The sequence below is a fragment of the Xenopus laevis genome, chromosome 3L, assembly GCF_017654675.1.
Source record: "Xenopus laevis strain J_2021 chromosome 3L, Xenopus_laevis_v10.1, whole genome shotgun sequence".
NCBI classification, from domain to species: domain Eukaryota; kingdom Metazoa; phylum Chordata; class Amphibia; order Anura; family Pipidae; genus Xenopus; species Xenopus laevis.
In genome coordinates this window covers 152,369,791-152,430,738 of record NC_054375.1, presented here as the reverse complement: position 1 = coordinate 152,430,738, position 60,948 = coordinate 152,369,791, and the positions used below count along the sequence as shown (strand labels likewise).

At 40.4% G+C, this 60,948-nt stretch overlaps 3 protein-coding genes across 8 annotated transcripts; all 3 read left to right on the top strand.

Moving 5' to 3' along the window:
• Positions 1 to 2,765: 2,765 nt before the first annotated feature.
• Positions 2,766 to 8,909, top strand: LOC108710379 (histidine N-acetyltransferase). The gene is made up of 4 exons (XM_018251517.2): positions 2,766 to 2,868; positions 7,330 to 7,540; positions 7,640 to 7,864; positions 8,014 to 8,909. Exons 2-4 carry the CDS (start codon positions 7,361 to 7,363, stop codon positions 8,740 to 8,742), a joined length of 1,134 nt encoding a protein of 377 aa, XP_018107006.1. The 5' UTR covers positions 2,766 to 2,868; positions 7,330 to 7,360; the 3' UTR covers positions 8,743 to 8,909.
• A 3,158-nt stretch (positions 8,910 to 12,067) lies between these two features.
• On the top strand, positions 12,068 to 16,748 carry LOC108711741 (histidine N-acetyltransferase). 2 transcript variants are annotated; one of them, XM_041587329.1, is made up of 5 exons: positions 12,068 to 12,202; positions 12,311 to 12,425; positions 13,237 to 13,458; positions 14,829 to 15,053; positions 15,790 to 16,748. In XM_041587329.1, exons 3-5 carry the CDS (start codon positions 13,279 to 13,281, stop codon positions 16,522 to 16,524), a joined length of 1,140 nt encoding a protein of 379 aa, XP_041443263.1. In that variant the 5' UTR covers positions 12,068 to 12,202; positions 12,311 to 12,425; positions 13,237 to 13,278; the 3' UTR covers positions 16,525 to 16,748. The 2 variants fall into 2 exon arrangements, with proteins under 2 accessions (XP_041443263.1, XP_018109235.1); XM_018253746.2 differs by having other exon boundaries at positions 12,068 to 12,425.
• Positions 16,749 to 26,428: 9,680 nt separating this feature from the next.
• On the top strand, positions 26,429 to 30,625 carry LOC108711740 (probable N-acetyltransferase 16). 5 transcript variants are annotated; one of them, XM_041587326.1, is made up of 4 exons: positions 26,429 to 27,074; positions 28,171 to 28,372; positions 28,470 to 28,691; positions 28,966 to 30,625. In XM_041587326.1, the coding sequence occupies exons 2-4, from the start codon at positions 28,193 to 28,195 to the stop codon at positions 29,641 to 29,643; spliced, it is 1,080 nt and encodes a 359-aa protein (XP_041443260.1). In that variant the 5' UTR covers positions 26,429 to 27,074; positions 28,171 to 28,192; the 3' UTR covers positions 29,644 to 30,625. The 5 variants fall into 5 exon arrangements, with proteins under 5 accessions (XP_041443260.1, XP_041443259.1, XP_041443261.1 ...); XM_041587325.1 differs by having other exon boundaries at positions 28,153 to 28,372; XM_041587327.1 differs by lacking the exon at positions 26,429 to 27,074 and adding an exon at positions 27,739 to 28,072.
• The last annotated feature ends 30,323 nt before the right edge of the window (positions 30,626 to 60,948 follow it).

Here is a 60,948-nt window from a genome sequence, read left to right as displayed (position 1 = left end):
GGCCCCCCAAAATAATTTTTTTTAAAAAAATTGGTGGCCAAGGCCCCCCTACAAGTTATAAAAAAACATTTATGGTCAGGTCCCCCCATAAGTTAAAAAAACCTGTGGTGCCAGGGCCCCCTATAAAAGTTTTTTTAAAAACCATTGGTGGCCAGGGCCCCTCATAAGTGTAAAAAAAAAAAGTTGGTACCAAGGTCCCCCACAAAGGTTATTTGGAAAATAACATTGGTGCCAGGGCCCCCCTTACAAGTTAAAAAAAAAAACCTTGGTAGCAGGGGCCTATAAAGTTTTAAAATAATACATTGCTGGCTAGGGGTTAAAATAAATAAAAAAACACACATTGGTGTTCAGTAGAACTGAACTTGCGGCTTCGGGATTTTCATGGCTTCGGGTCTTTTTGCAGCTTCAGCACTTCAGCTTCAGCTCGTTTTGTGGCTTTGGGTCTTTTTGTGGCTTCGGGACTTCAACTTTGGCTCTATTTATGACTTTGGGTCTTTTTGCCGCTACAGGACTTCAACTTCGGCTCATTTTGTGGCTTCGGGTCTTTTCGCGGCTTCGGGACTTCGGCTGGTTTCGGGACTTTGAGACTTTTCGTGGCTTCGGGACTTCAATTATGGCTCCTTTTGTGGCTTCAGGTCTTTTTGCGGCTTCAGGACTTCAACTACGGCTTGTTTTGTGACTTTGGGCCTTTTCGCGGCTTCGGGATTTTGGCTCTTTTCATGACTTGGAGTCTTTTTGCGACTTCGGACACCCAGGACTTCGGCGGTTCAGGAAGAGCTTTAGGCCCGGGCCTGGTACAGGAGTACCCCCTGTGCTCCCCTGATCGCAGCCCTGGTTCTGTCTGTCTTATAGTGACTACCCTGTCCTGAACAGAAAGTCGTGTGGCTCCATAATAAAGACTCCAATGCAATGGGTCAGTTCCTGAGCTTGGGCACCGGCCCCCTCTATATCCCATGACTCAACATAACTATATTGTTTTGATCTTGATTTGTTTGGCGCCCACCCCTCGTCTGCAAAAATCCAAATTGTACAGCGGCTAAAAATGAGGGAGTTTTGATTTGCAACTTGATGGCTGAAGAATGCTTTAAGGATGAGCTCCATACATTCCACAAGGTGTTAAAGCCTTTTCATTCGGAAACAAAACTATATGTACATAAGCAAGAACAATAAGTGCCTCATTAAATGAACTTTTAGTATGATGTAGAGAGCGACAGAAACAATAGCCATTGGCTTTAGTTTTTTTAGTTTTTTTGATGGCAGTTCCATAACAAATATCAACTGCTTCATTCTAAGGTTTCTTCTGTCTTATTCCTGTCATTCAGGGTGTTGAATAGTGTGCATCTTAGGGTGGCCATACACAGGTAGATTAAAGCTGCCAATATAGGCCCTTTAGACCAATTCAGCATCTTATCTGCCCATGTATGGGGCGTTTTGACAGGTCTCCCCGATAAATATCTGGCCAAAAATTTTGATTGAGATATTGATTGTGTAGGTTTCATTGTTTTGGGGATCTAGGGCAGCCCGTCTGCGCCCATTTCCTTCATTGTAATTCAATTGTTTGGCCCTAGGTCCGAACGATCTGATTAACCTGATATCCTCCTGCCTTTGGTGGGAATATTGGTTAAGATTGGCTCGTTTGGTGACATTGCCAATTGAGCGGATCTTATTGTGAATGGCCACCTTGACTCATCCATATACATCAGACGCATTACAACCCACAACCCCCTAAAAGTGGCCATACATGGGCTGACTCCAAATCAGGGGCTATACTTGTCTATGGCCACCTCTCTATGGTTCCAGTTTTGAATTTTTGTGCAGACATTGGAGCAGATAAATGTTTTCTATGTATCCATGTCAGCACTTTCTCTGTATAGCCCTATTCCACTGCGCCCAATGGAAGGACCCTGACCAACTCCAGTCCAACTGGACTTGCAAAAATATTAGGCTTGTTATGGAGTTTAATCCCCCAAGCTCTCATTGCTTCATTAGTGCTTTATCTTCTGGATCAAGTACGGTACTGTGGTGTTATAACTCATATCAATTATTTGTCCTTGTGGTACTCCAGCCTGTTTACAACATGCCCGGAGGCAAGTCCTTGCCCCTCCATCATTGTGCCTAACTTTAAAGGCCTCATGATTTTTTTTGGACAGGAGATGAAGGTATTCAGCTATTGGTTTTAGAGGTTTCAGCTGGTCCAAGTCATTGGGGTGTTTAGGATCCAGTCATGGTTTATGAAAAACATGGGGTGGATTATTGTTACCATGGTAGAATGGGGTTATAAGGCATCTCTATAGTGAGGGATATTTAGTTAGGGCCTGAGACTTCCTTCTTTTCTCCCCAATACAAGGACATACATTGTCTACTTTAAATGGAGGAGTTAAGGGTTCAGAGTCAGCTGCCTCCCTACAAGTCTTTCCCAAGTTTGAAGTAATTTAAAGGGATACTTTCATGGGAAACATGACCAGGGGCAGCTGGGAAATTGACAAAATGTCTAGCCCCATGTCAGATTTCCAAATTGAATATAAAAAAATCTGTTTGTTCTTTTGAGAAATGGATTGCAGTGCAGAATTCTGCTGGAGTAGCACTAAAAAATTCAAAAATGAAGCTCCTTTGCTTCTTATCTGCTTTCTCAGAGGTAATGCTCAAGCTTTGGGTGCAACCCCGGGTTCCAGAGCCTCTCGCAACTTTAAATAATTGAGAGGGTTGTCTGTCTGAGCGGTGCAATTGGAATGAGTGTTTGTGCAAACACCAGTCATAGGTAAAAATTGATTCTTTTGGCTTTCAGCCTTGAGCTGTAGATAATATGAAGGTTATCTTCCCACTCCCTTCCTTAGCAGCGCAGAAGAAAGGAGTATCTAGGAGTATCAGGTAGGTTCTCTTTGTTACATGTATCCCCAGTTGAGGGTGTAGTATGAGTATAATTTGGTGTTTATTTCAGTTATTTAGCTTTTAGTTTAGCTGCTTAGCAGCTCTTTACTTTGGTATTTCAGCAACCATATGGTTGCTAGGATCTTATTACCTGAGCATCCGGGCAGTGGTCTGAATAAGAGACTGGAATATGAACAGGTGGGTAGACAGATAAGTAAAAAAAAAAAAAAAACAGTAGCAATAACAATAAAATTGAAGCTTCACAGAGCAATTTTTATTTTTGGTTGTGGGGGTCAGTGACCCCCATTTGGAAGCTGGAAAGAGACAGAAGAGGAAGGCAAATAATGACAAAATTGTAAAAAAAGAAATATATGATGTTTTCTAATCAACTCAAAGCTAACTTAAAGGGATACTGTCATGGGAAAAACAAATCAGTTAATAGTGCTGCTCCAGAATTCTGCACTGAAATCCATTTCTCAAAAGAGCAAACAGATTTTTTTATATTCCATTTTGAAATCTGACACGGGGCTAGACATATTGTCAATTTCCCAGCTGCCCCTGGTCATTTGACTTGTGCCTGCACTTTAGGAGAGAAATGCTTTCTGGCAGGCTGCTGTTTTTCCATCTCAATGTAACTGAATGTGTCTCAGTGGGACATGGATTTTACTATTGAGTGTTGTTCTTAGATCTACCAGGCAGCTGTTATCTTGTGTTAGGGAGCTGTTATCTGGTTACCTTCCCATTGTTCTGTTGTTAGGCTGCTGGGGGGGAAAGTGAGGGGGTGATATCACTCCGACTTGCAGTACAGCAGTAAAGACTGACTGAAGTTTATCAGAGCACAAGTCACATGACTTGGGGCAGCTGGGAAATTGACAAAATGTCTAGCCCCATGTCAAATTTCAAAATTGAATATAAAAAAATCTGTTTGCTCTTTTGAGAAATGGATTTCAGTGCAGAATTCTACTGGAGCAGCACTATTAACTGATTCATTTTGGAAAAAAAAATTTTCCGCATGACAGTATCCCTTTAATGGCAAAGTCATGGATTCATCATGGGATATGCTGCGCAATTGTACTATATAAATACAGTGTGTGTGTTTAGAGGCAGCAGCCAGCAGGATGTATTACCCACTGAGTTACTGCTAAGAGTCTATGTGCAACTTATAGCAAACATGGGAAACTGTGAAACTAAAGCAAGATTTAAATAATAAAAACAAGTGATGTTACGATACAGGTATGGGATCTAAGATCGGAAAAGCTCCAAAATTATGGGACTGCTATCTTTCATAGACTCTATTGCATCAAGGAATTCTAATTTCTAACTGAGAAATCCAAATTACAGAAACACCCCTTATCCAGAAAACCCCAGGACTTTTTTGGGGGTGAATTGGCAGCTGGTGATTTTTTTTACCTCTTACAGGCTAAAGGGGGAATCTTGGGTAGTTTGCTTGTTGATGTTTTTGGGGGTGTCTAACCCCCTGTGACTGCTGTTTATTCCACAAGGTGGCACATTGGCTATTATAGGGATAGTCTAGAACAGTGATCCCCAACCAGTAGCTCGCGAGCAACATGTTAATCACCAACTCCTTGGATGTTGCTCCCAGTGGCCTCAAAGCAGGAGCTTATTTTTGATTTCCTGGCTTGGAGGCAAGTTTTGGTTACATAAAAAACACAGGTTGTGTCAAACAGAGTCTCTTGTAGGCTGCCAGTCCACATAAGAACTACCAAATAGCCAATCACAGCCCTTATTTGGCACCCCCAGGAACTTAGGAGGAGTTTAAGTCATCCCAGGATATTTTTTGGGGAGTTGGGCTAACCCAAAGCCTTCTTTATTTGTACATAGGGTACAGTATATCTGATGGAGAATCTAAACCACCTTTAGTCATTTTCATTCTACTTTCATGGAGTCCAGCATTTGTGTTGTATTTTGGGGGTATTCTTAGGCCCCCAAACCCTCCTTTTATTTTATTGTGGGGCGCAGGGTACATTTCAGATACTAGCAGGTGGACCTTAGGGATGGGTGAATTTTTTTGCCTTGTTTCGCCGCAAAAATGACGCCCATAGACTTGTATGGCGTCGTGCTCCAAAAAATTTTTTTTTTGACGCCCATAGACTTTAATGGGCGTCGGTGTCATTTCGCCAGCGACAAATTTTTGACGAAACGGGTCAAATTCGCCCATCCCTACAGGTGGTCTATGATTCCTAAGTCCTCTGCTTTTGCCAATTGTAAAGGTTATATATGTTGCTTTTTGACCACATCCCTGGTGCCAAAAGGCTTCTTCTAACTGTTGCTGAAGCAGTAACATAGCAAGTTAGGTTGAAAAAAAAGACACATTTCCATCAAGTTCAACCTGTTAAGTCTATTCTAACCTGCTTAACTGCCAGTTGATCCAGAGGAAGGCAAAAAAAACCAACTTGCCTCAGAGGGGGAAACAATTCCTTCCTGACTCCAAGATGCAATGGGACCAGTCCCTGAATCAATTTGTACTATGAGTCCATTGTGCCAACTACCAAGTCCTTTTACTATAGATAAGACTCTTCTCAAGACATTTCTCCAGTAATTAGTTTCAGTGCTAACTCCTCTGTATTCTGTAAGCATTTTATTGGCTAGGGGTAGTACTGGCATTAGTAAATATCAGTCAATTTAAGCTAGAGACTTGTCTGACCATCTTTTTCACTAACTATACAACTGATTTTGATTAGTAGGCTCTTCTCTAATTCATTGATATCTGATATGTACTAATACTAGTGAAACCAGAGACTTGGTGGGACATTCACTAAGATTCGTAGTTGCGCCAGGCGTAACTTCGCCGCACTTCGCCAGGCGTAGTTTCGCCAGCGCTCCGCAAATTCACTAAAATCCAAAGTTGCGCTCAGGGGTAGCGTAAGGTTGCAAAGTTCCACTAGCGTTGATTCGCTAAGCGAAGCGAAGTTACACTAGCGATCGTTAATTTGCATACGGCGCCAAATTCAAATTTCAATGGAGGAATACGTAGAATCAGTACACAAGCCTGGGAAACCTTCAAAACATCAAATGCGCAAATTCGCCAGGCGTAAGGGTGCGAAGTAACACTAGCGAATTTACGCCAGTGAATTTGCGAAGTAACGAAAATGCCCAACGTTAGCGAATTGACGCTAGCGTTAGACGCTTCGGCGCATAGTGAATTTGCCCCTTGATTGGTACACAAATTGCAAACTACAATTTAACAGGAGGTTTATATATTTTGCGCTAATTAAAATTCTGCAGTCATTGTGTTCAGCTACATGTTAATAATTAAAGAGCTGGTTCTGCTCACAAATGTGCACAAACAGAAGTTTTTGTGGCTGTAGTCAGTTATCTGTGTGAATAAAAAGGATCTCATAAAAGGCATTTAATTATCAGTCTGTGTATTATTTCAAAAAATGTCCTACTACTGCAGCTTACCCCTGTAGGTTCATAGCTAAAAACAATGTAAAACCTTGGGGCGCACCATCAATCAGAGTGCCTAGGGGAGCACAAACTGTAAATACACAGAGCACAGGTAACAGAACCAGAACCAGGACTTACTCAGCACTTCCAGGACTTCCCTAACAGGGGAATTAACCACATGGGTCCACATGATTTCTGTAATGTGGTATATTCTCTAATGCAGATATCCTTTGAAAACTGATACCCTCCCATATTGGGGATGTTAGCCCCAATTGCTATGTCCCAGCAACCACTGACCTGGAAACGGACATAGAAAAAAGAGATATAGATCCCAACTTACCATGATTTTCCATTTCTGGATAAGATAACTCTATGTCAAGAGTTTTCCCATCACTTTTTTGGTACATTTTGGGGACATAAAGATATATTTTAACCTAAAATGAAGAATGAACAGCGGGTCTGTTGGGATTGAGTTCATTCTATTTGTGCCAATCACAAAGGTTCCCCCGACCCCTCAGATTTGCTTCTAGATTTAGCCAAAAGAAACCTATGGTTACTAGCTGATATGGGGGTAAGGGCTAGATTAAGTACTAGTACATTGCATCAGGGCTACAATCAGTGTGGAGATCATTCAGGGGTCCCATGACAGAGGAGGGCCCCAAGGGCATCTGATTTGTAGACCAACAAGGGTGTTGGGGTTTATATACTGTAAGTGAGCATGGCTTGTGGGCATGTTCTAGGCATAATGGGGTATGATTGGGCGTCATCAGGAATTAAATATTGTTGGTCACCTTTTTGGAGACACTATTAAACCACCTATATGGTTCAGGTAGGAGGTGGACTAATAACTGGCACCCCATAGGGAAGATAACCCTGCTATCTACAGTGTGCGGACCCTTGATTTCTAATGGCAGGAGGAGATAAAGCTGTTTTACTATAGTCCATGTGCAATATGACCATGTCAATCCATGCAAAAATGTGGTGGGGTTGTGTGTGCCAGATGCTGATGTAGTTGCACCTTTACTTCCCAGTGAAGGCTTATTATTGCTTCAGTTGACACAGGTGACACGGAAATTGTATCATCATGTCTGAGAACCCCCTTCCAGGTATGCAAATCATTCCTGCCACTGCCAGCGATTATAATGAGTTAATGTCCATCTCAAAGGGAATATATAGGGGAGTGGATCCTCTGCCTTTCAAGTACCGTGAGTGGTTGGCAGATCCTCAGCGGAAGATGTTTGTGGCCAAGGCTGAAGGAAAAGTGGTGAGTAGAAGAGATGAAGGTAGAAGGCAACACACAAAGACAAAGCTTGAACCCAACTGAGTAATTTTACCAGCTACTTGGTTTTCCTTATAATTTTAGGTGGGCTTTTTGTTGTTCGTGCTGATAGATGGTGGTACAACGGCTTCGTCCAATTGTCTTCGTGTTGCCCCCTGGATGAGAGGCCACGGGATAGCCAGGGTAATGCAGCAATTTTGTCTAGACATCATACGGTCCAACTACCCAGAGGTCAACAGATTACTCTTTATAGAAGCAACTGAAACCACAAAGAAAGTACTGACACAATACCAACAAGTTCATTCTAAGGTATCTTCAGCTGCACTCCAGTTAGTTTTCTCTTTTGACCAATGTGATTTCTTTAGTCTTCCTTTCACAGAACAATCATCTTTGAATCATTTCTATATAAGACGCTATTAACCACTAGGCTTTGTATTCTTTTTCTCTCTTCCCTTTAGGCAATTATCTCAGTACTAATTCCCCATGACCAGATGGAGGAAAAGATAAAGTTGCTGGAGCACCGGCTGGAGAGTCTGGGTGGGAGAAGACCTGTTGTTGCCCTGAGTCCTTCTGAGGTTCTACATCTGTTTGATAATCCCAATACTACAGAGGAGCTGCTTCCCAAGGGGCTCCTCATCCAAAGTTGGATTCCTTACTCCACCTGCAGATCAAACCTAGAGTTGTTGTTGAGACAGGGAGTTGTCTGGTTTTATTCCCAACCCTCCTCCATCTCCCCCAGATCCAATGAGATCTGTATTGGTACACCTATATCTAAATTCAGCACCCGTGATTCTTGTAATACACACCAGGAACCTTCTGCATCCAATCCAGTGCCTCTTCCCCACTCATCTAGACACCCAAGCCCTCTCCCTTGTACCTCCTCTCATTTCCTTAGCTTGGGCTGCTCTCCGTTCCCTGTGCCTCTAGGGAATGGCACATACTGTTTTGAGATTGATTTATTTGGAACTGATCCTATATCTGCCCAAACCCATGTCCTACACCAGCTGATTGAGATGCAACGAGTGTTGCCATCAGGGGCCACTGTTATTTGCTACTTGTTTGCTGAGAAGAGTCTGCGTGATGAACTAACTCAGTTTTGCCAGGGGTTAGAGCCTTTCTATGAAGTAACAGAACAACATGTGTTAGAGACAGGGAGTTATACAGTAATTCCTAAAAGCCTTCTCTAAGTACAACAATTCCCTTTTTTAATTCCAAGATATTAAAGGTTACATGTACTGTTTCTGAAAAAAAGGCTGAAAACAGACTGGTCTGATGTATATCTGGTTAGGAAAGATTTCTATTTTTTTTTGCTAAGCAGAAGAACATCAGAGCAGCCTCTTTCTTTCTCCTGACAACTTCCTTGACTACTTGCTGGTCAGACTGGTGGGAAATGACCAGCAGGTGGCGCTGGTGTAACAAAATTCATTCATATTAACAGTACATGAATCTTTTAATATCTTGGAATTTTAAAAAAAATAAATAATGAATGTACATTGCAAACGTGCTTAGAATAGCCCCCTCATCAATATTACATGCACTTATTTTCAAGGTTTATTACCCTTTCAAGAGCCATGCAGCCACTATATTAAGGCCTATTAGAAATCAGTGGATTTTTTTCAAAGAAGGTTTTCAATTAAAAGGTGACATACATTTCCATTTACTTTACTTTAATCAATACAGGGACAGTACTGTAGTAATGAGATGGGCACAGTAAGAGTCCAGTCCCCAGTGTACAAAGCCTTCACAATGATGTTCTTGTTAGAATCTCTTGAACTTGATCCTGATCACTTGAGTCTTTAAATCTTTACCTGCTAACATAATCATCACCATTTTACAATCTGTGTTCCTGTCTACAGTGGTTGAACATTTTCAAAATCCCTTTAATAAAATGAAAAGTGATACCTCAGCTATATTTGTGAAATAAGTGTTTTCTCACCGACCGAAGATTGTTCTACTTATTTACTAGTGAAGAGAGTATAGTCTAAGTCTTCTTTACAAGAACTGAGTCCCTAGTAACCTACTGTAAGCCATACTTTGGGCCAAAACAAGGTTTCTAGCTACTATGAAGCTACTATAACCCATCTGTCTCAGTTGGGCTCTAGCAGTGCTGCTAGAGTACACCTCCCCTATTAATTTACAGTTGGAAGGAAAAGCTGCTTCCTTATCCTGGGTTAAAACATTTTCCTGGCAGTTCAGTAACTGGCCAGGAGGTCTTTTTGTTCTGTTATATTGAAAGACGGGTGCAGGTTGAGGTCTACCTTGAGATTGTCCCAGTAGGTTAAGCTAGTGTGAGGTTATCTCTGTAACAGCTTGTCCCAGAGTAACAGATAGGAGTAAGGTAACTAGTAAGCAGCCTGACGCTCCACTAAGGAAATTAGAATAATTAGAGTCCTGGGTGTACCACTCATAGAATAAGGATTCAAGTGTACAGACTTGGGGACTGCTGTAACTCATCTAGGTTCCACTTGGAGAGTCTGAAGCTGAGGATTGGACACTTTCTTGACTAAATCCGCTCTTCAATTATTGATCCCTGAAGGGTAAAGCACTGGCTTGATTCTTTAACATAGTAACATAGTAAGTTAGGTTGAAAAAAAGACACTCTTCCATCAAGTTCACCTTAAATCTATAAATAACCTGCCTAACTTCTAGTTGATCCAGAGGAAGGCAAAAATCCCCATTTGAAGTCTCGTCAATTTGCTTCAAAGGGGGAAAAATTCCTTCCTGACTCCAAGAAGCAATGGGATCAGTCCCTGGATCAACTTGTACTATGAGCTATCTCCCATATCCCTGTATTCCCTCACTTGCTAAAAAGCCTTCAGTGTTGGTCTGGGGTACCTGGGGCCCACCAGGAAACCTCATCTCAATGGCCCACCCCCCATAAAAAATACATAGTACCATACAACACCATTGTACTTGTGATATCAATCACATCCCTCCACCCCCCTCCCAGCAACGCTTCAGCAGAAAAATTGGAAGGTAACTCTGTTAGATATGAGAATAGCACTCAATAGTAAAAATCCTATTATGACTTTGGTCTCCATTACTGTTTGAGTGATGGAGACCAAAACTGTACGGCATGGGATGTAAAAATATCCAAGCCACTTATACCCTTAATGGGACTGCACTAGGCAAATCCATTATGGAAAAGGACCTTGGAGTCCTTGTAGATAATAAACTTGGCTGTAGCAAGCAATGCCAGTCAGCAGCATCAAGGGCAAATAAAGTCTTGAGTTGTATTAAATGGGGCATAGAGTCAAGGGAGGAGGGGGTCATTCTTCCACTGTATAGAGCACTGGTAAGGCCCCATCTACAATATGCCGTACAGTTTTGGTCTCCATCACTCAAACAGGACATTATTGTATTGGAGAGGGGACAGAGAAGGGCAACTAAGCTGGTAAAGGGATGGAAAATCTTAGCTATGAGGAAAGACTGATAACTATGTATAAATATATAAGGGGATCATATAATAATCTCTCTAATGCTTTATTTACCAGTAGGTCTTTCCAGCTGACACAAGGTCACCCATTCCAATTAGAAGAAAAGAGGTTCTGCCTAAATATTGGGAAGGGGTTTGTTACAGTGAGAGCTGTGAAGATGTGGAATTGTCTCCCTGAATCAGTGGTACAGGCTGATACATTAGATAGGTATAAGAAGGGGTTGGATGGTGTTTAGCAAGTGAGGGAATACAGGGATATGGGAGATAGCTCATAGTACAAGTTGATCCAGGGACTGGTCCCATTGCCATTTTGGAGTCAGGAAGGAATTTTTCCCCCTCTGAGGCAAATTGGAGAGGCTTCAGATGGGTTTTTTTTTGCCTTCCTCTGGATCAACTGGCAGATAGGTAGTTAATGAAAAAAAAAAAAAAAAAAAAGGTTGAACGCGATGGACATGTGTCTTTTTTCAACCTTACTTACTATGTTACTATGTTACTATGTATTCTAGATGGGGCCTCACCAGTGCTCTATAAAGTGGAAGAATAACCCCCTCCTCCCGTGACTCTATGCCCCTTTTAATACAACTCAAGACCTTATTTGCCCTTGATGCTGCTGACTGGCATTGCTTGCTACAGCCAAGTTTATCATCTACAAGGACTTCATTGTGTGAAAAAACAAACATTCATTAAAGGCACTTGTGTCAAAAGCCCCTCGTGATGGAAGTTCTGGACTGAGTGTTCCTACTGATGCAGGAGAACCTAAAGCTACTGCCACCTCTGAAGGTTCCCAGAGTTCCCATAGCAGTCGTCATCATCAAACCCAGCAAACTTGCGCCCACAGATTCAGACACCGATTTTATTTTGATGGAAGTGATGACACCAGACAAGCATTGACGTTCTACTGTGCAAACACGAGTTTCTGGGTGCTCCATTGAGTTTCATTGTGCCCTTGCACAGACACAGACTGGAGGAGCTTCGCTCACTAATATAAACAACATTAGTCATGTGACTCACAGGCCTATCTGGTTAAATGTGAAAGTGAAAGTAAATTTTACCACTAACGAAAGAGGAAAGTAAAACATAAACGTTAGGCTCTTCTGTCTGTCGGTCTGATCTGGAGAATCATATTAAGTGTTGCTGTTGTTGATGTTATAAGAGCAAATGGCATGGATTGGGGGCACCGGCTCCCAGCACCACAAAAGTCACTCCGGGAGGTAAATATGACAAGTGATGTTGCCCATAGCAACCAATCAGAGCTTTTCTAACTTGTAGGCGACTGTTTAAAACTAATTGCTGATTGGTTGCTAATGGAAACCTTACAGAGTACACTTCCTTGGGGTGAGTGAGAGTGAAGCTGATACAGGGGCCACAGAGTGACTGATCTACGGTAACGTCACCAAATTAGGACTAAAAAGATCAACCAACTGAGAGAAAGAGGTAAGAAAGTTACATTAGGGCAGAACTACTTGAATCAGATTTATAAGAAAAAAAAATAGATGTAAACATGCACATTTTGGGCGCAGATTTCATGTTTCAATGTATTTTTCAAAATGATTCTACCTGCTTACGACAGTGTGTTCCTCATTTTCCCATTGGTTGTTTTTGTGAGGTCGGAGGTTGCAAAATCCCTTATATTCAGCTGACTGGCTTCTTGGAAAAGTCGACACCGAAAATAACAAGAATGACCTAAAAATGTGATTTCCCCCCACGAGAGTGAAAGTGAAACAAATCAAATATGCCACTGCAAATATTTTTTTTTTTTAAAAAACACTGTTTCCTGCAGTAATTACGCACTAACTGTAATTGTAAAAGATGTAATTGGCCCAAACGTTTGCATACAACTGTAAAACCTTTTGATTTTTGGTCTAACCGGTCCTTTAAAGGGGATCGGTCTTTGAGAGGAACATCCACCCAAACTGGAGTGAAGGTTTCTCTAAATAGATTTTATTTTTCCTATATTTTCCGAAAAATAGTTTATAATGTGCTGCTGCAACCTAACCTTTGTTTCCAAACAGCACACAGCACAACCATGACAACAGACTCATGCTGGAATCAGCCAATTACAGGAGGGGAAACAAGTCAGTGACTGACAGCATGAGAGTGTTGGTTGGAGGGAAAATAGTAGACGAATACATTCACAAATAAACTATTTTTGAAGGGGATTTATAAAATATCCACTACAGTTTTTCATTTAAGATTATTCCAGCTATATGACTTTTCCTTTCTTTCCCTATGGAACGTTCATCAGTATCTGTTGTTTTGGCGCTGAGGACATAGAAGTTGATTTGCAATGTCCGAAAATTCCGTTCCGGACCTGCAGATGGTTCCTGCCACTGAAAGTGACTATAATGAGTTTGTGACCATGTCTGCTGGTATATATGGAGGCATGGATTCTCGAGTGTTCAGGTACCTCCAGTGGTTAAAAGACCCTCTGAGAAAGATGTTCCTGGCCAAGTCTGAAGGAAAAGTGGTGAGTAGAGGAGAATCAATAAAGACTGCGTTGGACTGGGCCGGTGGGAGACTGGGAAAAATTTTGTTAGGTCCCAGCTCTAGTGGGTCCCCCCCCCAAACCCAGAACTGCTCCCTGGCCATAACAATATAAAATAAGGGGAGGGAATTGCAGCTGGAGGGTCCAGGACAAAGGGGGGTTGCAGGGGCAGGGCCCTAAAGGGGCAGCCTCTGTGGGCCCGAGACAACCCAGTCTGATACTGAACAAAGATACTTAAAAGGGGTAATTTACAGTTGCCATTGCCTAAATTTCCCTGCAGTCAGTTGCACAAAAATTCCCATTCCCAGCAGGGCCGGAACTAGGGGTAGGCAGAAGAGGCACCTGCCTAGGGCGAAAAGATGTGGGGGCACTGAGCAGGTACCTGTTCAAAAGTCTTCTGCTTACCCCTAGTACCGGTGGTTCGCTCCCTTCCTGCTCTTGCCTCCCTCCTCTTCCCTGCCCTCTATCACTCCCCAACCTCTCTCCCTCCCCTGCCATTCCCTTCCCCTTTGTTACTCTCCCCCTCCCATCTCTTCTTATGGTGCATGCAGACTCATGCACAGGCGCACTTTCGAGTGTTTGCACATGCGGGCAGAAGGGGTAGCCGACTGGGTGCCCAGGGTCCTGGTCCTGATTCCCAGGTATTTGTATCAAAAGGTGCTTCTTAAACTTTTGCATAGTTGCACATGTGCCGCACAACCTCCTGTTCTGAATAGGGTGTTACACCTATTGACACAGGGGGACCCTGAAGCTACCAACAACTCCGAACCAAGCAGTGGGGTAGGCAGTAGTGTTCCCACAGCAGCCTGCATCAATCCAAACAGTGTAGTTGCACCTAAAGAATAGGGCAAGCGTATTTATTTCAGCACCCCCTGGTAGAGTCTTGCAGCAGCAAAAACCTCCAGGTTGCAGGTAGAAGTTCTGGGTGCGGGTATAGACGTGGATCTCCTTTTTTCTGATCATGCCTACTTCCGATGATGTCACTTCCGGTTTACAATGACAGCACTTCCTGATTCTTGATGGTCAGCGGGCCACAGGTCCGGGTTGCAAATAAGGTACTTGAGAGTGGGGTTGGGTAGCGGGTCCAATCGGGTAAGAATGTGGGTTGCGGGTCTGGGTTGCGGATTGCAGGTTGCGGGTACGGGTCGGGTACGGGTTCCAAAAAATGGACCCGCGCAGGACTCTACCCCCTGGTGACTGCTGTAATACTGAAAATCTAGGAAAACCTGCTGCATTGTGGTGAAAAAACATGGTGACTGCATCAGAAATTGCACTGTATGGTTCTAAATTACCCATATAGTCTTATACCTATATAAGTAGTAGCAGTTGTCACTAGGGCTTTTTCCTCTTAGGTGGGTTTTCTGTGCTTCATGCTGGTAGATGGTGGTACAACAGCTGTGGCCGATGGTCTCCGTGTTGCCCCCTGGATGAGAGGCTGTGGGATAGCCAAAGCACTGCAGAAGTTTTGTCTTGACAACCTGCGCTCCAACCATCCTACAGTCACCAAAATTCGTTTTTTAGGAACGAAAGACATTGCACCCGCTGTTCTGAACAAATATCATCTGCTTCATTCAAAGGTATCTTCTCCTTATTGTTTATTTTTATTGGTGTCCATTAATGTAAACTTTAAGAAAGGGTGCACACCTGCCATAAAGCCATCTATACAGGGTCGGACTGGGGGGCCTGGGGCCCACCGGGGCTGCTGTCTCAGGGGCCCCCCTCTGACCCCCACCCATACTACAAAGCCCTCTCTGGTGCACATACAACCCCACACTCCTACCCGCTCCTGTGTGCGCAATTGTAAACTTTGCAAAGTGCGATCAGGGCAGGAGGAGGCATTTTTGGGGCAGCAGGGACAAAAAGCGGGTCTGGGCTGGTGGGGCCCACGAGTGCCAGGGCCCACCAGGGTTTTTACCAGTGTCCCGCTGGCCCAGTCTGACCCTACTTCTATACTCATCATACACATAAAAACACAACCCCCTAATCAGCTATACTGTAGGCACTGTAATACTATACTAGCAATTTGCTCATAGTCTGTGCAGAGAGATCCCATAGGTAAGCATAGGTAATCCCCTGTACTAAGCACAATTCAGCAGGAAGAGCCCCTAAGTAGAAATGCCATAAAACTGGTATTTGTAAGTTTTCTTTGGCTTGTTCATGATTAGTATTGGCCCAAGTTGGCCATCCAGGTACACATATCTCACTAGACATGCTAAGGGAATATATTCTGAGCCAAGTTTCAGGATAATAGAGACAACTTATTACTCACTGGGTTCTTGTGTTTGATCACTTTCCATATTGTATCTTTGTTAGGCTCTTATCTCAGTGGTAATTCCCAATGACCAGATAGAGGAAAAGATCAAGTTGCTGGAGAACCGGCTGGAGAGTTTAGGCGGCAAAAGACCTCTTGTGGCCCTGAGTCCTTCGGAGGTTCTACGTCTGTTTGAGGATCCCTGTATTACAGAGTGGTTGCTTCCCAAGGGGCTTCTTATCCAGAGTTGGCTTCCTCTCTCCATCCAAAAATCCAACCTAGATTTATTGTTTAGACAAGGAATTGTCTGGTTCTATTCCCATCCCTTTGATTCAATGAGCGATTGTGCAATCTCCCCCAGATCCAGTGATACCAGTGAGATCTGTATTGACACCATCCAGGAAGCTTCAGCACCCAATCCAGTGCCACTCACCCATTCATCTAGCCTCTCTAACCCTTCCACTCTCTCCAATAACTCCTGTGGGTTCCTTAGCCTGGGCACCCCTCCATTCCCTGTGTCACTAGGAGATGGCATGCACCGCTTTGACATTGATCTGTTTGGAACTGATCCAATATCTGCCCAAACCCATGTCCTACACCAGCTGATTGAGATGCAACGAGTGCTGCCATCAGGGGTCAATGTTGTTTTTTGCATGTACGCTGAAGAGAGTCTGTGTCCTGAGCTAACTCAGTTTTGCCAAGCCATAACTCCTTCCCATGCACTAGGGAAACAACATTTGTTAGATATAGACATATCAACCCTAGAGTCATACCTTTCATCACAGACATGTTTCTGAAGGATATATCCTTCCATCCACTTGTGACTTCTTCACATTGTTTATTTTTCTGATGTATGTCCTGTCCACAAGGGTCCAAGTCCCTTGTCAGAACAAGGTAATACCCCAGTAACTATGTGTTTGTGAATAACTGATGCCTTGTTTGCTTGGCCCCATCCAAAGAAAGAATTGTGTGTACACTGCCAATACATAAGAAATAATAAAAAGGAGGTATTGGTACTACACTTTGGTCAAAATGTGTTATTTCATTTGCTTCTTGAAGGTTCCTAAAAATATGAGTCAATCACTGCCCATTGGTGCCATACATCCCTTACCATAAGTATTATACTACTGGTGTATCTTAGGGGCAGATTTATCAACATTTGAGATCAAGTTTTTAACAGCAAATCACGTTTTTGTGGCAAAAAACAAATGTCGACCATTTCTAGATTCGAGTTTTTCAAATATGTGAGATTTATTAGGAGCGCGAAACTCGAAAATGGGCAGCTAAAACCTGGCGAGTTTCTGTAGAAATCAGTGGGAGGCGTGCTTTCCAAATTCAAGCTTATAATAAGACTTTGAAAATAAAGAGTAGACTTTGATTTTAATGGGATCAAGTTAATTTTTTCATGATTTTAAGCATTCAAGGTTTTCCATAAATAAATGAGCAATCGAGATTTTTTTCCTCAAGTCTTTTTAAATTTAGAAAAAAAACTTGAAATACTTGAATTTGGATTTGACTAAAGGTGGCCGACACACGGGCAGATAAAGCTGCCAGTATTGGTCTTTTATTCTTAAAGTTTCCTAGAATTGCGCTAAAGTGTCAGTCTTTGTTTAAAATTAATGCTTTCTTGAATGACCTCGTATACTGATATTTCACTACTCTGATATCAGTTGATGTATTGTCTGCTTAGTAACTATGTGTTTTTGAATAACTGCTGCCTTGTGTGCTTTTATGATGTTTTTAAATAAATAAGATAGCAAAAAGTGTTTTCCCTAGACCAGGGCTGTCCAACTGGCGGCCCGCGACCCCCCCTTCTGTGGTCCCCCAGATGCTGTGTCTGTTTACCATATGTAAGATTTAAAAGGTATCAGTACAGACATTAACTGGCCCCTGCATTGTTTAAACCTCAAATTCAGACACTAATCCCCTGTATTGTTCACTCCTATGATCCCCCTGTATTATTCACACTTGTGACACCTCTATTGTTTATATCCTAAAGCCTGTACTGTTCTACCTGAGACCCAGACTGAAACTGCCACATTGTTCACCTGTTCACACTTTATACAAAATGCTAATGGGGCCCCAGCACTGTGTCACTGTATGTAGTACATATTAGACTGAGAGCTTTCCCTGTCTCCTGCTCTGTTCTGCCTTCCCTCCCTGTGTGCCATTCTCTGCTTGCCCAGCGCTGCTTGTGTGTGCCATTCTCTGCTTGCCCAGTGCTGCTTGTTTGTGCCATTCTCTGCTTGCCCAGTGCTGCTTGTGTGTGCCATTCTCTGCTTGCCCAGTGCTGCTTGTGTGTGCCATTCTCTGCTTGCCCAGTGCTGCTTGTGTGTGCCATTCTCTGCTTGCCCAGTGCTGCTTGTGTGTGCCATTCTCTGCTTGCCCAGTGCTGCTTGTGTGTGCCATTCTCTGCTTGCCCAGTGCTGCTTGTGTGTGTAAGCCTGTTAGGGGTTTGTTCTTGGGGGTTATTAGCATTTGGAAATTGTTGTTAAGGGCCCCTTAGGTGTTTAATCATGTGTTGGGGGTTGTTGTATTATCCACAGGGGAGGATGAGGAATATGGGTTTAAGGGAATATTTTTAACATGACAATTTTTCACATATGAGTGATGAGGGATTTCCCTGCAGTGAGCACCAACCATTTGTTTTTTTGGTTAATGTGGACATGATCTTAAAAGTTCTTGTGGTAACATGGGTGTGGTTTACAGTGGGTGTGGTTTAAAAGGGGGAGTGGCCAACACTGACTTCCATTATCAGCCCTCCACCACATAGGCCAGTAAAATGTTGGCCCTCGGTACCACAGAAGTTGGACAGCACTGCCCTAGATGAACTCCATGTCAGTACTCATCGGGATAACCACTCCTCCCTGCTCCCATTAAAAGGACCATCCCCAAGCCTTTAAAAGGCCAACCTCACCCAATTACCGGCGTCTTTTTTCCCTTCGCTTTTGGCTTTTATTCCCATTGGAAGCAAAGTTTTCTTTTTAACCTTGGGAAAGCATCAGGCCTGCCCAAAAGGCGTCCTAGGGACAGGGGATTTTGGTCCACGGGACCTTTTGTTCCCCAGCACACTACCTACCTATATCTGGAGTCTTCTGAGCTTCAGCTTCTGGATCAGGTAAGGCCCTGGTGTGCAATGTTTGCTACTCCTTGTCGGCCTGTGTTTCCGTTGCCTTCCTGTGTTGCTATCAGAGCATTTGGTGGCAGGTGCTTGTGCCCCCATCCGTGTGCCCCCCCACCTACCCAGACGGCCTCCGGTGGCAGTGGTGTATGTGGCCCCTACATCCCCAGTTAGGCGGCAGTTAGTTTAGGCATAATTAGTTAGGTGTCTGAACCTTACTGCCTCCTGTTACTTTTGTTTTCTTTTAAGTTTTAATGGGGGCAGGTTTATGGCCAGCTGCCTCCCTCAACAGTCTTTCCTAAGGTGGAGGTAGTCAAAATAAAAAAATCAAAACAAAAACAATAGTTGCACTATAGGCTTCAGCCAAAACAGCATGAGGCACCAACACTAATTATCCAATTTGCCTCAGTATAACCTCGGCAGTTGCTTTTGGTTACCTGCTTGTGCAGACAAATCACAAATCAGATGATTCCTCTGTCTGTGCCGACACCAGCTGAGTATAATCAGGTGATTCCTGTGCAACTGTCAGCTATAGCAAGTGGAGATGGCCCCGCCCACTCTCTAAACTCAGCAGACTAGAAAGCTGCTTCAGAAGCCTCAGGTAAGTACTGCTGTTGTCAGTAAACTTGTGAGGCCTGTTCTTCCTGTTAACAATGAACCTGCTAATGGATGTAGAGAGTGTCCTGAAATATGTGGCATTAAGGGGTCGGCTTCCAGCCTTGCATAATAAGCAGCAGGTACGGAGCGTGTCCATATGCTGTTGGTCGAATATCAAAGGGTTAATTAACCCTCCATATTCGACCATCGAAGTAAAATCGCATTTACCGCATTTAGGGTAAATCCTTCGAATCGGAAGATTCGAAGGATTTTAATCCATCGATCGAACAATGTTCCTCCGATCAGAATTGCTAGGAAAGCTTATGGTGAAGGTCCCCATAGGCTAACATTGGTGCTCGGTAGGTTTTAGTTGGCGAAGTAGGTCGTCAAAGTTTTTTTTAAGAGACAGTACTTCGACTATTGAATAGTCAAACGATTTTTAGTTCGAATCGTTCGAGACGAAGGTCGAAGTAGCCAAAAAAACCCTTTCGAGATTCGACGTTTTTTTCATTCGAATCCTTCACTCGAGCTTAGTAAATGTGCCCCGTAGTGTATACTGACATGCAGGGTGCTGAGTTCAGGCCATTTGCAGACATGACATCAGTAGCCCTATTCAATATGGATCACTGGGCTGGGTGGCTGCCAGGCTCTGATATATATATATACTTGCTCTAAGCAGCAGCTAATCTAAAATGTGTATTCCATGTTGCTGTGATTGTATCTGTGTGCTCCTATCTTGTTCTACAGTATATGCTCTGGCTATTGCTCACCTGGAACAAGTAGCCCTAATGGATGTAGAGCACAGGTCTGGCTGGAAGGCCCAGATACATGCTTGCCCAAATCAGCAGCTAATATAAACTATGGATGCATCGAATCCAGGATTCGGTTTCTGGATTCGGCCAGGATTCCGCCCTTTTCAGCAGGATTGGGATTCGGCCGAATCCTTCTGCCCGGCCGAACTGAATCCTAATATGTAAATTAGGAGTGGGAAATTGCGTGACTTTTTGTCAGAAAACAAGGAAGTAAAAAATGTTTTCCCCTTCCCACCCCTCATAGGGTTCGTTATTTGGCCGAATCTTTTGCGAAGGATTCGTGGGTTCAGCTGAATCCAAAATAGTGGATTCGGTGCATCCTTAATATAAACTATATATTCCATGTTGCTGGGATTGTATCTGTGTGCTCCTAGTTTGCTCTGCAGTATATGTTCTAGCCAGGGCCGCCATCAGAAATCACGGGGCCCCCTACAGAAAAAAATTCTGGGCCCCCTGGCCCCGCCCACACCACAGTAGAAAGTCCACACAGACACCAGCGCTAAAAGCAGTAAACCCCTCACTCACTCACCCTCAGAACCCCCATAGCTGATGAGATGAGTATAGGTATAGTATTACATCAGAATGCCAGTAATTCCGTCATGCTTAATATCTATACTCCTCTTTCTATTCAGGTCCTCCCCTATTCATATTCCAGTCTCTAATTTAAATCAAGGCATGGTTGCTAGGGTAATCTAGACCCTAGCAACCAGATTACAGAAATGGCCAACTGGAGAGCTTCTGAATAAAAAGCTGAATAAGTCAAAAACCACAAAACATTTGCAAATTGTCTCGGAACATAACTTTCTACATCACACGAACAGTTAATTTAAAGGTGAACAACCCCTGTAATTTCTTTAGTAACGCTGCTTATGGTTCTATTACAAAATTTTAATTGTAAAACTTTTTTTTTAACTGATAGAATAAGCCAGCTACATGAGCACTAGAAAGATCTGCCAAATAATAAGGTACAACAGACATACTATGATAGAATGGCAGCAGCACTAGGCCGGTGCTGAGATACTTGGACAAATACAGGCTGGAAAGAGAGGCTCCCAGTGCCAATGTTACAATACCCGACTCTTCTTCACTGTTCAGCCTGGAGTCGCAGGGTTAAAGGCTTCTGTTCATTTCCCCTCCCTCTCGACTACTCCCACATCAGCCTCTGCCTCCTTTTCAGCAGCAGCACCGGAAGAACTGGAGATAATGTGCTTGTCGCATAGAACTTAGGGAGTGAGTGAGAAGTGAGCAGCAGGTCTTTGACCTTCGGTTCTGTAAAGGGGGGCCCGGCTAATTTTAAAATGCAACACAGCTGGGCCCCCCTCAGGCCCGGATTTGTGGAAAGGCCACCTAGGCCTGGGCCTTGGGTGGCAGGATTTTAGGGGGGCGGCATGATGCCCAACCACACCCACTTTGGTTCAAAAACACTGGGGATGCGCTGGAGATACAATATTTATTTTAAATTTCCCCATTGATGATGAAAATTTGCACGAATAAAGGGGAGGGGACAGGGGTGCCGAACAGCAGTGGGCCTAGGGGCGCCCTCTATGTAAATCCGGCTCTGGCCCCCCTGATGGTGGCCCTGGTTCTAGTTATTGCTCACCTGGAATGAGTAGCCCCAATGGATTTAGATCACCGGGCTGGGTGGCTGCTAGGTTCTGATATAGGCTTGCTCTAACCTAAACTATGCATTACATGGTGTTGGGATTGTATCTGGGGTACATTGGGGTTCAATACCGATGAAAAAGAGCCGTGCTAGGCTCAAAACGTTGCAAATGATGCCCTGCTGTTTGTGAATAAAGGCATTTTTATCTTTATTCTGGAGTGCTGCCCATTTCGATTCGTGATACCTGTGTTCCAGTGGGGAAGGACACAGTGGGAGGTGCACCCAAACAAATAAGAAAATTGAACCAGTTGTGTGCCCCTCAAATCCTCTCTGAACTGTTCATTTCAATACAGATCAGTACCGACATGGATACTTACATGTGAATGTCTTATTATGCCATTGCTTTGCTCCTGGGATAATCAATCAATTAAGCAGGGAATGTACTTTATTACTGTACATGGCAATGGTTTCTCCCTGTGGTAGGTAAGTTTGAATATGGTCCTGATAAACACAACAGCCCGTCTGTCATAAGGATCGCTGGGTTAACAATAATCACAGGTATGTCGTACATTTGGGGCCATTGAATGTAAATTTTCCCAGATTCAGCAGCCTTGTATTACAGATCACTGCCTGCATGAATGGAGGGCCAGGTAATAATTGCTTATTCCAGTCAAATGTGCAGTATAATTACTATTCATTGCTGGGGCTCTGGGGTTGGGCATGGTGCTCTGCCAGAACCAGTATCTTAGGGCCCTGACTGAGGCATATGTAATAATCACACGGTTTAATACATGCTAGCACCATGGCCCACACCCAGAGCCGGGCCAACCCGGCCAGGCGCCTTAGGCAACCTAGCCGGCCATGGCGCCGGATTAGTGTGTGCTCAATCGCGCATGCGCAAAAGTATGCGCCAGCGCGCAAGCGCATTTAAACGGAAATTACCAGCGGCAGCCAGCGAGACACAGGACTGGACATGGGGTAGGCGACAGAGCAGGTACGTGCCTGGCACCCCCCAGCTTTGCACCCTAGGCACGTGCTTACTCTGCCTACCCCCTAGTTCCAGCCCTGGCCACACCCTGCAGGGGGATTCTAATGCCTTCAGAATGAAAGCTCAATTAATGGTTAATCTCCATAATACAACGGAGTCTACCAAGCAACAAATATGTGTGCCTATAGGTAGGCCATCAGCATGTGTGTATATATATATATAGTATATATGTACAGTATATTGTTTGTCCTTGAGAAAGGTTCTTGTGCGGAACCAAAACGTCTGCTTAACAAACCTATATTTTCATTCAACAGATTGTACTTTTTTTTTCTCCTTTTTATGAAAATTCTGTGAGTGCCAGTACTTTGAACTCTTTATCCATAATTTCTACTAGTGCACCCAGGTTATCTGACTAATTTTTTGGGGTGCAACCTGTACCCATTTCTATATTTATTTATGTGTGTGTGTGTGTGTGTGTGTATATATATATATATATATAGAAGTCCAGTGGTTACACGCACACCGATGTTAATATAAATATTAATTTATTAGAAAATCATTAAATATGCATTGCATCAACGTTTCGGTTCGGAGTTTAGAACCTTTCTCAAGATGCCTTGAAAGGTTCTAAACTCCGAACCGAAACGTTGATGCAATGCATATTTAATGATTTTCTAATAAATTAATATTTATATTAACATCGGTGTGCGTGTAACCACTGGACTTCTGGATTTCACGATCTATACACAGCACCCGAGTCTGGATTTTTAACGACGAGTGCGGACCTTAATGGTGGATATATATATATATATATATATATATATATATATATATATATATATATATATATATATATATATATATATATATATATATATATATACAATCCACGAAATAGCCAGCACTCACGAATAAAAGTTGAAGTTGCCTGGGTGCAGTATCAAAAATGTAATACGTAACTAGCACAGAGGATCCGCACTCTCAGGTCTTATATAAATATAAATTTATTTTTGTATGCAAGACTAACGTTTCGGCCTCCTCCGAGGCCTTTCTCAAAGTGTTTGGTGGTGGAAGAAACACACTTAAATACAGGTATTGGCGGGAAACTAGACAAATTGGAACTGACGTGGTAATAGCGTCACAGAAACGTAACTAGATTTAAATATCACTCATTACATACAAACAAACATACAAATTGCAAAGTACATGTATAACTAAAGGTTATAAATCTACTCATTTAAAACAATCTATCCTTATACAGAGAAAACATGATGTTATGTAACAATGTTGCAAATCGTTAGTAATATTGTATCTACATAGTCATGCTACATGTCATTACTTTGTTACTAAAACATCTTAAAATTGAGTAAGAATAGTGGGTCTAAACGGAGAGTCATTCTTTCTTTATGCTAAATACTTTGTCGATTATTAAAAATATTTATTAAAACTGCCACTCTGAAGACGGGGTACTGAATCTTTTATTTGTTCACCTCATTTTGTTAACTAATTGGAGCCCAGCCCCTACGAATTAGAAAAACAGTGCTGGCTAAACCCATATGAATTAGCCCTATGAAACCCATAGCACCATCTAGCTGTCATGCTTAAATATTAGGTGTAGTTATTTCAACCGGGGCTTGTGTGACCCGACAAAGTGTATATGGATCTAGACTATATGAGACTATATGAGACTAGCTATCAAGTGTACTGACGTCTCGACATATCCCCCAGAGGCCCATAATGGTCTGGAGAGGAAATCGCCACTCTGAAGCTCAAAATGTTGATTGAGGCCCAGTGTTTGAATTGGAACTCACCTGCAAGAGGTCCGTTTGGAGCGGGATGTACTTGATAGAGTGGCGCAGGATGATGACCAGAGAAGGTGCCGCTTGTTTAATATACAGTGTCATCGGGCGATCGGCAGTGAGAGTTCTGATCGTGCGATGTCAGACACTTCTCAACGGCGCTGTTGGAAAGGGACCGGCTGATCACAAGCACCGCATACATCCACTTCCCCATAGCTTGGGTGAATTAGCGGTGGAATTCTGCTACCGACACCTACAGTAAGTTGAGCAACTCAGATTGTGAGCCGCAAGCCCTGTGCGGAGCTCATTCTAACAGCCCATAACTAGGACGAACTTTCTGATGGGTTTTTACTTTTGGATGATCGACAACCCAGGGGGAATTGGTGACGTTCAGCATTCAGGGTGCGGGGTGTGTGGTTCCCGACTCCCCCGTTGATGGTGCCTTGTTTTGGAGCGGGGGCCCGTGATGGATATGTTTACCTGACAAGTTTACCAAACTCCGTATATAGACACTATTACCCGAAGTAGGTAAAGTTGGACAGTAAATTAAGCCATCCTAGATGAAGAGACTTAGCGAAAGGAACTTTACATTTGGATCTGATATAGACTGTGATATATATATTTGTTTTATTTTTCTTTTCTCACATTTTTTTCTTTCACTTTTTTTCTTTCACTTTTTTTATTTTTTATTTTTTATGTATATATTTTATGCATTTATTCTTCTCTATGTAAATGTTATGCACTCACACAGTCCTTAGTATTGTGTTCTTTTTTAGCCTTTAGTTTTCATGCGGGGGTATGCACACCTAACATGTACACATTTTAATTTTTTAATCATGGCATTTTGGCTGCTTAAATAATGTTTAGCTCTATAATTAATATTGTTTATTTGATTCACATTTACTATGACACATTACACACGGTGGACGCTGGGATGTAATGCTGACACTGAAGATTGGTAGAATGATAGTTTCCTTGATAGCTAGTCTCATATAGTCTAGATCCATATACACTTTGTCGGTGACGGTTCCGGGTATATATATATAATTGTCGGGTCACACAAGCCCCGGTTGAAATAACTACACCTAATATTTAAGCATGACAGCTAGATGGTGCTATGGGTTTCATAGGGCTAATTCATATGGGTTTAACCAGCACTGTTTTTCTAATTCGTAGGGGCTGGGCTCCAATTAGTTAACAAAATGAGGTGAACAAATAAAAGATTCAGTACCCCGTCTTCAGAGTGGCAGTTTTAATAAATATTTTTAATAATCGACAAAGTATTTAGCATAAAGAAAGAATGACTCTCCGTTTAGACCCACTATTCTTACTCAATTTTAAGATGTTTTAGTAACAAAGTAATGACATGTAGCATGACTATGTAGATACAATATTACTAACGATTTGCAACATTGTTACATAACATCATGTTTTTCTCTGTATAAGGGATAGATTGTTTTAAATGAGTAGATTTATAACCTTTAGTTATACATGTACTTTGCAATTTTTATGTTTGTTTGTATGTAATGAGTGATATTTAAATCTAGTTACGTTTCTGTGACGCTATTACCACGTCAGTTCCAATTTGTCTAGTTTCCCGCCAATACCTGTATTTAAGTGTGTTTCTTCCACCACCAGACACTTTGAGAAAGGCCTCGGAGGAGGCCGAAACGTTAGTCTTGCATACAAAAATAAATTTATATTTATATAAGACCTGAGAGTGCGGATCCTCTGTGCTAGTTATATATATATATATATATATATTCCCTAGTCGAATTTGACAGTTTTGACCATAAAAAAAATGTGAAAATTTGAATTTTTAATTCGACCCTTCAGAAATCTGCCCCTTTGTGTATTCTGTTTAAGTTTCGTTGTACCCCTGCACCAACAAACAGCTTGAAGGCGGATATAAGGAACGTATTAGTCATGTGACCCACAGATGTATATATTAAGATGTGAAAGTACATTTCCCTGCTAACAGAAATGCTTTGTCTGTCTGCCAAGGAAGCCTGCGGAGTAGAGATAAGGAAAGTAAAACATATACGCGAGGCTCTTCTGTCTGTAGGCCAGATCTGTAGAATAATATCAAGTGTTGCTGTTGTTGTAATGAGATGAAATGGCATGATACAGCTTGGACTGATGCCACCCACTGCCAGCACCGCAAATTCACTCCGAGGACCGACCAACACTGAGGATCTGGAATCCAATAGTACCAGAAGGCTCATTTATCTGGAAACGGAGCCCCAACAGCAGAATTCCGAGAATAATTCAGGACTCCATTGCCCCAGCAGAGTGCACTTCATGGACTAGAGTATGTGAAGTCGTTGTGCACAGAAAGGTAAATGTGGCGCTGTGAGGTGGGGCCACAGAAATAAGGAAAAATGGAATAACTATCTCACCCGGAGTTCAGCCAGTAGAGAGAAAGAGGTAAGAACAGTGATCCCCAACCAGTAGCTTGTTAGTAACATGTTGCTCTCCGACCCCTTGGATGTTGCTCTCAGTGTCCTCAAAACAGGTGCTTTTTTTTGAATTCCAGGCTTGGAGGCAAGTTTTAATTGTATAAAAACTAAGTATAGATCAAATACAGCCTCCTGTAGGCTATCAGTCCACATAGGGGCTACAAAATAGCCAATCATAGCCCTTATTTGGTGCCCCAAGGGACTTTTACATGCTTGTGTTGCTCCCCAACTCTTTTTACATTTGCATGTGGCTCACGGGTAAAAAAGTTCGGGGACCCCTGGGTAAGAATGTCCAGCTGGGCAAGAGCAGAGATACCTCAAATATACAAGAAAAATAAAACATATACTTTGGGGCCCCTGGGACAGAATGCTCTGTTATACAGAAAGCTACAATCTCTGCCATAAACTAAAACTGCTTACTATGGGGATCAGATAGGGATTTTTATTAAAAAATATGAAACTTAACAATAAACAAAATCAAAATTCAAAATTTCATAACAAAGAAAATCAAGTTTTAGAGACATAGACATAGAATCCATAGACTTTACCCATGCAAAATCTACCCCCCCTCCACAATCTATTGTTTTCTTTATTGTTACTTATTTCTTTCAATCTAATCAGGTATAATTCTTTCAAGATCTTCTTGGTTGTCAAATCCCCCCAAAGTTTTATCACATCTCCTCATCCATAAGAAATATCTAACGACTGAGAAAATAACAAAAATGGTCTCTTCATCCAGAGGATTCTAACAAACATTCTAACAAAAAGTGATCTAACATTTCTTCTTTTACACGGTCCCAGGGGCAAGAAACTATTTACCGTACTCGGATAACTCAAATTCCCCCTAACAAATAACTTCTTCTGTAGGGCCAACCATGATTATCGAAACATTTCCCAGAGAGCCTTTTCCCATTCAGGAACTTAATGCATTCCTTATGGGGATCAGAGAGGATCTGTGTTATACAGGTAGCTAGAATCTCATACTATCTATCTAAACTATCGTTTGTAACCTTTTGTCTACCTATTTCAATGTCCATATTCTTTAGTATCTTCTCACTTGGCAGAGGGGGCAAGGATTGTTTTGCAATGTCTAGGCACCCACGTCCAGATGTGGAGATCTTCCAAGCTGCTTCCAGCGACTACACTGAGTTAATGTCCATCTCAGAAGGAATATATAGGGGAGTGGATCCTCTGCCTTTCAAGTACCATGAGTGGTTGGCAGATCCTCAGCGGAAGATGTTCTTGGCCAAGTTTGAAGAACAAGTGGTGGGTAGTGGAGGTGGAAATAGAAGGCAATACATAAAGACAAAAATTGAAATCTAATTGTTCAGCAATAGGTTTACATTCTGTTTTGTTATCTCAGGTAGGTTTCATGTCCTTCCTGCTGGTAGATAATGGTACAACAGCTGTGGCTGAAGGTCTTCGTGTTGCCCCCTGGATAAGAGGCTGTGGGATAGCTAAAGCTTTGCAGAAGTTTTGTCTAGACAACCTGCGCTCTTACCACCCAAAGACCACCAGAATTCGCTTTACAGGATCAAATGAAACCCCACCAACAATACGCAGATGCCAACAAGTTCATTCTAAGGTATGTTCTTTATGTCATTATTCTGATATGTTGATCATGGTGGGATCTAGTCACCTTGATTTAGGTGCTGTTATTTATGCACACTTTTGTTTCTGGCAAAAGTAAAGCCCTGGTGAAGGCAGACGTTAACACAGAAGCAGTCAAATGCTATTGGAAATCATGTCTGTGACAGAAAATGTGATTATAATTACAGAAGTCTCAGGAACAGAAAGAGATCCTTTGGCTTTGTTTGGCTATTTCTCCTTAATTGTAACCCATTTCCTCTTCCCTTTAGTCTGTTATCTCAGTGCAAATTCCCTATGACCAGATGGAAGAAAAGATCAAGCTGCTGGAGCAGAGGCTGGAGAGTGTAGGGGAAAGGAGACCTGTCGTTGCCCTGGGCCCTTCTGAGGTTCTACATCTGTTTAAAGAACCCTCCCTCCCTACAGAGGGACTGCTTCCCAATGGGCTTCTCATCCAGAGTTGGGTTCCTCTCTCCACCCACAGATCCAACCTAGAGTTATTGTTAAGACGGGGTGTTGCCTGGTTCTATTCCCAACCCCTTGATTCAAGGAGCGAATGTGCCATTCAGTTCAGTACTTCCGATTCTCTTTATACACACCAGGAACCTTCTGAACCCTATCCAGTGCCTCTTCTCCACTCTTCTAGCCTCCCTAGCCCTTCCACTCTCTCCTGCGGGTTCCTTAGCCTGGGCACCCCTCCATTCCCTGTGCCTCTAGGAGATGGTATTCATCGGTTTGACATTGATTTATTTGGAACTGATCCTATATCTGCCCAAACCCATGTCCTACACCAGCTGATTGAGATGCAACGAGTGCTGCCATCAGGGGCCAACGTTGTTTGCTACTTGTTTGCTGAAAAGATTCTGAGTCCTGAACTTACTCAGTTTTTCCAGGGGTTAGAGCCGTTCTATGAAGTAACAGAACAACAGGTGTTTGAAAGAGAGGTATAATTCCCAGGAAACTTACTGTAAAATAATCTCTAATTTCATGATACATTACTTTATGGTTTTGTTGGGCAAAGTTTATACACATCAGAGGGTCTGGCTGATTTGGCTGAAAATACTACTATGTGCCATACCTAAATGTGTCCCATCACAAGGTTTATGTAATTCTTAAATGTTCAATTATTTTTTTATTTGTATTTTTAATTTGGTGCTTATTTTTATTGGCAATGAGCTGGACGCAACAATTGCCCCATTATTTGCCAATATTTTCATAAAGCTGGTACCTATTTTTATTTTACATAAAAATAGGTACCAGGATGGACTTGGCTGGCAGCATACAGGGAAAAAAACCCAGTACAATCTCTGCCTTTATGGGTCCTGCCAACCTAGACCTGCTCCCTGTGTTTGGTGTTATTGCTCCCCCACTCATTTAATGCTGCCCATCCACATCAGTTAAGGACAGCAAGATATATAAGAATGTATGTTGTTGTGCGGGTGAGGGAGACAGATGTCAGGAGGGGGCCCTGAGGTTACAAGGGGGCCCTTCCAATTGCAGACCTTGTTGGCCAAGGAGACCATATCCTGACTGTGGCTTCTTATTATAGCTCTGTGGATCTGCTTTTTATTATCTGAAATGGAATTTTGATATGAAATTACAGAGCATGCCAGTAAATATCTTCTTCTTGCACCTTCCAATCTGTAATTGTAAAATATGTAAAGTTGTTACCCATGAGTAATGTGAAGGCATTACCCATCCCTAACGAGCTCGGGGTAGTGAATGTATTTCTACCCCTGTTCCCTAGTCTATATAATGAAAATGAGCAGATGCTTCTGTCTGTCTTTCCATGTTAGAAATGTTAGATGGTGTGAGCTAGTGAGGGCAGCCTTGTGCTCCACCAAAGTTATGAAGCATGGGGTAGTTTATAGGGCAACACCCACCATATTATAAAGACTCCAGTAGAAATAAAGAATAATCATTACTAGTAAAGCTGAATAGTGCTGTGTTTTTTTTTTGGGGTTTTTTTCTGTGCGAATCCTCCAAAATGTGGGTCCAACTCCAAAACCTTATAGGGTCTATCTTTACTCTTGCCAGAGACTTTGCCATTGGTTTTCTCCATGTTGGCATTCCAAAGAAAAACAGCACAGCAAATGCCTTTCCTCGACCCTCCCTTTTTTTTAACCCTCCTTTTTCTTATTTTTTTTTTACCTAAATCTGATAAAATCTCTAGGGATTAACATTTGCGAAGTGAGTCAGAGCAATTTAGGTGTATAAATTCCTCACAGAATTAAGTAATTTCCCCTGGTACTAGGTGTTAGCAGAGACCCAGCAGGCTAGTGCCCCAAAAGATGTATCCCAAATAGTCTCAATTAATAATTAATTAATTAATATAGATCAAGAGCCTGACCATGTCTGTCTAAAGACAAACATCCATGAAAGAGAAACAATTGGTTTCTTCTATGTATGTGAAATGGCCTTTGCGACTTTATAAACGAGACTTATACATTTCCAAGGAAACCGCACAACAGGACACGGTATCTGACATGAGCAGCGAAGACTTCCAAAGCTCTAAAAATAAAACTTCAACAGCATTAAAGGATAAGTAAAGCTTATAAACAAGTAAATATAAAATAGATGAGGGGGGCTATTCTAAGCACTTTTGCACTGTACATTCATTAAAATATATTAAAAGATTCATGTACTATTAAAGGAAGTGTTTTAAAGAAATGAAATTATGATATATAATTACATAGTTACATAGTTAAATCAGGTTGAAAAACTCAAGTTCAACCCCTCCAAATGAAAACCCAGCCCCATACACACACCCCTTCCTACTTTCACATAAATTCTATATACCCATATCTATACTAACTATAGAGTCTAGTATCACAATAGCCTTTGATATTATGTCTGTCCAAGAAATCATCCAAGTCCCTCTTATAGTCATTAACTGAATCAGCATCACAACATCACCCGGCAGTGCATTCCCCAACCTCACTGTCCTGACTGTGAAGAACCCCCTACTCTGTTCCTTTAAATTAAACTTCTTTTCTTCTAGTCTGAAGGGGAGGCCTCTGGTACGTGATTCTCTTTATGGGTAAAAAGGTCCCCTGCTATTTGTCTATAATGTCCTCTAATGTACTTGTAAAGTCTAATCATGTCCCCTCACAAGCGCCTTTTTTCCAGAGAAAACAACCCCAACCTTGTCAGTCTCCCCTCATAATTTAACTCTTCCCTCCCTCTAACCAGTTTAGTTGCACTTAGTCTCTGCACTCTCTCCAGCTCATTTATATCCCTCTTAAGGACTGGAGTCCAAAACTGCCCCCATACTCCAGATGAGGCCTCACCAGGGACCTATAAAGAGGCAGAATTATGTTTTCATACCTTGAGTTAATGCCCTTTTGTATACAAGAACTTTATTTGCTTTAGTAGCCACAGAATGACACTGCCCAGAATTAGACAACTTGTTATCTACAAAGACCCCAAGATCCTTCTCATTTAAGGAAACTCCCAACACACTGCCATTTAGTGTATAACTTGCATTTATATTATTTTTGCCAAAGTGCATAATCTGCATTTATCAACATTGAACCTCATTTTCCAGTTTGCTGCCCAGTTTTCCAGTTTAGACAAATCACTGTGCAAAGTGGCAGCATCCTGCATGGAACCTATAGTTCTGCACAATTTAGTATCATCTGCAAAAATAGAAACAGTACTTTCAATGGCCACCTCCAGGTCATTAATAAACAAGTTGAAAAGCAAGGGACCTAGTACAGAGCCCTGCGGTACTCCACTTACAACACTGGTCCAATTAGAAAATGTTCCATTTACCACCACTCTTTGTAGTCTATCTTTTAGCCAGTTCTCTATCCAGGTACAAATACTATGTTCCAGGCCAACATTCCTTAATTTAACCAGTAACCTTTTGTGTGGCACTGTATCAAATGCTTTAGCAAAGTCTTGGTAAATCACATCCACTGCCATCCCAGAATCCAGGTCTCTACTTACCTTCTCATAAAAAGAAATTAAGTTAGTCTGGCAAGATCTATTATGCATAAAACCATGCTGGCACAAACTCATAGTATTATGATTTGCTATGAAGTCCAGTATCTTATCCTTTATTAACCCTTCAAAAAGCTTTCCTACCACTGATGTCAGACTAACTGGCCTATAGTTTTGCTGAGAATGGGATCCCTTTTTGAATAGCGACACCACATTAGCAATTTGCCAGTCTCTCTTCACCATGCCAGAATCCTGAAAAATTAAGTAAAGAGGTTTGACAATCACAGAGCTAAGCTCTCTAAGTACCCTGGGATGAATACCATCTGGCCCGACCTTTGTTTATATTAACATGTTCTAGTCCCTTTTGAATTTCCTTATGTGTGAACCATGCTTCATTAGTTGTTTTACTAGAATTTGGACTATTATGAAGGAAACCTTCATTAACTGGTTCCTAATTTGTGTAGACGAGAAATATGAGTTCAGAATCTCAGCTTTTTTTTTGTTTTCATCAAGCAGCTGACCCTCCTCTGATATTAAAGGTCCCAGCCCTTCCTGCTTCATTTTTTTACTATTAACATATTTAAAAAATAATTTAGAATTTACTGCTTGCTGCAATATCCTTTTCCATATCAATTTTAGCTTGCCTTATAGCTTTTTTACAAGATTTATTGGCCTCCTTGTAACTTATAAATGATTTAACTCTAACTAAAAGAATTAAAAACCTTTCTGAAATATTTCTTTCTTTCTCCTGACAACTTCCTTATCTACTTGGTGGTCAGACTGGTCAGAAATTGGCCAACAGGTGGCGCTGTTGTATATGTAACTAATATCTTGGAATTAAAAATAAATAAATAATCAATGAACATTGCAAAATTGCTTAGAATAGCCCCCTCATCAAATTTACACTTATTGTTAAGGTTTAGTAATCCTTTAAAAACACTCTCACTTCAGAGCCTGAGAGCCGTAATGAAGTCTAAAAGAAACAATGGTTGGCTCACAGAATGTAAGGAAAATGACTGCTGCACATCTCCGTAATGTAGAAATCCGAGATGGGCAGCACTTCAGAATTTCATTAAAATGCCTTTTTTTCAGTAGCAGGGCAACATTCACTGCATTGTTTCGGCTTTTTATCAAGCTAAAATGTCCTTTTATACTACTTACAGCACCACCTGGTGTTACTATAGCAATAATACACAATACTATATATATATATATATATATATATATATATACATACATATACATATACAAGTGTATTTTTTTTTTTAGTTGTAATATTGGTGTGTAGGTGCATCTCAGGTCATTTTGCCTGCTCATGTGCTTTCAGAAAGAGCCACTGCTGCACTATGGAACTGCTTTCTGGCAGGCTGTTGTTTCTCCTACTCAATGTAACTGAATGTGTCTCAGTGGGACCTGGATTTTACTATTGAGTGCTGTTCTTAGATTTACCAGAGAGACTTTTGCTGTTCCTGCAACTCTCCCTCTACCAATGTCCTTTATTCCTGGCCAGTGCCAAATGCTTGTTTCAGATATTTACTTACCCAGTGGGATCAACTTACCATAGGGACTGTGAGTTTGGGGGGACACCACATGCAAGAGCCGGTATAAAGAAGGAAACAAGATAATGATGGAACAATAAAAAGAAGAAGTCTCATTGGTCTGTGCATGAACCTATTATACTGCAGTAACCCCCCCACACACACACACACACCTGAATAAGTGAATAAGGACCGGTCAGTCATTGTAATAACCCAGTGTGGGGTGAGAAGAGTTCAGCTTTGTTAGTGTAAAATATGACACACATTTCATCTCTGTTAATGAGTTTCTATAGGAACATCATCCCCACTGCCTGTGGCATCAAGATCTGTGATTAGTAACCAGGGGCCTAATTAATATGGTAATTAATACAAAACATCAGATCCCCTGGAGATCAGGTCTCAGCTGTATCACTCCTCTCCAGTTCTTATCCACATGCCGACTCCAAACTGTCAGCACTCTCTCCGACTGCCAACTCTTTCATTCACTGCCTTGGATCCCCCTATTATTCTCAGGTACCTGCTCCTACTACCTCTTTATTGACTTTCCTCTCGTCCCTGTAACTAAATGGTTTTGTCATTGTGGAACCTACCGAACCTGAGCTGTAGCACAATCCTAGCGAGTAACGTGTGAGTTACATGTGAGAGCTGAGAAAAGATAAAGCAATGTGTGTGTGTGTATGTATATATATATATATATATATATATATATATATATATATATATATATATATATATATATATATATATATATATATATATATATATATATCCTTATATCTCCACTAGGGGGCTCTGCTCACTCACTGACTAGACCTCACAATATCCCATTCTGTCTCTTTACTTACACTGTCTTAATTACATGTAATATAGATATATAATTGTATATAATTGTAACACTTCATTTGCGCTCTGTCTTCATCCTCTACTTGTCTATACACACGTCATCTATAAACCCAGCTATTTATCTATCTATCTATCTATCTATCTATCTATCTATCTATCTTTCATATATTGATCTATCTATCTATCTATCTATCCATCTATCCATCTATCCATCTATCCATCTATCCATCTATCCATCTATCCATCTATCCATCTATCCATCTATCCATCTATCCATCTATCCATCTATCCATCTATCCATCTATCCATCTATCCATCTATCCATCTATCCATCTATCCATCTATCCATCTATCTATCTATCTATCTCTTTATCTATCTCTTTATCTATCTCTTTATCTTTATCTCTCTCTCTCTCTCTCTCTCTCTCTCTCTCTCTCTCTCTCTCTCTCTCTCTCTCTCTCTCTCTCTCTCTCTCTCTCTCTCTCTCTCTCTCTCTCTCTCTCTCTCTCTCTCTCTCTCTCTCTCTCTCTCTCTCTCTCTCTCTCTCTCTCTCTCTCTCTCTCTCTATCGATCTATCAAAGGTTCTATGCATAAACTTCCTAACAAGTAATATTTGCAACAAGTGTTAACATTTTCTTACAGGCTGCGATGGTGAGTTTATCAAGACATGGGACATTGAGACATGTCAATAAGACTGTAGGAATGAGTTCATGTCATTAGTTGATGATTTGTTCATTGATGTTATACGTTTTGTTTGAGGTTTCTTTTTCTGTAATGTTTGATCTTGTGCATTGTTTTGATTCCAATACATTTCCCAGACAGGTAAGCTGCAGTCCTCTGTTTCCTTACACTGAAACTACAATGACTACTGTTAGTATGGATTTCTTATTCACTAAACCCAAGACTGTGTTCACCAAGGGCCACTTAGGAAGCTTAGAGTAATTAAACTCATAAATATCAGTCACACTCCCTTCCCAGAGACTATTATCCACTGTTACTATAGGCACCATCTCTCCCTACTATACCTGCTATCCCACAGTCACACTCCCTTCCCAGAGACTATTATCCACTGTTACATAGGCACCATCTCTCCCTACTATACCTGTTATCCCACAGTCACACTCCCTTCCCAGAGACTGTTATCCACTGTTACTATAGGCACCATCTCTCACTACTATACCTGCTATCCCACAGTCACACTCCCTTCCCAGAGACTATTATCCCACTGTTACTATAGGCACCATCTCTCCCTACTATACCTGTTATCCCACAGTCACACTCCCTTCCCAGAGACTATTATCCCACTGTTACTATAGGCACCATCTCTCCCTACTATACCTGCTATCCCACAGTCACACTCCCTTCCCAGAGACTATTATCCACTGTTACTATAGGCACCATCTCTCACTACTATACCTGCTATCCCACAGTCACACTCCCTTCCCAGAGACTATTATCCCACTGTTACTATAGGCACCATCTCTCCCTACTATACCTGCTATCCCACAGTCACAGTCCCTTCCCAGAGACTATTATCCACTGTTACTATAGACACCATCTCTCCCTACTATACCTGCTATCCCACAGTCACACTCCCTTCCCAGAGACTATTATCCACTGTTACTATAGGCACCATCTCTCACTACTATACCTGCTATCTCACAGTCACACTCCCTTCCCAGAGACTATTATCCACTGTTACTATAGGCACCATCTCTCACTACTATACCTGCTATCTCACAGTCACACTCCCTTCCCAGAGACTATTATCCCACTGTTACTATAGGCACCATCTCTCCCTACTATACCTGCTATCCCACAGTCACAGTCCCTTCCCAGAGACTATTATCCACTGTTACTATAGACATCATCTCTCCCTACTATACCTGCTATCCCACAGTCACACTCCCTTCCCAGAGACTATTATCCACTGTTACTATAGGCACCATCTCTCCCTACTATACCTGTTATCCCACAGTCACACTCCCTTCCCAGAGACTATTATCCATTGTTACTATAGACACCATCTCTCCCTACTATACCTGCTATCCCACAGTCACACTCCCTTCCCAGAGACTATTATCCACTGTTACTATAGACACCATCTCTCCCTACTATACCTGCTATCCCACAGTCACACTCCCTTCCCAGAGACTACTATCCACTGTTACTATAGACACCATCTCTCCCTACTATACCTGTTATCCCACAGTCACACTCCCTTCCCAGAGACTATTATCCACTGTTACTATAGACACCATCTCTCCCTACTATACCTGCTATCCCACAGTCACACTCCCTTCCCAGAGACTATTATCCAATGTTACTATAGACACCATCTCTCCCTACTATACCTGCTATCCCACAGTCACACTCCCTTCCCAGAGACTATTATCCACTGTTACTATAGGCACCATCTCTCCCTACTATACCTGCTATCCCACAGTCACACTCCCTTCCCAGAGACTATTATCCACTGTTACTATAGGCACCATCTCTCCCTACTATACCTGCTATCCCACAGTCACACTCCCTTCCCAGAGACTATTATCCACTGTTACTATAGGCACCATCTCTCCCTACTATACCTGCTATCCCACAGTCACACTCCCTTCCCAGAGACTATTATCCACTGTTACTATAGGCACCATCTCTCCCTACTATACCTGCTATCCCACAGTCACACTCCCTTCCCAGAGACTATTATCCACTGTTACTATAGGCACCATCTCTCCCTACTATACCTGCTATCCCACAGTCACACTCCCTTCCCAGAGACTATTATCCACTGTTACTATAGACACCATCTCTCCCTACTATACCTGCTATCCCACAGTCACACTCCCTTCCCAGAGACTATTATCCCACTGTTACTATAGGCACCATCTCTCCCTACTATACCTGCTATCCCACAGTCACACTCCCTTCCCAGAGACTATTATCCACTGTTACTATAGGCACCATCTCTCCCTACTATACCTGCTATCCCACAGTCACACTCCCTTCCCAGAGACTATTATCCACTGTTACTATAGGCACCATCTCTCCCTACTATACCTGCTATCCCACAGTCACACTCCCTTCCAGAGACTATTATCCACTGTTACTATAGGCACCATCTCTCCCTACTATACCTGCTATCCCACAGTCACACTCCCTTCCCAGAGACTATTATCCCACTGTTACTATAGGCACCATCTCTCCCTACTATACCTGCTATCCCACAGTCACACTCCCTTCCCAGAGACTATTATCCCACTGTTACTATAGGCACCATCTCTCCCTACTATACCTGTTATCCCACAGTCACACTCCCTTCCCAGAAACTATTATCCATTGTTACTATAGACACCATCTCTCCCTACTATACCTGCTATCCCACAGTCACACTCCCTTCCCAGAGACTATTATCCACTGTTACTATAGACACCATCTCTCCCTACTATACCTGCTATCCCACAGTCACACTCCCTTCCCAGAGACTATTATCCACTGTTACTATAGACACCATCTCTCCCTACTATACCTGTTATCCACAGTCACACTCCCTTCCCAGAGACTATTATCCACTGTTACTATAGACACCATCTCTCCCTACTATACCTGCTATCCCACAGTCACACTCCCTTCCCAGAGACTATTATCCACTGTTACTATAGACACCATCTCTCCCTACTATACCTGCTATCCCACAGTCACACTCCCTTCCCAGAGACTATTATCCACTGTTACTATAGGCACCATCTCTCCCTACTATACCTGCTATCCCACAGTCACACTCCCTTCCCAGAGACTATTATCCACTGTTACTATAGGCACCATCTCTCCCTACTATACCTGCTATCCCACAGTCACACTCCCTTCCCAGAGACTATTATCCACTGTTACTATAGGCACCATCTCTCCCTACTATACCTGCTATCCCACAGTCACACTCCCTTCCCAGAGACTATTATCCACTGTTACTATAGGCACCATCTCTCCCTACTATACCTGCTATCCCACAGTCACACTCCCTTCCCAGAGACTATTATCCACTGTTACTATAGGCACCATCTCTCCCTACTATACCTGCTATCCCACAGTCACACTCCCTTCCCAGAGACTATTATCCTACTGTTACTATAGGCACCATCTCTCCCTACTATACCTGCTATCCCACAGTCACACTCCCTTCCCAGAGACTATTATCCCACTGTTACTATAGGCACCATCTCTCCCTACTATACCTGCTACATTAGTATCAGTTGAATAAATCATTATTGTATGGTTAGCTGAATAGAAACCAGAAGGGAATCTGTCATTCCATAAAAACATTGTTCCAGTGAATGGCTCTGAGAAGAAAGAGTTAATAGCGCTTATTACATTGATCTGTCACATGAGTATTAAGCCGATAATTTCGGGAGGTTCTGAGTCACTTAGCAGTTTGCTGAGGGCCAAGCTGTGGCTTTGAGGAACATAATTCTGGGTTGGGAGAAAGACTTTGAACAGTTTTTGCAGCAAAGTCATAATAATTGGACTGATAAGAGGGAATGCACAAAGCCTGACTACATTTATTATAAGAAACAAGCAAATTATACTAATACGTATCAATGATTTGTTTTTAGCTCTGGTGAAGTGCAGAGGAGATAATGGCAGAAGAAATGCGAAATGCGTCTGTGATTGACTGGGTGACGTAGAACAAGATTATTTCTCTAGTGCTCGTCATTAATTGGGAATAAACGGTCTATGACAGGAGACCTTTCTTCTCATCTCTCTCATTGTAACCTTTCTGTCTCTTCTGGCATTTGTTGGCTTATTTCTCTATATAAATATATAAGGATTATTTGGACTGTCACTGAGGGGTTGTTCTGTGACCATATAAAGGCACAAGGCTGCAGGCTGAGTTATACAGGGAACTCTGAGTATCACTCATGTATTATAAGGGATAATGTACCCCCTACTGTAAATGATAAGGATATTAGAAGTCACTGAGGGGTTGTTCTGTGACCATATAAAGGCACAAGGCTACAGGCTGAGTTATACAGGGAACTCTGAGTATCACTCATGTATTATAAGGGATAATGTACCCCCTACTGTAAATGATAAGGATATTAGAAGTCACTGAGGGGTTGTTCTGTGACCATATAAAGGCACAAGGCTGCAGGCTGAGTTATACAGGGAACTCTGAGTATCACTCATGTATTATAAGGGATAATGTACCCCCTACTGTAAATGATAAGGATATTAGAAGTCACTGAGGGGTTGTTCTGTGACCATATAAAGACACAAGGCTGCAGGCTGAGTTATACAGGGAACTCTGAGTATCACTCATGTATTATAAGGGATAATGTACCCCCTACTGTAAATGATAAGGATATTAGAAGTCACTGAGGGGTTGTTCTGTGACCATATAAAGGAACAAGGCTGCAGGCTGAGTTATACAGGGAACTCTGAGTATCACTTGTGTATTATAAGGGGTAATGTAGTTTTTTCACTTTTCAATTAGACAGCACCAGGCAATGAAGATTTTCTTAAAAAGCCTTTATTAAAGAAGGCTTTACTCGGACAGATATACAGCAACGTTTCAGGCTCACAATAGCCTTTCCTCAAGCTTATAAGGGATAATGTACCCCTTGGTGCAATTAAATTGTTCATATTTTAATTTTGCCATAGTTTTAATAGGGAAGAATTGAATTTATTAGGGGACAGTGGCACCAGGTTCTAGTATAAGGCAACACGGAGAAGTCATTCATTTCACCTGCACAAAATTGATCTATTATTTGGCCATTATAGAAAGCATGGAGGGTTATTGCACATAAGAAAAGCTACAGAATAAGGATACACAGATATTATTGTATTCTTATTATTCATCAAAATCACATTTACTGGATATTTCACTCCTGATTATGGGGCCCATTTACTTAGTTCGAGTGAAGGAATAGAGGAAAAAAATTTCGAATTTCGAATGGTCGAATATGGCTACTTCGACCTTTGACTACGACCTTCGACTAAAAATCGTTCGACTATTCGACCATTCGATAGTCGAAGTACTGTCTCTTTAAAAAATTCTTCGACCCCCTAGTTCATCTCCTAAAAACTACCGAGGCCAATGTTAGCCTATGGGGAAGGTCCCCATAGGCTTCCTAACAATTTCCTGATCGAAGGAATATCCTTCGCTCGATGGAATAAAATCCTTTGAATCATTAGATTCGAAGGATTATTCCTTCGATCGTTCGGTCGTAGGAATAGCGGTAAATCCTTCGACTTCGATATTCGAAGTCGAAGGATTTTTCATCGACGGTCGAATATCGAGGGTTAATTAACCCTCGATATTCGACCCTAGGCAAATGTGCCCCTAAATGTTCTTATGGTATTCATGAATTATATGTTTCATATCATGTAAAAGGTTGCAAAAAAAATCAAGATAGGGGAGTGCACCAGTTCTACATGTCTATAAACAAAAAAAGAGAATTCAAAAGTCAATTAAAAGAACTGACTTATGAAACAAGCTTGGGCACACACATAAAGCTACGATTGTTTCCCTTTAAATTTTGCAGCTTTTCCTAAGCCTATGAGTAAGCGCCCGAGAGGTGCAGAAAGTATTAGGCTCTTTGCCTGCTTAACTACCCGTGTCACTAGGAATAAATGTTTTATTAATGGCATCCGGCGGCTTCTCTATCTCTCTGCTCAGACTGCATGCAGATTTTCAGCAGTCGCGTCTCCTAATTCCCACTTAAAACGTAAACTTAAAAAGGTGCTGGTACTTTGGTATATTATCACTATGGCATCAATGGAATGTATAAAATAATAAAAATATATTAAAATCGAATCACTCAGCAGTTAAAAGGTTTTTTTCCGTTTATCCTTTGTCTTTGCTCACTTTCCTGTCCAAACCTACCCAGCTATGAGTATAATGTAACCCTACTGCGCAGTCTGATGCCCAATCAATGACCCAACCACCAGCAGAAAATGTCACTGACAGAAGTTGGCCTCTATGTGCTCCATGTCCTGGATGGTACTTAAAACCACAGGGTTCTACTGAGTGAAGAAGACCTTGGGTTTGACTGCTAGCATTAGTAAGGATCCCAGTGCCATTTTGGACCATTTGAGGTCAGAAGAGAAGAAGCCAGTAGAGCAGGCCTGGAGCTCCAAAATCAAACAGTTGTGAGGTGCAACCCAACCGACAGTTAGAATTTTAAAGGGGCACTCTGGTTTTATCTACTGCTAAGTTGAAGGGAGATGCCTTGCTCCAAAGAAAGGTCATTTGCCCAGGGTAGAACTGCCTATAGGTCTTGGTAATAAAACTTTATGCAAGAATGTGAATTTGGCTTTCAAGGAAAAGGTATATTTATTTGGGGTGCCAAAAGTTAGGCACCCTCAAGTGATTGTATATAGTTGAATATATACTTCAAACCCCAGGCCTCTGCTCCTATCAGCAGAAAACGACACGAGTTCAGAGATTCTTCCAGCAAATACCACAGTGGGATTCCTTCTTCTTCTTTCTTCGTGAGCATGTGCAGTAGCTCGAAAAGCGAACTTTAACGAAGAAGTCGATATTTCATTCGACCGCGCATGTGACTGCCCCGGGAACTTTGAATAAAGTAAAAGAAGGAAGCCGATCGATCCGTGGTCCTCGCTGGAATAACCCTTGGAACGGTGCGATTTTCTGCTGATAGGAGCACCGGCCTTGGGTTTCAGGTAAATACAGTATATACAATCACTTCGGGGTGCCTAACTTTTGATGCCCCCAAGTAAATACACCTGTCCTTCTCCTTTAAAACTGTCCATCTGGCAGTCTTTGAATGTTGATCAGTTGAGAGACTAGCCTGTTGTCGTTAGTTTGGCCTACTGGGTCCACATAGGGCCAAAGGTTTTTGTAATCTGTTCCTGTTTATTCCCTTTTCTCATATAAAGTTTATAATTTACAGCATTCTGGTCTGTATAGTTATTCCTAATTTCAGGGGCAATTCTGGGGCATGAGGAATCAACCAAGATGTCTCTTATTTGCACTCAGGCTGATCAGAACATGCATCCCTACTGTAGAGAGTGCAACTGTGCTCCATTCACTAAAAAAGCCACATTTCTGGATCAAAAATAAAATTAAAATTCGACCTTCAAGATACCAGAGTTGGCTATTTGCCACCTGTCAGGGTCTATTGGGTCTAGTAGGTTGGAGTCAGGACCAAGGAGGAAGCTGTATACAGAAAAGTCCAATTCATGGTAACGGAAGGATTAAGAAAGCTCATAGTCATATCCAGGCAAAAGATCAGGGCAGGCAGTGAATAGCAAAGTCACAATCAAGGCAGGAGGTCAGTAACAGATGTATCAAGGCACCATAGCAATTTAGGAGCACCCAGGAACTTTAACAAGAAAGGCCTATATTTGGGCATTGAACCCAGGTCTTTGGCATTGTTTCATTTTGAATTTTCACACAGTAATGGGGCGTGATGATGTTATGTGCCACCACATCACAACACAGAGCAATGATGTCACTATGCGGCCATGGGCACCACCATCTTGGATTAGAAGCAGAGTGCTCCGCAATGGAGCTCTCCTGACACCACCCATGGTAAAGTTCCACCAGAGGCACTGTTCTCATCTTGCCTCATGGTAAAAACAGCTTTTCTCCTGAAGAGTAATCCTTGGAACCCATTAGGCAGTGGTCATGTGCAATTAAGTCCCAGGTTTCCCAGTCTCTCCCACCAATACTGTGGAAGGTTCCCAAGTTTGCCTGAATGCCAGTAGACTGGCCAGTAGACTGGCTGGAGGATGATCTGACCTTAAAAGATAGCAAGAAATAGGAAAGGGTTTCATTCCTATAAATGGTTTAAAGTAAATATGTACAAACTCTGAAAAATCCTTGGAATGATTTATGAAATGATGAGTAAAAAAATTTGTATTTTTTATGGAGAGGAAGTTGGGAATTTACTAAATTAGTCCCAGATTTATTAGGAATGCTGGAGGTATAGGCCAGGAAATCATATTGACAAACATTGGTGCTTATTTGAACAAGGGCAGTTGCCAGTAGAAACAAATCAGGTCTTTGATTTAATTATCTGAATGTTCATAACTAATTTATTATTTGTTGGCAACTCCACTTGTGCAACAAAGCACCTACTCTTTCCCAATTAGGGGCTGATTCATGAATCCTCTTTTATATTTACAAATCATTTATGGCACTACTACTGATTTGTAAATGTTTACAAAACTCTACACAGAAAAGTGCTGAGGCCAATATGTTTTTTTTCTTAACACCACAATAAAGTGATTACAAATTTTCAATAACTTTAAAGTTTTTCATGAAACTATTTATATCCTGTATATTTTTCCTTTCTTCCTAAAGCAGTAGCCTCCTCCTGCTTTATGGCTAAGATTCTTGGGTATTGAGTCTATCTAACAACTCAAATGAAGGAGCAAAAATGAGTAACTCCATGAAGAAATCTGAGCAAAATAATAAGGTTGAATGAAAAAGTAGTGGAATCCAAGGAATGGAGAAGACATCTAGTAGTATCTATGAACCCACAACTGCATTGCATTACCATTCTGAGCCTCTAAAGTTCTCTAAAGTTTGTACTCAAATTGACCATTTCTGAAAGTGCAAAGAGGTTTAGCTGGTAGGACAAAGTTTTAAAAAATATTATCTAAAACATTGCAATTAGGCCATTCAGAGCCTTCATATTACTTGAAAACAAATACCTTAAATCTTGGGGGTCCATTTACTAACAATCGAATTTCAATTTATTTTCCACAAATCTCTAAAATTCATGGTTTTCCCATTTTTAAAAAAAAGCTTTAATATTTTGAGATTTATTACGTGTAAAAATCACAAAAACCTCTAAAACAAAACTTTGTCAGCTAAATGTTGCAGAGGTCCAAAAGAAGTCAACCTCTAAAAGTCTGAATGGCTCAAAAAGGTTCAATAGGATCAACACAGCTCCCATTGACTTCTGAGGGAACTTGACTGCTTTTACCTGGAGAAGATTTGTTTTTCATACTTTTTACACATAATAAATCTCACATTTTTAGAGTTTTGGATGAGGAAAAAAGGAAATCTGAATGTTCGTAAACAAACCCCTTGGTTTATAATGATGCTTCGTGTCTTTGGTAGTTTCTGATTTTTTGACAGTTTTGGGGATTTTTTTCTGTTCTAACTTCCTTGCCCTCCATACCTTTTACAGAATTTTTCTTTTGCATTATATTTTATAATATCTTGCCTTTTCAACAGTAATTCTTCCTTTTCTTATGGTCTCATTCTTTATTATTTGCTTCCATTGTTTTACAAACTATAATTTTTATCGACTTAGTGCTCTCCACCTCCTTCCTAGTCTACTGATTATGTTCTAATCTTTCTTGAGTTTTTCCTGCTGATACCTTAATTTTTTCTGTTTTTACAGCTTTTTGCAATTATCGCATATCCTCATCTTACTGCTACAGTCATATTCATATGTTGTCCTCATCAAAAGCTCCTTTTTAATTATGACTCGATTTCTTGTATTTGAAATCCTCTATGACAAATTTTCTCATTTTCAGCTCTCATATTTTTATCTTCCAATTACTGCATTTCCCTTTATCATTTTCTTTCGCTTTTTCTTCAGTTCTTTCTTCTGCAATATTATTAACAATTTCTAAAAGTCTAACATTATATATTTTTGTTTTTGCTTCAGCTCTGCTTATTTTTTGTGCATTTGTATGCTGTCACGTGTGCATATTTTTCTCTGTTTTGAATGCCGATTCTCTATTGATACATTTCTCATCTTTACTTTCCTGATTTTCTCCTCTCTCAATTGCTCATCTCTTTATGCATGTCTTTTCTGTAATCATCTTTGATTTTCCTCTAATTATCTCCCTTGTCTTGTTCTTTGGGCATTTCCCCTCTCCCTCTCGTGACATTCTCTCATTCTCTAAGTGGCATATTTATCAAAACGTACATTTTGTTACATACTGTATTCCTTCTGATTTACTCCAAGGAATTCATATTCCCTGTTACCAACTGTTAATGAACAGCCATGAGGTGCATGTGGAGGAAAGGTGGAGGATATGGACTTTTAGTCCTGGTTTTCCATGCAAAAACAGCAAAAAAATTCATGTTTTTATGACTCTTGTCTGTGGAATTTTGGCTCATCCAAACTCTTACTAGTTTCTATAAATTTATATTTCTGAATATTTGTCCTGATTTGTTTTCCTTTATTCATCCAAGGGATTTTATTTCTTACGTTTTATATATATATATATATATAAAAAAAATATATATATTTTTCAGCAGGTTCAAAAAATAGAATCTTTATTGAAGCTCAACGTTTCGATCCCCCACAGGGATCTTCGTTTTCTCTCCTGACGAAGATCCCTGTGGGGGATCGAAACGTTGAGCTTCAATAAAGATTCTATTTTTTGAACCTGCTGAAAAATCCTGTGAGTGACGCTTTTTTCTATTTTTGCTTCTATAACATATGAGCAGGCACCCAGGGCCTTAACCATGGAAACGGTGTGCACCTTGGGACTGTGTATATATATATATATATATATATATATATATATATATATATATATATATATATATATATATATATATATGTATGTATATAAATAAATATATATATATATATGTGTATGTATATAAATAAATATATATATATATATATATATAAATATATATATATAACAGCCGTGTGTTGAACGGAAAGTTCAGTTCTCAGATTTAGAGGTTTGGCGTGAACAAAATAAGCATTATTACATTATGCCCTATATCGGAAAGCCACGGATCGAAACACGCTGTTACATAGGTCGAGCTGTCACCCGCCCACTCTTAAACAATCTCTACCGATTTCGCAATTTTGACGCGTTCTGTGTAACAATTCAGACACAGAGAGATGTGAATTACAGATTCATGAGATGTGGGACAAATTTAGAGCTCGTGGTTACGAGGCAAGAATACTACAGAGAGCTCTAGACCGGGCCCGGGATAGGGTAAGAACACCACTGAATAAGGTAGGGGGTGCTAGAATGATGTTTGTTACAAGGTTTAATACTTCTTCATGTCAGATTAGCCAATTGGTGAGAGATCGGTGGTCGATCATTAAGGCAGACAAAAATTTGGTAAAAGTTTGCTCGGAACCTCCGGTGATGGCATAGACCAGGGGGCAGAATTTGCTTGACATGCTGGTTATAACTGACCCGATGAATTGTTACCAGCGACAACAAGCTACTTGGCTGTCAACTGGTAAACCAGGGTGTTTCAGGTGTCCGAGTTACATAGTTACATAGTTACATAGTTAAATTGGGTTGAAAAAAGACAAAGTCCATCAAGTTCAACCCCTCCAAATGAAAACCCAGCATCCATACACACACCCCTCTCTACTTTTAATTAAAATTCTATATACCCATATCTATACTAACTATAGAGCTTAGTATCACAATAGCCTTTGATATTATGTCTGTCCAAAAAATCATCCAAGCCATTCTTAAAGGCATTAACTGAATCAGCCATCACAACATCTTGTATGTCTTGCAGGTACATGTCACCTGGTGAGGTATTTTACCATCCCCAAACAGGACAAAAAATTAAAATCAAACATCGTATAACCTGTACCACCACACATGTCGTTTATATGGTCACTTGCCCATGTGGTTTGGCATACATTGGAAAGACAGATTTGACTTTAAGGATCCGTATGGATGGACATAGGTCTGCTATTAGTACGGCATTTAGGGATGGTAAATCAGTGAAACCAGTGACTAAGGGTCACAGATTGCCGACTTTTAAATATATAGGCATAGATCATGTACCTGAACCCAGAAGGGGTGGCAATAGATCCCAAATGTTCAGGGGCGTAACTATAGAGGAAGCAGACCCTGCGGCTGCAGGGGGGCCCAGGAGGTATAGGGGCCCCATGAGGCCCTAATTCTTATACAATTTCAATAAATATTGGAGAAACAAGTCAACCTCTAAACATTTTGGGGGCCTGAAAAATAATTTGCTGTGGGGGCCAGTAATATCTAGTTACGCCACTGCAAATGTTGTTACAACGAGAAACATACTGGATCAAAAGATTGAATACAATGACACCGAAAGGCCTCAATGAGCAATGGTTTTTTAATTGTTTCCTCAAACAACGATAAAATGTATCAAGATCTCATCAAGCATCTGTTATATTCACATCTGCTGTTGTACTGTTGAGTATGAAATAGTTGCACATATTTTGATATGTATTTATAAAATGATTGTATATTTATTTATTGTGAAGTGAGAAGTTCAACGGGGGGATGGGTGTTGCACAAGGGGAGCGGTTACACCTGCGGGGTTATTTATGTGTGTGTAAGTAATGGCTTTTTTATCTTGAGAAAGGCTCTTGAGGGGAGCCGAAACGTCGATCATTATGCCATAAATAATAAAAGGATTTTCTATTATATATAAGTCCCTGGAGTGCGCTCAGTGGCGTAACTACTCGCTGGCAGGCCCTGGTGCAGGATGGCCACCCAGGCCCCCCTGTTGGGCCCTCCTCCCTATGAATCTTGCACCAGAATGCTGCTGGCGTGTGCACTGTAAAAGTCATTGCAGCTTTGTGGGCCCCAACAGGGTGTGGACCCGGGTGCAATCGCACCCTTTGCACCCCTGGTAGTTACACCACTGAGTGCGCTACCAACTTTTTTGTTTCTATATTGTTAATCCCAGGAGCAGCACCCGGGCGGATGATCATAGAGTAAATTGGAGGAGTGGGCATCTGTTTTGTTGGCTAGGGAACAGTTAAAATTTGATTTGAGTTTTTAAAAAAAATTTGAATTTGAAATTGATCATATACTGGCCCTTTCAGAATTTGAATTCAACTATTCGCCACTGGAAACCTGCCAAATTGCTGTTTTAGCCTATGGGGGACATCCTGGAATCAATTTGGAGTTGTTTGGAGACATCTTGAAAATCATTTTTTTTTTTTTGGTGAAAAGACTCTAATCGAATTAGATTGAATTAGATTCGAGTTTGCGGGTCAATTCTTTTCACCCGAATTCCATTCTTTTAAAAAGATTTCGATTGGTCGTTTGTTTTCATGGGAGTTTATGGGAGCTTTTACAAACTCCCATGAACTCAAAATTTGACCCTTGATATATCTGCCCCTTAATTCGAAAACAGGTGAATAATCATATTTCAATGGATATTATCATCAACTGTTTGTTTTTGTCTAAAAATATTTTTGTAAATTAAATTAGATTTGAGAAAAATCTATTTTTACTAATACAGGTATGAAACCTATTAGCCAGAATGCTTGGGATTTGGTGATTTTCGGATAATGGATCTTTCCATAATTTGGACCTTTATACTTTAAGTCAACTAGAAAATCATGTAAATGTTAAATAAACCCAATAGGCTGGTTTTGCCTCCAATAAGGATTAATTATATCTTAGTTGGGATCAAGTACAAGCTACTTTTTATTATTACAGAGAAAAAGAAAATCATTTTTAAAAAATCTCCGTAATTTGGAGCTATTTGGATAACAGGTTTCAGAATTACAAATCCCATACTTGTATTTAAAAAAATACATATATATTTTTCAAGGTACTTAGGCCCTATAGGTCAAGGGTCTGATATTAACAAGCTTGCAGCTTGATGAGTTACTTACACAAGAAAGTGAATGGGGGAATTAAACAAAAACCTAAAGGGAACACAATCAAGTGACTACCTGAAATCTCCATATCATTATTGAAATGTATAGAAAATATTAATGAAAAGGGGATATTACTGCATTTAATGACACAATGCGGCCTACTTACTAAATTTTTAAGTTGTTTTTTTTTTCACAAATGCTTTCTCTAAAAATGTGTTTTTATTTCTCTTAAACTCTAAAAATGTGAAAGTAATAAAGTGAAAAACTCATGAAAATAGAAAACATCAGAAATTAAAAGCAGTCAATGTCCTATAGATGTCAATGGGAGCTGTGCTGAACCTATTGGAACTTTTTTTTAGGCATTTGGACTTTTAGAAGTTTTTCGATTTTTTTCACTAGCAATTGTCCAAAAAACTCTGCCTTGTCAAAGTTCTTGTACTTTTTAGCCAATCGGTTTTTTTTTCATTCATATTTTTTTCATTCAGATATTTTAATAAATGACAAGGCATTTGTGATTTTAGAGAAAAATGTGTAATCGTAGTTTAAAAAAAAACTGTAAAAACCACTAAAATTCCAATGTTGATAAAAATAATTTGCTTTGGGGCCCAGTGATATCTAGTTACAACACTCTTTACAGGGCACATATATTCCTGCTATGTTTTAGATGTGATGCCCATAGCAGGTGAAACACAGGTGAAAAGTCTTTTCAGAGTGAAGCTCTCCCTTAGGCACAGGGTGTTCATTGTGGGAGGAGGTAGGGCATGATTTCTATTCCCTGCTATGAAACTACAGAAAACAAAAATAAAAAACACAAAGATTTCAAAGGCTCAAATTAGGAAGAAGCAGAGCTCTATAGAAAGCTCTTACTTATCCCCCAGGGAGCAGGGTGTGCAATTAAGCCAGGGACCGTACCCCCTCAAGGCCCTTGGCAGCTTGCGCACTGCCGATTTGTGGCGGCAGCGGCCGATTTCGGGGCAGATAATCTGGTACGGAGGGGGGCAGGGGGCCCGGCTGCACATCCCGCACCAGGGCCCGCCACCCTTCAATTACGTTACTGCTCATGCCATGACAATCTCTGCACCCAAGGTATTGGATGAGCAGATTAAATGAACATGGTGCCACCAACTATTTGAGCTTTTATTTGTTAATTTTGATTTTTATTCATTGCTTTCTTTGGCTTCCTCTTTCTGACTGTTTTCTTTATATAAAGCCTTCAGGAAGGGTCTCTCTTAATAAAGCTAATGAAAATAATCTTCTGGATTGCTTGACTAATTGGCCATGTGGGCTGTACTATTTTACTGAATCATTTATGGTGAGGTGCTTCACCATCCTTGTCTAAGTACCCAAGGGGTTTATTTATTAAAGGTCAAGTTGTGTTTTCTCGAAAAATGTGAGTTTTTCAAGGGTAGTTTCACTAAAAACTTACATTTTCCAGAATTTATTATACCCTGAAGATGCTAAAAGCCCTAATCCAAAAATACTGCTGCTAAAACCTGTCGAGATCATGTAGAAGTCAATGACAGAGGTCATCTGATTTTCGGGTGTTTTTACGGTGGTTTGTGCTCAAAAACACGATCAGTTCAAGGTATTCAAGCTTTTTAGATTCAGGTTTTTCATAAATAAGCAAACATTTGAGTTGTGAGTTTATTCAACGTACAAAAACAACCTTACAAATTCAACCTTTGATAAATAACCCCCTTAAAGTTTTCCTCCGATAAGCTTGATATAAATGTATTATTTAGATATTTTGTTCTTCACTTTATAACTAGGGAAAAGTCCAAAAAAGATGCATTAAGGTCAACATCAATTTTATCTGGTATAAGATGTTATTTTTTCTTCTTACTAAAATGTCAAATTGGCTAATTTCATTCCTTCATGCTTCCTCTCCACTTATCTACCCACTCTCTTCCTCTCATTTGGCTCCAAATATATATATGAAATCGTTTTGCCTATCATCTCTTTTAACCCTTTTAAAGGCCAAAGTATTTTTCCTTTTTCTTAAACATTCTTCGCTCCTAAACCCTTCCATGTACATGGAATTCATTCTTTCAAATTGAATTACCCCCCTCTTTTTATTGTCTGATACCGCTAGATGTCCTTCTCCATATACTGGGACTCTCACTAGTTTTTATTATTATTTATTATTATTTTTTTAAATGTATTTCCCAATCCTTTAGTCACTTTGACTCTGCTAAGACCTGGTTACCACTGAGATCTGTAAGAAAAAAAATGCACCTTTTATGCATTTAAGACGTTTCTCTAGTGCAAAGTGACAAATTGAACATGTAGAAAGGCAATCAGATAAGCAAGAATTGGAAATAGCATTGCTGATAACAAAACAAAAATAGTAAAACACTTGATATTTTTTTTCTGTGTAGATAAATGAGTTTCCTTTTTAAACCCGATTCAAATAATTTTATTACAGGTGACTGTGAGGGAATTCAAAAGAGACCAGAAACTAAATTCTCAGGCAGGTAATTATAGGAGAATGAAGATAGGAAAGTGATGTTTAACACTGATAAGATTGTGTATTTGGGCAAAAACAACATGAATGATAGTTATATAGAGTATATGAAATAGAATTGTGTTAAGGGACCTCCTAAATTCAGAATGGATTTTTAAGGATAACAAATTGTAGAACTCAAGGCAGTGCCAGCCTGAAGCTAATAAAGCAACACTCTTGCATAAAACAGGGTATAAACTCAAGGGATGAAAACATAATTTTGCCTCTTTATAGGTCCCTGGTGAGGCCTCATCTGGAGTATGGGGGGGGAACAGTTTTGGGGTCCAGTCTCTGAGCTGCAGAGACTATGAGGAAAGACAATCAAGGTTGGTGTTGTTTTCTTTGGAGAAATGGTGCTTACGAGGGGACATTATTACTCTTTATAAATAAAGTCATAGTTTGGGAACCCCTCTCTGCCTGCATAATAACTTACTCCACTTTCAACAAAAAAGATAACAGTGGCATGTCTTTCATTACCCAGGAACATCTGGGGTGTTTTCTGAACAAAAGTTTTTTAGTGAGGCAGTATTAAGTTGTATGAAATGGAATCAAATGGCTATTCAAAAATGTGGGTACCCTTGTAATTTTGCTCATTTGAATGCATGTAACTGCTCAATACTGATTACTGGCAACACAAAATTGGTTAGATTAGCTCATGAAGCCTTGAACTTAATAGGCAGGTGTGTCCAATCATGAGAAAAGGTATTTAAAGTGGCCAATTGCAAGTTGTACTTCTGTTTGACTCTCCTCTGAAGAGTGACAGCATGGGATCCTCAAAGCAACTCAAAAGATCTAAAAAAAAAAGATTTTTCAGTATCATGGTTTAGGGGAAGGCTTCAAAAAGCTATCTCAGAGGTTTAAACTGTCAGTTTCCACTGTAAGGAATGTAATCAGGAAATGGAAGGCCACAGGCACAGTTGCTGTAAAACCCAGGTCTGGCAGGCCAAGAAAAATACAGGAGCGGGATATGCGGAGGATTGTGAGACTTGTTACAGACAACAAAAAGTGTTTTGCATGGCGGAAGAAGAACACCGCATTCCAAGAAAAACAGCTACTACCTACTGTCAAATTTGGTGGAGGTTCCATCATGCTGTGGGGCTGTGGGGCTAGTTCAGGGACTACTGGGGCCCTTGTTAAAGTTGAGGGTTGGATGAATTCAACTCAATATCAACAAATTCTTCAGAATAATGTTCAAGCATCAGGCACAAAGTGGAAGTTACGCAGGAGTTGTATATTCCAACATGACAATGGTCCTAATCACACTTTGAAATTTACAAAGGCATTTATGCAGAGGGAGAAGTACAATATTCTGGAATAGTCCCCCGACTTGAATATCATGGAAAATCTATGGGAGGATTTAAAGCAGGCTGTCCATGTTTGGCAGCCATCAAATTTAACTGAACTGGAGAGATTTTGTATGGATGAATGGTCAAAAATAGCCACATCCAGAATCCAGACACTCATCAAAGGCTATAGGAGGCGTCTAGAGGCTGTAACATTTTCAAAAGGAGCTCAACTAAGTATTGATGTAATATCTAATATAAGTAATTCAAAAAACAACTGGACTTGCTGAGTAATCATTGAAGACGTTTCACTACTCATCCGAGCAGCTTCTTCAGTACAACTGACTGGTGTGGGAAGTCATCGGCATATAAACTCTTCCACTAATCCAATCATAATGGCACGTTGTAACTCTTCAGAGAGGTGACATTTTTTTTAATTACTTATATTAGATATACCATGAGCTGGATGAATGAACTCTCTCTGCACTCTGCACTCTCTCCAGCTCATTTATATCCCTCTTAAGGACTGGAGTCCAAAACTGCCCCCATACTCCAGATGAGGCCTCACCAGGGACCTATAAAGAGGCAGAATTATGTTTTCATCCCTTGAGTTAATGCCTTTTTTATACAGGACAGAACTTTATTTGCTTTAGTAGCCACAGAATGACACTGCCCAGAATTAGACAACTTGTTATCTACAAAGACCCCTAGATCCTTCTCATTAAGGAAACTCCCAACACACTGCCATTTAGTGTATAACTTGCATTTATATTATTTTTGCCAAAGTGCATAACCTGCATTTATCAACATTGAACCTCATTTTCCAGTTTGCTGCCCAGTTTTCCAGTTTAGACAAATCACTGTGCAAAGTGGCAGCATCCTGCATGGAACCTATAGTTCTGCACAATTTAGTATCATCTGCACAAATAGAAACAGTACTTTCAATGGCCACCTCCAGGTCATTAATAAACAAGTTGAAAAGCAAGGGACCTAGTACAGAGCCCTGCGGTACTCCACTAACAACACTGGTCCAATTAGAAAATGTTCCATTTACCACCACTCTTTGTAGTCTATCTTTTAGCCAGTTCTCTATCCAGGTACAAATACTATGTTCCAGGCCAACATTCCTTCATTTAACCAGTAACCTTCTGTGTGGCACTGTATCAAATGCTTTAGCAAAGTCTATGTACGTTCATCAATTTTCTTAATGACCTGCTTTTCACAGAGTTACAAAGACCTGAACTTGCTTAACTTTTGATCGTATTTGTCCAGGCTGTTTGTATATGTTTTTCTTTTATTTCTGCACTTTCTTCCCTTATGGTTATTCCTATTGTGATATTATATTATTTCCTTCCTTTTTTGCTACACTTTTTTATTCTTTTTTTTTGTATCATTGTTATTCTTCGTCACATTCTTTTTTTTTTGTTCTTCCTTCAGCATCTTATCCTTTCTTTTCTTTCTCTTGTTTATTCTTTCTTGCCCCTTTTTGTGCAGTCTAGCTCATGTTAAAGAGCATTGTCCCTACATAAACTTGCACAGAATTCATCCTGAACTGGGTTTACAATTATTTCATTGAAAAGTCTGCGAAAAGTCCTTCAATTTTTTTCCTTGTTCTCTTCTTCCTTTAAATAATCCTTTCTAACATCCTCCTATCATCTCACTCTCTTATTCTTTCAGAAATGGTTCTTATTTCACTTTCCTTTCATTTTTTGTTTTTCTTTTTATTTCCTTCTTATGACACTTACCTGCATTTTAAAGAGATACTGTCATGGGAAAAATCAAAACGCATCAGTTAATAGCGCTGCTCCAGCAGAATTCTGCACTGAAATCCATTTCTCAAAAGAGCAAACTGATTTTTTATATTCAATTTTGAAATCTGACATAGGGCTAGACATATTGTCAGTTTCCCAGCTGCCCCTGGTCATGTGACTTGTACTCTGATAAACTTCAATCACTCTTTACTGCTGTACTGCAAGTTGGAGTGATATCACCCCCCTCCCTTTCCCCCCCCCCAGCAGCCTAACAACAGAACAATGGGAAGGTAACCAGATAACAGCTCCCTAACACAAGATAACAGCTGCCTGGTAGATCTAAGGTAAAAACGCATGTCCCACTGAGACACATTCAGTTACATTGAGAAGGAAAAACAGCAGCCTGCCAGAAAGCATTTCTCTCCTAAAGTGCAGGCACAAGTCACATTAGTGTCCTTCTTCTACTTTTTCCTGACTTAAATTACCAGATTTGTTCTTGTTCTCTAAATTCCTAATTTCTTTTTTCTAGTTTCTTCTTTTTTTCTGTTTCTGCTATTACAACATTATTTCCCGCACTTTATTATTCTTTTTCTCCAGCTTTTATTTTTGTGCTTCTATTTTCCATTTCTCGCTTTTATATTGTCATTCACCCTAGACTGTAATTCTCTCTCTTTTCACTTTAAATTGTTCTTCCTTAAATCCCGCTGGCATCATGTTCGCCAGTACTTTAATGTACATGTTTCTCTTCTTCCCTCTCTAATTCTCTTAGTCACCCCCATTTCCATCTCATGTCATTTTTTTCTGTAGCAATTTTCTCTGCTGTCATTGGCTTCTACTTCAAATGCTTTCTTGAAATTACATGTTTTTCTCTTTCTTTTTTCAATCTTCTGTTGCTCATTCTTTCATTCATTTTTCCCCAATTTCACTGCTCTTTCTGAATGTAGACGGTTGCCCTTTGTTTGCTGTTCTTTATTTAGTCGTGACGAATGTTTTCCAACTTCTTGTGCTAGTGGTATATTTATGACAATTTTCTACGAAGCTTTGTAGATATATCCCCCAAAATCTATATAAATGCATTTGGTTTTGAAGAATCTTATAGAGGGTTTTGTGACTCTTTATCCTCAGCTGCTGTGCGCTATTCTGTGTATGTGTCATTTTCCATTTTCTACTTTCTGTATTTATTTTGCCCTGTTTTTCTTTGTGTTGTGGCGTATGTCGGCTTAAGCTCTCGATTTCTCTTTTAAGAAAAAAGTAAGAAATTCCTCTGTGCTATAAGGACTTTTACCTCTACTAAAAGAATTGAAAAAATGGCTTCAGAAATATTTCAGTCTCAATTGTCCAGCAGTTAGGGGCAAACTTTCAATGCATAATTCGCTTTCTAGAAATAAAACCGAGTGGTGTTAAATGGGAATGAAACTTCAAAATACTTGGGGGAATGCCAATTAGTTGGCTCTAAAATCAATCAGCTTTTATCCTGAGTTGACCTACCTCTCAGCCCAGGGTCCTTTACGGCACAGCACCACAGAGCCATGGTTTAGTTTATTCCTACGTATCCCTTGTGTTGCCTGGTACAGGCACATGTGCAGTACAAAATGGTCTTGGGAGTTTAGTTTAATTCACATGAGCTCAGCATGAATTGGTGCAAGTGCTACCTGCAAGTATGGAAAACCATGATGGGGATGGTGAGTAAAGTACTGAAGAACATTTGTTAAGCCTTGGGGTAAAAAGGTAATTGAGTTACTCCTTAGTCTCTGATATAACTAGTTCCAATGTCCTATGTAAGTAGACACAGAGGAAGGACAACCCCAACAGCCACACAGTCTGTAGCTCACTGTGAAATGATTTCCTAAGGCCAAAATGACAATTAGATCATGACCTTGACCAACCACTACTGATTATCTTCATTCATTCTAACTGCATTATATCTCATTTGCTAAAAGGCCTCCATGCTAGTTTGTTATTTTGAGAACTAAAAAGGGATCAAAGGAGAAACGGATCATTTTAAGCTATATTTTCAAGTTCTACAATTAGGGGCAGATTCATCAAGGATCGAATTTCGAGTTTTTGGGAGTTTGTAAGTACTCCCATGAACTTCCATGAACCCGAAATTCGAAAAAAAAAACAATCAAAAAATAATAATAATAATAAATAATTTTTTTTCAAATTCAGGTGAATGGGATCGACCCGCAAACTCAAATATTTGTTCTATCCAATTTTTTTCACCAAAAAAAACTTTTTAGGATGCCTCCAAACAACTCCAAATCGACAAATTGATTCCAGGATGTCCCCCATGGACTAAAACAGCAATTTGACAGGTTTAAGATGGTGAATAGCCAAATTTGAATTCTTAAAGTGCCAGTACATGATACATTTCTAAATTCAATTTTTTTCAAAAAATTTGAATTGAATTTTAACACTTGCCTAATTGAATTACACTAAAATAAACTCGAAATTCAAATTTGAAATTCGAATTTTCACTTCTACCCTTGATAAAACTGCCCCTTAGAATTAGGCAGAATTATATTTCCTTTTATTATGTAAAAATAAATATTTGGGTGGCTATCCCTATTAATACTTCTTGTTTTGTATCATTGCATGCCTTCAACCAAGTAGACAACTCTTGCATAAAAATAATGGTGGAATCCCTCAGTTTTATGTTTTGTGATATTGCATTAAAAAAAAGATTTTCCTATAATTGGGTTACAGAATTGAAATTGAAATGTCTACTTTAGTTCTATTTCAGTGACTCCCGTGCATGAGAAATGCCTTTTACAATTTCTCTTGAAATTGATGAATTTATTAACTATATTGGAAATGCTCAGGACCTGTTATCCAGAATGCTCGGGACCTGGGGTTTTCTGGATCTTTCTGTAATTTGGATCTTCTACTAAATAATTATTTAAACATTAAATAAACCCAATAGACTGGTTTTGCTTCCAATAAGGATTAATTATATCTTAGTTGGGATCAAGTACAAGTGACTGTTTTATCATTACACAGAAAAAGGAAATCATTTTTAAAAATCGAAATTATTTGGAGACGGCCTTTCCATAATTCAGAGCTTTCTGGATAACGGATTTCCAGATAATGGATTCCATACCTATTTCTTTACAGGAAATTAATCCACAGCTTTTTAGTTTTCTCTTTAAGTCCCGTCTCACTGACTCTCAGGCATGAGAAATTTAACAGAGCATTTCCTTTTTTTAATTCATCTTAAAATTAATGATTTTTTTTAACTTCACATATATTGGGAATTTTCTTAACATTACATTATAGAAAATATTTGGGTGAACATTCCCTATAGCATTCAAAATTCCCGGGATTCTAGTCTGCCAGGTATTTATTATTTTCTCTGCCGTGACAATGCCCTACAAAGTTTTTCCAGAAAGTTCCAAGGTTCCCGTAGACATTTATGGTAAAGCAACTTGTGAATTTTTACAAACATGCTAAGATGCCTATTGGTTTTAAACTTTCCTTTAAAATAAGGCATGCAAAATGAAGGGGTTATTTATAAAAATTGGAATTTTTCTGATTATTTAATTTAAAAAAAGTACGACCAAACTAGAATCCACAATTTGACCTTATTTATTATTAAAAAAAAGGCTTGATTTAATCGGATTGGGGAAAAACTCGATAAATAGGAGAGGAATCACGAATCGTGCAATTTTTTCAGTATTTTCCCCCAAATCGATTGATTTTTTTCGGATTTTTGCCTGAAAAGCCAGAAATATTTCAGGCTAATTTCATCGCAGACTTTAGAAACTTCCAAATGAGATATGGATCTCTCCCATTGACTTATATCCAAACTCTGCCGGACTGAGATGGCAGATTTCGGATTTAGACTTTTTAAAGCATCGGGCTTTAATAAATCCCGAAAAAATTCGAGTTTTGCAACAAAAAGCCCGACCAGATTTTAGTAAATAACCCCCTAAAAGTGAAAAATTGATCTACAGATCTCTGCCTGGAGATGTTTTTTCTCCTGGAGACTTAATTCAAATGTCATCACAACGTTTTTATAAATTGAGCTCAGCGTGGTATTTCCATTTCTTTACTTTCATTTTTTCAGGGAACATGTATTTCTATCATGAATATGTTAATGAAAATGTATGTCTATTTTTGGTTCTTTAATGTCTAACATTTAATTCACTCCATTCACTTCTCTCTCTCTCTCGCTCTCTTTCTCCCTGATCTTTCTCTCCCTCCTTCTTCGCTCTCTCTATCTCCCCCTCATTCTCTCCCTCTATCTCTCAGTCTGCTGCCAGCCACATTTGCTCCGTTAATAAGCATTAGCCCATCAAAGTGAATCTCTCAGGTGTGTGGGAGTTTTAGTGACTCACTACTGCAGTGCTGGAAGTTTGTGTGTTGTAATGGTTGTGTGTGTGACTGAATAAACATGCAGTGTGTGTTACAAACTATCATTTCAGCTCTGTGCCCACCTTTCCGTTGGCATGCCTCAACACACGTCCCTTTTTCTTCACATCGACATATAAAAGAGGCATGTTTTGGTTTTTCTGTATTTCAGTGGATTCAGGCTTTATTTGTTAGAAACTGGCGCCCCGGGATTGGCTGACTAATGAACCTTATGCAGGAAAGTGACACAAACAAACTGGGTCCTTGGCACGTTACTGACATATTAAGTAGATAATAGATTCAGCAACTCTGTTTCTCTTCTAATTTGGATCAGACGAGGAAAATATCTCTGGCTTACTAAGGGTCATATATCTTCATGGTTACCAGGCAATAAAAAACACAGATTTTTATTACAGAATCAAAATAGAACGTCTATGAACAACAGATTGTGATTCAGGCCTTGGAACAAAACCAATATGGCTGCCAACATCAACCCCCCAACTGGCAACACAATACAAAACACCAGTCCACTCAGCTGAAACAAAAGGGGTCATTACTCTATTACTCTATTAATTAGAGCTTTCATTTTCCTCTATCAAAGGGATATTGATGCCATTAATTAATGATTGCATCTCTATCAAAAGGAGAATGACACCATAAAAAGAACTTATTTTGTCTGTCATCCAATGGACCTATTTTCTCGTCTGTGACTATATTTTTTTAAAAATAACAGACACTTGAAGGTTCAGGCTTGAGTTAGTTTGATATGGAGGAAGACTGATGTGGAGGAAGACTGATGTGTAGGCACCTAAATCTGACCATACAATCGGAGCTATGATCATTCAAAAGTTAGACAATGGTTACTTTGTTCAGTAGAGAGAACAATAAAGTATTAACATGTTGGAGATAAGATGCTTCGTATGGAAGACTGATTGGCAGACTGCCTCTGAATGTCAGTTGGGAAACCCATCAGGAACATATTCCATGCCAATATCATTCTGTACTTATTGACTGCATCCATTCCAATATCATTCTATCTATATTGACTGCATCCATCCATTCCAATATTATTCTATACTTACTAACGTATTCAAATTATTAAAGCTTCCCAGTCAATGAAATGACTAGTATCACCAGAATGAAGATGTCTGTTTGGCTTGGAATTTCCTGTGGCTACACAACACTCTGATGACTTCTGGAATGGTGTCAGTATACTATGCCCTTGAATGTCAGTTGGGAAACCAGTCAGGAACATTATCCATTCCAATATCATTCTATCCTTATTGACTGCATCCATGCCAATATCATTCTATCCTTATTGACTGCATTGATGGCAAATTATTTGAAGGCTTGTTAAGGGATCACATTCAAAATGTTGTCCTAGTGAATGGCATTATGAGCAACAATCAGCATGGCTTTATGAAGGATAGGTCATGTCAGACTAATTTGATGGACTTTGTCTTTT

Excerpts from the sequence above, each read along its gene's own strand:
- LOC108711741 (XM_041587329.1), top strand. The coding sequence starts at position 13,279 with ATGTCCGAAAATTCCGTTCCGGACCTGCAGATGGTTCCTGCCACTGAA. Across the intron at positions 13,459-14,828 it reads CCAAGTCTGAAGGAAAAGTG|GTGGGTTTTCTGTGCTTCAT; the intron begins GTGAGTAGAGGA and ends TTTTCCTCTTAG. Across the intron at positions 15,054-15,789 it reads ATCATCTGCTTCATTCAAAG|GCTCTTATCTCAGTGGTAAT; the intron begins GTATCTTCTCCT and ends TATCTTTGTTAG.
- LOC108710379 (XM_018251517.2), top strand. The coding sequence starts at position 7,361 with ATGTCTGAGAACCCCCTTCCAGGTATGCAAATCATTCCTGCCACTGCC. Across the intron at positions 7,541-7,639 it reads CCAAGGCTGAAGGAAAAGTG|GTGGGCTTTTTGTTGTTCGT; the intron begins GTGAGTAGAAGA and ends TTATAATTTTAG. Across the intron at positions 7,865-8,013 it reads ACCAACAAGTTCATTCTAAG|GCAATTATCTCAGTACTAAT; the intron begins GTATCTTCAGCT and ends TCTTCCCTTTAG.
- LOC108711740 (XM_018253745.2), top strand. The coding sequence starts at position 28,031 with ATGCATTCCTTATGGGGATCAGAGAGGATCTGTGTTATACAGGTAGCT. Across the intron at positions 28,373-28,469 it reads CCAAGTTTGAAGAACAAGTG|GTAGGTTTCATGTCCTTCCT; the intron begins GTGGGTAGTGGA and ends TTGTTATCTCAG. Across the intron at positions 28,692-28,965 it reads GCCAACAAGTTCATTCTAAG|TCTGTTATCTCAGTGCAAAT; the intron begins GTATGTTCTTTA and ends TCTTCCCTTTAG.